Genomic DNA, 72,089 nt, shown 5'->3' with positions numbered 1-72,089 from the left:
GAAGGATCAACTCTTTTGTATCTTAACTTTTCTGCAATGGCTGTTTTGTATTTCCTTCTCTTTTGTGGTTGCTGCTGTTCTTTTCCCTTTTCTGTTGACAGTGCGGACACTGTCAAGTCTGAGTGTGGGGGAGCATTTCATTTCACTTTGTTGCATCATCTCTGTGGTTATTGTTTTCTCTCAAAAATCCAATCTTTCATCATCTTTATTTGGCTTTGAATTGATTGTAGATGTTGAATTGCTATGAATTGGATCATTTGATACTTGCTAAAAGGGTCTTCACTTGTTAATTGTGGCCTTAGTTTGAAATTATTTTCGTTGGTAGCTTCTGTGACTTCAGTTGGTGACCTCACTGATTCAGGTCGCGACTTGAAGAGTAATTTTGGCGAGGGAATTCTCTCTGTGATCCCAGGTCGCGACCTCACTATTTTCTGGTCGTGACCTCCTTTCCCTTCCTGATTTCATGCCTCTGTGTGCATAGGTCTTGACCTCATTGATTCAGGTCGCGACCTGGACTCTTTTCTGAGCACTGTTACCCTTCTCGTTGTTGGCATTGCTGTGTAGGAGGAACCTTTTTAAGCTACCTTTGTATCTTTTTCAAGCAAACCTTTGCCTTTTTCATATACCCTCATTGCATCAAATAGTTTTTTCTTGAAAACCGTGCCATCCTTGGATTTTTAAGCATATTGGACTTTGAAAAGGATTTGTTTTTTTCTGAAGAATTTATAGTCACTTTTGGGAGTCATGTTCTCAAGTGATTATCATGATCTTTTTAATCCTCATCTATTGGGTTGCTTTTGTGATAAGTGTCTTAATGCCTTGTGACTAGTGCATATTTATTGAAACTTCTTGTATGAGCAATAGAGATATGAAACCCTTGTTGGAAGGATATTCTTGAGCCTTGATTCCTATATTGAGTGATCATTCATGTGGTTTACATTCTCTAGAACTTGTTTTAGCTCTTGGTCAAAATTACATGTGCATTTATGATTTTGAATATGATGGAGGCATTCTTTTCTACACCTTCTACCCAAACACAACCCACAACCATTTATCTGTTGCTTGACCATTTTTGAGCTTACACTTCCTTCATTTTGTCTACCACTTCGAGTGTTTTGAACAACGATGTTAATTGAGTTGAATTTGTCTCAGCAATTATGATTTCCTGGTCTTCATCTGTCTTAATTGGGAATTTTTCTTTTATTTCAGTTTGAAAAAAAACAAAAAAAAACAAGAAGAAAAACACACACACACACAAGAGTGAGGAAATACTCCTTTTATATACATAAGCTATCGCAGAAAAATGAAGTTGAATAAAGTATTCCCTTGGTGATAAAAGGTTGGGATCTAAACTTCCTTGACTAGAAAATAGATGTACTCAACTCACATTTCTTTAATTCTTGGCACTGATTTATTTTTTTCTTTCGATTCTATTTAGCCTTCCCATCACTATAACCCCTAAAGTCCTCTTGATTCTTTACATGGATGCTGAATAGTAGTGGAGATTTTATGGTCATTACAAGCTTATGGTAGAATGTTTGCTACTTGGATAGTTGAGAGAAAAGAACCCCAATGAGGAGAGATGAGCGATTCAAACACTTATATCTTGCGAGCAAATCTCTGTTGTTCATGCATTTTGAGTCAATTGCATCTTGTATCTGATTACTTGGCATTGTTCATTTTATCATTTTTTGTATTCCTAAAAGATGTTGATCGATTAGCTCTTAAGATCATTTTTGAACATGCTAGTCTCTTTAATTGTAGCTGTACTTTCTTTAGAATAATTCAAATCTTTGTTCAGGAGTACAAAGGTTCAAGTGTGGGGGAGTGATAGAACCCAATCTTTATATGGTTTTCTCAAGTGTTTCCTAATGTTTTACAACAATTTTACCCTCATTATGTGTGCATTTATATCCATTTGATTACATTGAGTCATGCATTGCATTTTGCTGTTTAAGGGGATAAAAAGGGTCATTTTTCTCTTCTAAATTTTAATTGCCTTGATCTGTAATCAGTTGGTCTTTACAAAGCTCTTTGTTGTGATTTTCAGGCAATTGGAGAAGGACCCAAGAGTCATGATAGAGCATGGATGCAGCCAAAATGTTACAAGGACCAAGACACAAAAGTTAGGAGTGTTCTGCCCCCCCAAGTCGCGACATGGAATACTTAGGTCGCGACCTGGATGACATTTTACTGAAGCCACGTGTTTTGGATCTGAGTAAAGATGCAAGAGCTCTGTCTTCCCAGGTCGCGACAAGAAGCCTCTCAGGTTGCAACCTGACTCCCCTGAGTCGCGAACTTACAGTCCTAAGGTCGCGACCTGAGTGCGTTAAGTGAAGCTGTGTGTTTTGGAATAGGTTTCTGAGCTTCTATACCTAAAGAGGGCAACCACCACGGAAAAGAACTCTTCCATTCTGCAGATTTGCATAAGGTTAAGCCACCATCATGTTCTCTCTAGTCTCCATTGATCCTACACCCAAAACTTCCATTTTTCTTCATTTCTTCATCATTTTCTGGAATTCTAAACTGATCAAACCACTCCAACACCCTTCTTCTCTATTTTTCCAACCTTATTTTTAGCTTTAACCATGGCTATTCATTCCTGGAGCGATTGTTATTGGTTTGAAGGCATGAGAGGCTAAACCCTTAGCCTCTTGGTGATGGAAGATAAAGCTTGAGCTCAAGGACTTAATTGGGGGGTTTTCTTTTTATAGTCTAAATCATTGTTTAATGCTATGTTGAATTTTTCTAGATTTAGGAACTTTCTACACTTGTATCAAACTTGGTTTATGATTGTAAATCTTGTGTTTAGACTATTCTATTGTATTTGGATTGGATGATGTTAATGTTGATTAATCTATTTTAATATTTCAGTTTGAATCCTTGTGTTCAATTTGATTATCAATGATAATTGTTGATTAATCTGAGTGCTTGGTATTCTGTGGCTATCGATTGACATTCAAAGGGCATTTGCATCATTCATTCATTTACACTCTAAGTGTTTTTCAGCAGTGTCTTAAGAGGTGTTAATTAACTTTGATTAAAGTGAGTTTTCATTAATTAAGACATTGGACCTAAGTGATTACTTAGGGTTTTCTTCAAACTTAGAGGTTTTCCAAACTCCCAATCATTCTAAAAAGCAATGATGGCTAAACTTTCATCATCAAGAGACTATTTAACCATAATTCCCTTTTAATCCAAAACATTTCTTCAGTCATTCAAAATACCAAAAATAGTTAATTTTCTACACTTTGCATTTGTTGCACCACTTTTAAAACAACTAAAACCCCCCTTTTTACAATGCTTTTGAAACCCAATTTAGACTAGGATTTCCAATAACAAGCTCCTCGAGAAGAACAACTAGTTGCATCCTATACAGTATTTTATCTTGTGCAACTCTCTTTCTTGACGATCCGAAAGGCAACAGTCCGGCACATTGATCAACAATCAAGTGTTTGAAATAAATACTTGACGGTTTAAGGATAAAACCATCAAGTATTATGTTTTAAAATCTCTAATCTATTTCACTTTGCTCGAAGTCAGTTTAAAATTTCAGGCGCCCTTCTCTTTCATATGCTCTGCCCAGATGTCCTAGTGCTCTAATCTGCCATCCCCACCTCATTTTTTATCTTTCCTTATTGTTTTTATGGTTCCTTTTCGATCATCGTCATGTTTTTTGGTCTGTGGTTCTTCTCTTTTGTAATAAGTGAGTGTTATCGCGTTTTGTTCATGGCATGTTCTCGAGATTTTATTGCTTCAGATTGGTCATATTCTTCTTTAAAATCCCTAATCTGATTTTGTGGTTCCTTCTACCTTATTGCATTTTTCCTGGTACAACTAGTGAATTTTATTGCTTTAGGTTGATCTATTAGCATTTCCTTTTCTTGCTCCACTGCTTCTAGTTTTTATCTTATGGTTGTAGGATAATGAATTGGAAAAAAAAGTTTTGTTTATTCAAAAGTGAGTTTTTTCAACCAGCATGAGTTGTTGGTTTATGGGTTGAATGGGATTATAACTTTGCATTTAAGTCTTTTGATTTTTGTTCTATTTGAAAGTGTTGCTTATTTTTAGTTTGCGGAAGCTTAATGTGGGTTCTTTTAAGGACTTGCAATTGTTAGTACTTAAAAGTATAGCTAGTTAGATTGAAATTGCCTTGCTGGCTATATGTGAGGATTGAATAACAATTAGTGTAAAAAAGAAGCCATTTGGGTCATATGTTTTCTGTTTTTGCCATAGATTCTTTGCTTTTGTAATTGAAATTGACTTGACTTGAAGGCCCTATGTTTTATGTTTTTTCAAATTATTGAATATTAGTTAATTCAGATGTTATTATTGAAATTGACTTGCTGCTAGTTTACTATTTAATACTTCTCCGGTCCTAAATATAAGACCCTTATACACAATATAAGACCCTTATACACATGTGTATAAGGGTCTTATATTTAGGACCAGAGGAGTACTTTATTTGAAGTAAATAAAGGGCATAAAGCCTGCGAAATGCTCAATTTTAAGCTATTATACTGCCAATTTTTTTTCCAAACAGAATGACACATTAGTAGTAGTAGAATTTTTTTCAAATTGAAGTCAAAGTGAATTTTTGTTGAATTACTAGGTGTTAACAAGTAGAATTAAAGAGAGATAAATGTGATCAATAGTGCCTTATGCATTGACTTCCTATTTTTGTTTAATTCTCACAATATCTTTGAGTTGCTGATCATATTTTTCTCTAAATGATTCATCTTAGTTAGAGACCACGGACAAGGAATGGATGTCCGTCAATCGTTTAATAAAGGAATATTGGGATGGGGTAGAAAATTTTATTAACTTTGAGATGGAGCATGCCAACGATCACAGTAAGATTATTTGTGCTTGTCTTAAGTATTGCCTTCTGAAGTGTGTTTTACCATCCGTTTGTGAAAACCAATTAATTATCAGTGGAATCTATCAAAGTTATAAGTGCCAAACAAAGTACAGAGAGACAAGAGATAAAAGTAATAATAGTTGAGGGCATAGTAAAAAATGTGGATAATCTAATTTTGACATGAGTACAAATGAAGCTAATTGTCTTGAGGATATGGCCAACGCAATTGAATGGGAACTTGAGGATTGTCCAGAAATGTGTAAGAGATTGAAGTGTGATGCTAAGACACCTCTATATGAAGGTTGTACTGACTTCACAAAATTGTCTACAGTTTTGAAATTGTATAACTTGAAGACAAGAAATGGGTGGAGTAATACAAGCTTCACAAAATTACTTTCATTTGTTAAACAAATGCTACTGAAAGAAAATGAGCTTTCAAGCAAAACATATGACACAAAACAAGTGTTGTGCTCTATCGACTTTAGCTATGAAAAGATACACGCTTGTCCCAACAATTGCATTTTGTTTAGGAAGGAATATAAGTCACTAACCGAGTGTCCTAAGTGCAGTGTCTCACGCTACCAAGAGAATGGGAAGAGCTTGAAGAAGGCATTATGGTATTTTCCTATTATGCCAAGATTTAGACGCTTGTATAGCAATGTAGAAGATGCAAGAAATTCAAGATGGCGTGAGGAGGAAAGGATTAAAGATGGCATGCTTTGGTATCCTATTGATTCTCTAGAATAGAAGAAGTTTGATATTGAGTATTCTCCATTTGGGAAAGAAGATAAAAATCTATGCCTTACATTCGTTACTAATAGGATGAACCTGTATCAGATGCAAAGCAATACCTACAGCACATGACTAGTGATTTTGTTTATATATTAACCTTCCTTCATGGCTATGCATGAGGCACAAGTATTCTGTGATGTCTATGATAATCCCTGGGCCAAAGCAACCAGGAAATAATATAGATATATACCTAGCTCCATTAATTAAAGACTTAAAACTATTTTAGGAGAGTAGGGTCGATGTATACAATGTGTATAAGGAAAAAACATTCAAGTTGAGAGCCATGTTATTTAGCACAATTAACAACTTCTTTGCATATCGTGATCTCTTGGGGTAGAGATTAAAGGGCAACTTGGTTGTCTTATTTGTGAAGAGAGCACAGATTCCATAAGGTTAAAGTATGGTATGAAAAACTCATATATGGGACGTCGTAGATGGTTACATGTGATCATTCTCACTGATAATTTTAAAAAATTTCAATGGAAATTCAGAAAAGGTAAGGCACCTACATCGCTGACTAGCGAGGACATTTTTGAAAAGGTGAAAGATATAGATTGTGAATTTGGAAAACCTTTTGTAAGGCATGTTAGGACAAGTAGGTGGAAGAAGATGTCCATTTTCTTTTTGTTACCGTATTGGATGACCTTGAATGTGAGGCATTTTTTGATGTTATGCATACTAAGAAAAATATATGTGAAACTGTGTTTAGCACATTACCCCATATTGCAAGGAAGACTAAAAATGGCATAAATACGATGCTAGACATAGTTGAGATGGGGATAAGGGAGGAATTGGTACCAGAGGATAAGAGAACTCGTACATTTCTTCATCCGGCAACTCACACACTATCTGAAAAAGAGAAAATTAGCTTTTATGAGTTTCTTACTACAGTAAAAGTGCCAGAAGGCTACTCATATGTTTGTTCAAGATGAATTGAATGTTCAGTATGTGATGGATAGCCCTAAAAGCATGTTTGGTTTGAGGGGAGGGTAGGGGAGGGAGGGAGGGAGGGAGGGAAGGGTAAGGTGGGGGATAGTGGGGAAGGGTTTAACCTTACCTTGTTTTGTTTGATTAAGGAGGAGGGGAGAGATGGATATTTAATGATCCTTTGTTTGGTTCAAGAGAAGGAGGAGAGGAATAATAATGATCAATTTATCATTTTATCCTTACATATTAGTTTTTGTTTTTGTTTATATATTACAAAAATTAATTTACGTCTTAGTTCAAACTACATAGTTTAATAAAAATGCAATATTATGGGTTAATATGTGTATTAAACAATTAGTACAGTAATTTTTTTCCTAATTAGCATAATAATATATTTTAAATAATCAAATTAACAAATTTACTTTTTTTAAGAAAATGAAATTTTTGTTTTCTTTTAACTATGCTTTTTCTTCCTGCTTTAAAACATTTTAGTTAATAAAATAATATTTTTGTAAAAATAATATAATTTTTAATTGTAATAATATTTTTATTTTATATAAATTTTTATTATAATATATTTTTAATTATAATAGTATATATTTATTTATAATAATTTATTTTTATTTGAAATTAGTTTTTATAATATATATTTTTATTTTTTATGGGTATTAATGAAATATCAAAAAAAGGATAAAATGGTCCAAGATTTTGGCTCCCCTCCAAAAAACCCCAATTTAGAGGGGAGCCAAAATGGGGGAAGGTGAGGGAGGGGAGAGGGGATTTTTGCTCCCCTCCCCTCTAAAATTTCTAACAAATGAGGGGAGGGGCTCATTTTCCCTCCCCTCCCCCACCCTCCTGTCCAACCAAACAGACCCTAAACATCACACGGTTGCAATAGGCCGCATGTTCAATTTAGCGAGAAAGAGCATGATTCATAATGTGCATCTCCCTGCTGATCATGTAATGGTGCAATTGAACATTGTGATTGATCCTAAGTATACATTTCCTATGCCCACCCGAGATGAAAGACAATGGTTTAAGCTGTAGGTAGCTTTGTTGCTTGGCCTGGCCATCTTCTTACGTTAGGACAATCTACAAAGGTATGTATAGGTTGAAACCTTCAGTTGATTTAAAATAAACTCTGTTTTAATTGTTAAACATGTGTTTCTCAGTCTAAGGGGAAGAAGAGCCTACTGGGCGATCATTCATTATTATCAACACAAAAGTAGCCCTCTGAGCATGTTCAATCGATATCATCAAGATTCTGAATATGTCTTGAGAAAAATGCAATTGGGGCCAAATTAGAACACGACAATTCCTTACTGATTCCCCTAGATTTTAAGCCAAAGATCTATGGTAGACCCTTGTCTAACTATGTCACAAATGATGTATCGAAGAAAATTGTGACGCCTAGATTGGCCAGCACAAATGCCTGTAACTTTGATATCTGGTATTTCTTAAAAACCTGATTACATACTTGACCACTTGAACATTTATTCTATTGATTTGTTTGTTTGTTGATTTAGGTACCTTTACAAGAATTTTATAATTCCTAATGGCCTCAATGACAAGTTCAAGGTTATCAGCTTCCACACTTTTGTCAACCGCGGCCCTGATATGAAGAAAGACTTATCTAGAGATCTTCATTTCAAGGGCAGTAAAGAATAGGGATACTTTGTTTCTAGCGCTTTATTGTTAATGGTAGTATACTGAACTTGCTTAAATTCTTTTATTTTCAAATATTTTGTAATTGTTCTAATTGTCTTTATTATACTTAGGGGATACTGAATGCTAGTTGTGGTCAATGTCTTAAAGCTAACGATTTGGTATCTAGATTCTCTTCATAGGGATCTGACTAATCGACAGTTTATGGTTTCATTGTTTAATAAGTAATATTTATATGTTTTATTCATATTTAATTTAATTTCTTGCTTCTATATAATTTTAGACAATTATTAATATTTAATTTTATCGTCTTCTGAGAGTTTTGTGGCTATACCGCACAGATCAAGCCTTATCCTGCCCCCGGTCAAAAATGACCAATTCGACTAATATTGTATGACATTTGGTTTGTTATTAAGATGTATATAATGTAAATTTCTATCTGGTGATTAATTAGATTCATATGACCAAATAATTGATTGTTGTATATTGGTTTGAATGATGGCCTGGTTTTGTTTATCGAACAATGCTGCTTTGTATAAGATTTCATAATGTAGGGGGTAGCTAGAAAAGTAGCACCAGTATTAAAAAAATTCTAAAAATACTTGATGGTTATTGGTTTAAAACCATCAAGTATTTAAACAATACTTGACAGTTCTTTGAGTAAGCGGTAAATATTTTTAGAATACTTGATGGTTGTATAAGTAATTGTCAAGTAATTGATGCCATCGACCACAAAATTAGTCATAAATACTTGATGGTTTTACATTTAGAACTATCGAGTATTGCCAAAATATTTGACAATTATAACCGTCAAATATTTTCCATCCAAATATATAACGCAAACATACTACCGTCAAGTATGAGCAAAAATAATCGTCAATCTTTGTGTTTTCTGTAGCAGTGAAAAAGTTATAAATTTAGTAGACGTAATGAATAGAGGTGTTGTATATTTAGAACCAAAGCAAACCTGTCTACTAACTCTTATATTTAGAATAGGAAGAAACAAAATTTATCATATAGACATTACGGTTTCCCATTGTATTTTCTCAAAGGAAACTATTACACCCATATTTACACAAATAAAACATATGCGAAAGGATGTGTGTATGCGTGCGCGCGCGTGTGTGTGTGCAGGTTATTTGAGTTAACTGAAATTGATATGCCTTTTGTAGGTCTCTTAAGCTCTAATGCTCGTAAACTTGATTATGAGTAAACTGATGACAGGCATATTTTGACAACACAAAAAGAAGATTCTAAATAAGTGAAATGAAAGAAAGAAAAAAAGAAAAAAGGAAAACGAAAGAGAAAAATAAATACAGTCCATTTTGCAATAATTAAGATTCACAATAATATCTTAAATAATCTTGCATCTCTCTCGCTCTTTTTCTTCACTTCTGATGAAGTTGATTTTAGAAGATTTGGATTACACACACACACACACACAAAAGCTCGATCCCCAGATTACCATATTAATTATTCACTTCATCACGACTGCATATAAACACTAATTATAATCTCTGCTCCGTGTGTGTGAGAGATAGAGAGCAGGAAGCAAGAGTCTAAGCATCAACATAAACTCGGACAACATCAACTATTGGAGCCTCACAGATTGGGCACATCCCATTCTTCCATTGTAACTCATTGGCACATTTTAGGCACGTGCACATATGGCCACATCTGTAAAAACAAATTTCAACGTAACGATCACACATAAGATGAGTTTCAACGTCTGAAAATATAACATGGTAAAAAGTGTACATTTAATTCTTTAATTTGATACGAAGTTTCATTTAGATTCTGGAATTTTATAAAATGGTTTCAGTCTTTTTACGCCTAGCTATGCCATTGACAAAAAAATATTGATATTAAAATTTTATTTGTTAATAAAATATCTATACTTAAGTGATGACAATATTAAGTTTAATTTTTAAAATAATAATTATTTCTATAAAGAAATTATCATCTCAGACCAACATTAGGGCTAGAGGATTGAAAAGATACTTTTTATAATTTTACTTGAGTTGAAATTCTTCCATCTATATATAATTGCAAGTATAATTTCACTTTTAATACCTAAGTCTCTGTTATATTTGGAGAAAGTTGAGAAGAGAATTTTATGAGGAATCAATGGAGAAATAAACATTTGTAAGGGACAACTGGAATTGTACTCTTTTCACTAATATACTCAAAAGGGGAATACTAATCGTCAAACTTTTTATGAAATTGTGCAAGTGAAATATATTTACACATGATTAGATTTACCGAAATCAGGTTTAAAAATACAAGAGTTTCAATGACAACAGAATAAATTACCAAAAAAGTTGAAGAATAAAAATTGTTAAGTTTTTTTTAAAATAAATTAGAATGTAAGTCCCATGCTTTACATGAAATTTAAGGTAAGCCCATACTTTTGAGTGGTTTGGCTTTTTATTGATTTTATATAGATTACAGGTGAGATATATTGAGGCGTACCGTAAAAAACATTTCCAAATGAAAAATAATTCAAAGAAAATACCTGTATAAAAGTGAATCAGCTTTCATCTTTAAGCAAATACAACAGTTTCCTTTCTTTAATACTCTATCATGGGACTTCTTTCCCTGACCTACAATTTATTTTATATAAATTATTGCATTTCTATTTGAGAGGCAGACAAATTAAAAAAAAAAAAAGGCACACATGTAACATGTTAAATGTACAAAAAATGCAAATACAGTATAGGCTTAATTACTCACCACCAAAACGTTTATAGCACAAGTAATAAGTGCCATGCAACTAATACAAGATATACTCTCCCCAATCCTAAATATAGAAACTATAGTTAACAGATTTTCTTTGGTTCTAAATATACGATTTCAGTCCAGTCAATTTGTCTGACAAATTATAGTTCTTTTCTCAAACAATTTTATTGATATTGTACATATTAAGTGAGTTTTAATCCATGATGAGAATAGTTTCTAATGCGAATGATTAAAGAAATTAAAGCATTTTAGGAAAACTAACACAATTATTATAGATAATCAACTTAACTAATTTAATTAGTCTTTGTAAGTTAATTATCTTAGCTCTCCTACGTTTAAGATCAAACAGAGTATTTGGTAAATGGCATGTAAATTGTATGAAAATAAGTCATTAGTTAATGCGTGCAGCGGGACACTTCCATGGATCGTATTATATTTTTAAATCAAACTACATATTTTCCTATTTATCAATCAATAATTTTACATATTCATATTGCATAAGAATATATATAAGTTTCAATAAGCGAGGTACAGAAAAAGATTACTCAACCGCAATCCAAAGAGGAAGATGTGTGTTGCGGTCTCTCCCATTTCTGAATAAGCTATATATTAATTGGGGAGGTCCAATTAAAATTAATCAATTTCTTCATGATATTGGGGGGGGGGGGGGATTGTGCAATGAAACAAGTTATTACTATCTCTAATCCTTACTATGAGAGCAAGATAACTAATTTGCAAATATTAAAAAAATTAGTTAAGTTATTACTTATAATAAATAGATGTTGTTCTCTCCAAAATACCTTTATTAATTACATGCATTAGAATGAAAATTCTTTAACATATATAATCACATAGCCAGTGACTCTTTTGAAAAAAAAATAAATAATATGGGAGACAAAGTGGATTGAAATTTTATATTCACAACCAAATTAAATCTCCAGCTAGCTCTTATATTTAAAACTAGAGGTATTATTTTCATATAAGTAACAATAATTAAAAACAAAATTATAAATCAACCTGGATGATTATTCTCTCGACTGAGTGATTTTTGTAAGATCATCTGCATATCTATGCAGCTCCTTATTGATTTCCTTAACTCAGACATCTCATGATAAAGCTGCTTCATGTGCCCTCTCAAATCATATATGAGTTCCATTTCCTGTATTGTGCCATGAATATTTCAAAAGCTATTAAATGAACATGAATAGAACTGGTGGCAGAAAAATACTATAGGAAATTAAATCACAATATATAATTGAAGTTTTATAACAATGAAATAGACAAATAATTTTGAAGTACAACAACATTCCCAAAGATCTTATGGTAACGTGAAAAAAAAAACTCAAGTTAAAATTATAAGGACAAAATCCACATGACTTATAACAATTAATTAATGCAAGGATGAACTCAGGTTCAGATTCTAAAGTATTCACTCATTCTTATATATAATCTTCATGTCCATAGATCTTATCTACTAAAAACATGTATAATCTTTCATTTTGAATGACTGAGTTATATCCAAAATTATTGATTTAATTGGATGATCATGGTTTATTTTTATTTGATATTTTTATTTTAAAACAAATATGAATTAAAGAAAATACAACTTAAACTATATGGATAAACCCCAACCACATCAAATGTATAATAAACCTCTTAAATTATGTTTTGATTTGTATACAACCCCTTCAAACTCTGAAGTTACATGCATATAAGCCCACTAAACCTATATATATGTGTGCGCGCATGCGCAGATAATTAATAAACAAAACTAATGGCGAGGGAATAAAAAGAAAAAGCTAAAATGAAATTAAACTTACAATTGAAGGATGATTGGTGGGCGAAGAGTTTTGATGGTCATCCGCAAAGAAAGATGGAGATTGAGAAGGCTGTGTCAAGGATACAGAAGGTGATCTGAACCCAGAATCCTCACCACCATCGTTGTCTCCGTAACGCCATTGCGACGGAGATGACTGGTTCACTGAGTCACTCTCTCCATTATATGAACCACTTATCAGAATCTCCTCTTCCTCTTCCTGTTTCTTTTCTTCTTCTTCTTCATCTTCATCATCCTCTCCTCCTCCTCCTCCTCCTCCTCCTTCTTCTGCTTCTGCTTTCATTTCATCCTCTTCTTGATCCCCTTCTGCAGGATTCTTCAGTTGTTGCTGTAAAAATGCTACCAATTGCCCTATTTTCCCATGGTGGTTGGCTTCATCGCCATCTCGACTAGCCAATAGGTTTGTTTGTGTTCCCTTGTGAGACTCCATTAACCTGTCCATTTTTTCTCTGAAGTCACTACATAGAAAATTTGACACCGTTCTTCTGCAAAACAATGCAATGTACAGGGAGTCAAAAATTTGACTGGAAGCATGGAATTATAATTAGCTATATGCATCTATATCACACCAATTTGAATTTTTTTTTTTCTTCTTTTAGTTGGCCATCATTTAGTTTTTACCCTCTTTTTTAGATGAAGTATTGATTATAGATTTTTCAATGAGAAGGTCAAAATTAAAAATTTGATTCGAGGTGAACAAAATAAATAAAATTGAACCAAAACCAAAAACTGAATATGTACCTTTGAAGGAGTTGGCAGATGTCATTATTTTGTGATTCATTATTAAGCATCTCTTTATACCACGCCTGCCTGCGATCTTCCCAATAGCTCTTAGGTTTAGAAATCTGACTAGTCCAATCAAAATTAGCAGCATCACCATAACTCTGCTCACTACTGTTCCCTACCTCTTCAATCTCATCATACATTCTCTCATCATACTCTTCCTCACTTCCTTCTCCTTCTTCTTCTTCTTCCTCCTCCTCCATCTCATCATCACTAGTTTGATCAGAAACATTATTATTATGCTTCTCTTCTCTTCCTTCAACATTCTCTGATACCTCTGATTCTGCATTCAGATCAGCCATGGAAGAAGAACTCGTTTCCGCATTTTGAGCCTCGGAGCATACTGAGACATTTGAGCAAGGAGGTGGTGCTTCCTCCTCTTCTTCTTCTTCTTCTTCTTTGGTTTGATCTATATGGGACACAGGGTTTTGGGTAGGGTTTGGAGTATTATTTATTGGTGATGAGACTTTGTCTTCTTCTTCTCTAAAAGGAGTTCTTGGTTCTTCAACTACTTCTGCTTCAATTGATGATAAACCACTTCCATTTTTCATTCCTCTGCTAAATCTTTCCCTGCATTTAATTGCGAATTTATAAAAGACTGAGGCTCCATTATTTTTGGGGGGAAGTTAATAAAAGAATTAAATGAATAACACCTTGCTTTTGAAAGAGCAGAAGGATAGAGAGAGAAAAAAAGTAATTAAATAAAGAATATAAAAGTAATTAGATAAGAGGTTAATTAAGCAAGCACCTTAAGCGCATAATTACAGATCCTTGAAGTTTCTTGATCCCTTGTGATGTTGTTGATTGCAAACCACGTTGATCCTTAGCCATTATACCACGTTGCATTAGTCTTAATCGAAGCAATGCCTGCTTGTATAGTAATTAACACACAAATTAAACTATGTTATGACTAGCATATATATACTGGAAGAAAGACATATTCAGGGTGAAAAGAGATGATATAAGTTAAGGTGGCATCACTACCAAAAAATAAACAAAGAAAATAAAAAGGAATGAGGAGTGACAATGGAATTTGGAAATTCCATCACACAAAAAAAAAAAAAAACTTTCAGCAATTAATTAGAGACAAAGAGAGGTTTGATATGGTCCACTACATGTCAACATAGGGATTACAAAGTTAAAATCTGTATGTTCTGAAAAACACTTTGTTAAACTTCGAAGGAGAAACTAAAAGATAAATAAATTACAATAAACTTAAGGATCCTCAGTTTTAATTTATAGTTCAAAATTGAATTGGGAACTCTGAGTTCGCCCCCGGCGGGAGGAGCGAGAGCGCAAAAATGATAAAGTAGCCTATGAATTGGTACAGGTGAAAATTGCACATGAATATGATCAAAATGAGTACATACTTTCCTCATTTCAAATATAGGACATTTTTACATAATATGCCTGTCAAGAGAAACAATTAGGTAGTCAAGATTTTAAAGTTTTTTCAACTTTACCTTTCTTTAAAATGCATGGGAAATGGGTGATATTAATGAAGGGGTATAAGTAATTTTAGAAATATCTTATGAATATTTCAAAAGAAAAAGTCATTGGTTTCCCTTAAAAATTTACAAAATGCCTTACATGTTGAAGTATGGAATTTTCCAAAACGTACCTTACATTTGAACGGATTAAAGTGTAAAATAACATATTCATCAACGATATTAAAGAAATTACCAAAAGCAATAAAGAAAACTAAACTACTCACACATAAATAATACTAACATGAGAGATTCATTTTAAAATTCTGAAGGTCGCAAAATTATGTGCATAAATGCTATAACCGTTTCTCCGGCGGCCAAAAAAAAAAAACTAAAGCCATTTCTCACTGTAAATACCCTTTTTTATAAAGCTTTGTTGAAGTTCAGCTCAAAATAAATAAATAAATAAATAAAGCTTATTGAACCGTCCAGTTGTCTCTAGGATAATGCCTAATTAAAATTCAACCCACCCAAAACTTCTCATTTTTAGTTCTTCAAGTTTGCCCTCATTTTGGTTTTGATTCTTTAAGTTTTAAATCATATGTTTTAGTCTTTTAAATTTATTTTCATTTATAACATTGGTTCCTATAATTTAACAAAAATCTAGACCATTTTGCTCCCTGAAGACCAAAACCTATAATTTGAAAATTGAGAGACTAAAACCAAAATGAAAACAAACTTAAAGAAGCAATGATTATATTAACCCAAAACCAAAATAAAAAAGATAAGTTAGTTTTTACCTGAATCCGACCCTTATGTGAGAACTTTGAAACAGCCGCACGATCTGCAAGATTATTGAGCTCGCCATGACGATCACACTCCATTTGCATAAGCAAATCATTAAAGGCTTGCCGTCCTCTAATTCTTGGTGATTTTATCACAAAGCTTCTATTCTCCGATGATTGTTCTGGAGATCCCACACAATAACTTAGATGATGATGAATTTGATTATCATTAGTATCCACAATCTCTACTTCACTCGTCGCTGTTAGTCTTTTGATAATATCAGCCACCCTCACAACTGATCTCTCCCTCTGATGATGATGATCTCCCTCATTGTGAATCAGGCCTTGTGGTGAATCTGCTTCTTCTGATGATGATGAAGAACTTTGCGGTGATGATGAAGATGATGTTGCGCTAGGGCCAGATTTCGGAGTTGACGACGACTTGGTCGTGTTATTTGATGATTGGTTTAGTCTCTGTTCCCATATTTGAACCAGTGATGAAGCCCCTTTAAGATTTGAGATATCACAGGGTGATGAGAAATCTGAGGGAACAGAAATCGGAGGTGGTTTTTGTTTCCTTAAAGGCGGCGACGGCGACGGCGACGAGGACGACGAAGATGGTGATGGTTCTTCCTGGTTAGGGCTCACCAACGTGGACGACTCATCTTGGTCTCTTTTTTTGTTGGACGCAAAACGTAGGGTTCCGAGGTGGTTCTTTGCCTTATTGTTTGTGTCCCATGAACGAAAATTACCGTTATCGTTGCTGTTAAGGTGGTCTCGGACGAAATGGTCGAATAAATTTTTGGCTTGTGTGACTCGATGATGATGATTCCTCGTATTGACGATGCAACTAAATGGTGAGGTTGACGAGGCAAATTCGACTTGAGACGATGCCATTTTTTTTTGTTTCTCTGATGATTCAAATCCTAGTAATTGATGAACATCAATTCATGAAGGCCATTTTTGTTTTGATGCATATCTGGAGAATCTGAGAGATGAAGAAAATGAAGCCATTATATTTCAGGATAATAATGGCGGGTGGTGGTACTTAGAACATGATGAGGATTTCACAAAATTCAGTAGGAAAAATTTGTTTGCCGGAAATTTTGAAGGCCTCGAGGAAGGAAAAGGAGAAGAAAATTGGTTTGTTATACGAAAAGAAAGGAGATGTTTAAGGCTATAATTTATATTCATGGTTTTAAGAGTTAACATAATTAGCTTATCCTTGTTTTGGTTGTTTTTCTATAGAACTACATAGCTGCAACGCATCGGACGTGTTAAAAAGACAGGGTAAATTTTTTATTTTAATGCATAATATTACAACCTTATCGGATTAATTTTTATTTATTTTAATGCACAAAAACATTTTTTTGGTCAAAACTGAAATAATTAATTTATTTACACATTCATGGATACTTCTGCATGTTCAAAAAACATATAGTGTTTGGTGTATATACTTTGACTAAAAATTTATAGACATTTTTGCAACTTTATTCTTTTTTTTTTTTTTACTTGGGGAAACATTAACATAGGTCTTGCTACAAAAAGCAACGATGTATGATAAATTTGATAACTGTGTCATTTTTGCTATGTTTTTGTAAGTTTATGAGTAATTTTGTATCTGTTGGGCATACTTTAGATAAGTTTATAAGAATTTTTACATTTTTACATTTTTATTTATTCATAGTTTATTCCTAAATGTATAACTATATTTATTTTATATTGTGTTTCAAAAGGAAAAGCAATAACATATAAATTGTTGAGCTGGCAAAATAAATATAAATTGTTGACATTGAATATAGATTATTTAAATACAAATACATTCCCCCCACCTCCCGGTATATCCGAAGAGATACAATTAATCTAGCCTTTTATCTTTTTCCTTCTTTTTCAGGTCCCAGAACAGGAATATTTCCTTATTTTCTGTGCAATTTGGTCCCATAACTAGTAAAAAAAACGTAACAATTTCTCCCTACCCTAAATTATCACTTGGCTGTTATATAAAATATCAATTTATAGGTTACCTAAATTAGTTTGAGAGAAAATGATAAATATAAGAAGCAGAGTGGATTAAAATCTCATACTTAGAACTAAATCTAATTTTCAACTAGCTCTTATATTAAAGATAAAAAGTATTTATATACAATTAATCCAGCCTTTTATCTTTTTCCTTCCTTTTCAGGTCCCAAAATAAGAATATTTCCTTCCTTATCATTAAATGTTTCATTTTGATTGACATCGTGTTATGAAATAATATGTTGATCTAAATCAAAGTGGACTAAAATCTTATATTTATGACTAAATCTAACTTCTAATTAACTCTTATATTAAAGATAAAGAGTATTCACTTATATTTTTATTATCTTTTTATCATAGATATAATGCTTTTCAATTTTTTTATATAAAAACTAGACATAAGTTTATTTTACATGTTGCATGGAGTTTTTAAAAAAATATTGCCTATAAACTTTCTTGTATTTTATGTTGATATATTATCTTATCCTAAGACACTGCATAAGACACCACATCATCATCACATTGGACAAAAACAAAAGAAAAATAAATAAAAAGGAAACCTTTTTCCCCTTTTATCAGAATCATCGGTGTTCATGAAAACATGAACAATCAACAAAAATAATCATAAAGCCATATCAATAATTACTAAATATGGAGATAAAAAAATACATCTGGAAAAAATTAAAGCTTTTCCCTTTCATTATCATTAGTATCCATGAAAATTCAACCAAAAAAAAAAAAAGAACAAACCAAATCAAACTAGAAATATCTTTAACCCTTTGGTTGATAAAGGGTACAAAAAATGGTAAGAGAATATACTAAGATAAAATATAAGAAAATTTATAGGCAGTACTTTTTTAATAAATTATTATTTACTTAAATGATCATTTTAAAAACTCAATGCAATATGTAAAATAAATGTATGCCTAGTTTTTATATAATAAATAAAATTGATAAATGTTATATGTATGATAAAAAAATAAATAAAAATATACATAAATACTTTTTATCCTTAATATAAGAGCTAATTGAGAATTAGATTTGATTTTAGATATGAGATTTGAATACACTTTGCTTCTTATGTCTATCATTTTCTCTCAAACTAATTTAGATAACCTATAAATTGATATATTATATAAGAGTCAAGAAGCATTTTAGAGTAGGATGAAATTGCTATGTTTTTTACTACTTCCGGGGCAAAATTGGGCCCAAAAAATATTTTTGGATACCCACAGCTCTTTTTTGAAAACTTTCTAGGCAAAAATGCTTTTTTAACTTGGTCAACTAATATTGACCATTTGGGTCTATTAGGACATGGAAAAATTGCTACGTTTTTAATACTTCCCAGCAAAGCTGCACCCAAAAAAAAATAATTTCTGAATATCCACAGCTTCTTTTTAAAAACTTTTGGGACAAAAATGTTGTTTAACCCTAATTTAAATCAAAGATAATGGCCTCCACATGTAATATTTACTTTGAGAAATTTTGAAATGTGAAAAAGAAAAAGAAGAACAAGTTTAAGTAATGGATCTCTACTTGTCAAAACTAAAAACAATAACATGATTATTTTGCTAGTTAAATCAAATATTCACTACTATTACTTAAATTACATGTTATTGGGACTAATAAATTAAAAATTCACTACTATATTTGGAAGGGAATAGGACTTTGGTTAATTAATTACTTTTGGTTAAAAAAATTAAAATCAAAATGGTGATACAATTGTTTCCTTGAAAAATTAAAAAAAAAATTCACAGGACATCTCAGTTTCGTCCTGTCCAATCTCAATTAGAATCAGAATGACTTCAAAACAGGACGTACAAGACACAAGACAGGATTTTTCTGGTCTCATCCCGTCTTGTGAAGAAGACCCCTAATTAAGGGCCTGTTTGGGTAGCACCCCAAACCATGGTTTGGGGGCCCAAACCATGGTTTGGGGAAAATGCTACCCAAACAGGCCCTAAAAAATTGCAAACCTTGGTTTCATCTGAAACCATGGTTTCACCCGGTGAAACCATGGTTTCACCCGGTGAAACCATGGTTTCACCAGAAGCTGAAAATTGTCGCTTGTGGGAAAAAATCGGGCACGCCTACTGGTGATTCCAAAAACACCCCAGACCTTCTCGAGCTGGCCGACACTCCTCTTGAATTCAGACATCCTTCTCTTCTCTTCGCTGGCCGACACTCCTCCTCTTGAATTCATCGTGTTATTAGCTTGCTCCTCAGCTCGACCATTGCTCTCAGCTCAAGGTCGACCCTCAGCAACGGCTCCAGTAGGCAATTTCCCAGATCCTTCTCTTCTTCGCTGGCCGACACTCCTCCTCTTCGCCGAACGATCGGACTCAGCTCGAAGCTCGACCCTTCGGCCCTTATCATCAGCTCGTCTCTTCGCCGCTTCATCATCGGGTCGCGTCTTCGGCCGTGCTTCATCGCCAGCTCGCCTCTTCGCCAGCTCGAGTGTTCGCCGTCGCTGCTCTGAAACTCGACACCGGTGAGATCGTCCTGGCCTCGCGAAAACAGGGGTGGTCGTGCGTTTCTCGGCTCGCCAAAACCAAAGGAAGCTCCGATCCATCCATCCTCTGTCTCCAATCTTCGTTCTTCAGTTCGCCCGGTGAGCTCTCTCTGGTGATTGCCCAAAATTTTGTTCGTATTTCCTCCATTCATTGATCTATCAGCTTCTTGCTTATGATTCTGGTTCGGTGGTTCTGATTCGGTCCCTCCTCTGTTTTCGGTCTGTCATCGGAAGTGATATGAATTTTTTTTCAACCGTGGCTATTAGTATTTTGACTGTGGTATGTTGAATTGGAATGATTTGGCTGTATATCCTCTTCAATTGCAAGCTTCCTCTCGGTTCCATTTTTGAACCGTGGCCTTCGATTTCAGCTTTGTATGCCTAGTGGATCCAAGCGATGCCGTCTGTAATTCCATATTCTGTCATAATTGTTGTCTGGATATTCCTTGGTCTTCCTTTGCGTCATTCGGCGGATTTTGATCAATGGTTTTTCTGGGGATTATTGCCGAAGATCTTGTTCGTTTTTGCCATGGATTGTTTCGGGGTTTATCGTGTTTTTGGATTTCTTTAATTGAGCTTCATGTGCTGGGGATTATAAATGGTATGTTCGTTTGGTAAATTGGTTCTGATTTTATGAAACAAAGAGGGAACAAATTATGGTAATCAATGTCTGGTTCTGGAGGCAGGGGACGTATATGGATGAGAAAGTCTGGCAATTGTTATATAAATTCAATGCAATTTGTTTTTCCTGTTGTAGTCCAGATTTCCCCCGGAGAAGAAGCTGTGAAGTCGAGACTTTGGTTTTTTTTTTTTTGCCGTGGATAGTACTTGTGATAATGAACATTATTTGTTAAGAGTTGATCTGATTTGGGATGAGATAAGAATTGTATTGTTCTGTATTGTTGTATTAAGGATTTTGATAAATTTATGGCCAACTTTTGAGAGTGAGGAAAAATGAAATCACAACTGAAATCCATGTATATATATTGAAGGAAGTGATTTGTATTTTGGTCAGAGGTTTATGTTGGTAGTTTTTTTTATTTTCGGTTGACAAATCTGATAAGGATATAATTTTTAAAAAATATTATGAAAGGCTTGTGCAACATGTTATTTTTTAAAAACAATAATGTGCTTTATAATGTTATTTAATTAACATATTATTTTGGACGTTTTAAAATTTTTAGTATTTTGAAGTAAAAACAGATAATGAAGTTTAGAAAGGAGGGGGTGTATTTTTTCCAACCATGTAAAATTAGAATTTTTTTGTGTTTGTTAATTTTTGTCACACTTGGTTTGGTAGGAAGGAATTGAGATTTAAAATGTGATCAACTTTTTCACCTATTACAGTAGACAATATGATTTTTGTTATTTCAATTGATTTTGAGTTGATTAACCTGGGATGACTGAAGAGTTATAATTGTGCTATAGCATAATGGGTAAGAATACGGTGAAAGCTTCTGGGACCTACGAACCACAAAAGTGTTTATTGACCTCTGCATTGAACTTGTGCAACAAGGGGAAAGAAAAGGTACTAGCTTAACAAAGAAAGCTTGGGATATTCTTGGTGATAACTTTACTGCCAAAACTGGAAGAGTGTATGAAAAAGGTCAATTTAAGAATAAATATGATTCCCTACGAAAGGAGTGGCAGACATGGGATAGGCTGCTTCGTGAGACAGGATTGGGATGGGATACTGAAAGGAATACTGTCAGTGCAACTGATGATTGGTGGGAGAGAAAAATAAGGGTAATTATTGAACCTTTTGATCTTACATTTTCTCTACTTGTTAATGTTTTGTGTATATTTACTGTTTTTGGAATATTTTATGATATTATTGGTGTCTAATGTGCAGGAAGTTCCAAACTACGAAAAATTCAGAGAAAGAGGACTTCAATTTAGGGATGAATTGACTCAACTATTTGGAAGTGTGGCTGCAACTGGACCACAAGCATGGGCACCTTCTTCCATGACACTTCCAAGTGAAGGAACACCGAATGAAGATTTGGAAGAAGGGTCCGGAGATAGTGATGAAATTTTAGGTGCACCAACTGGTATAAGTGGGGAATTTAACACAGTGAACTTCAATGATAATAGTGGAGGTAGTGGAGGCAACACTGAATTGAGGCAGGATACCAGTGGTGGGGGTACAAGCAGAGGTAGGAGTCGACCTAGTAGCTCACTGGGGGTCAGAAGGAAGAGTGAAGTCAAGAAGAAACGCACATCTCCCTCTATGAAAATAGCGGATGCAATTAGCAAGATTGCTGAAACAAATATTTCTGAGGCCGAGCGTGGAAATGAGGTCATTTCACGAGCAGAAGCTAGAAGGTTGGAAGAAGAAGCGCGTGCTTATGAGGTTTCAATTAGGGGAGTCCTGTCTCACCTGAAAACAGTTCCTGAAGTTGTCAGTGATCCTGATTTCTTTAGACGGTGCACACAACTCCTTATGGAACGGCAGGATGCACGAGAAATGTATGCAGCTCTGAAGGATCAGAAGGAACAGCTTCTACCCATTTTAGAGCATTTTACTAGGGATTTATGACTTGTTTATTATATTAGACAGTTCCATATGTGTATGTTTTATGTGACCAGTGGATTGTTATATGAATCAGACAACTCTGTAACTTTTATAAATGTTTCGTAATTTCTACGTAGGAATTCTAAACTTTATGTGTATGTGCACAGGATAAAACGAATATGGATGATGAAATTAAACATGTGGAAGAGCATGCTAAGGGACGGAAAAAAAGAGTTAACAAAGTTGCAGCATTGGTTGGTGCATACGCTACTTTGAACTTGTGTAAGGAGCCTCGGCATACAAGTGCTTATACAGGCTGCATATGGGTAAGGGATGTTTTAGATGGCAACTCCAGTCGTTGTTATAACATGTTTAGGATGGAACGGGATGTGTTCTTAAGTCTGGTGGAACAATTGCAACAACATGGTCTAAAAGAAACTAAAAATATAGGGATACATGAATCAGTTGCAATGTTTTTACATACCGTTGGGCATGCACTTAGTAGCAGAATGCAGCAAGAAAGATTTCAACATTCAGGGGAGACAATTAGCAGACATTTTCATAATGTCCTAATGGCATGCTGTAGACTTGCCATGTCTAATATCAAACCAAAAGATCCAACATTCCGGCATGTTCATACAAAAATTCGGTTTGGTAAATACTGGCCTTTTTTTAAACATGCTATTGGAGCAATTGATGGCACACATGTTTCCTGCGTTGTCAGTGCAACAATCAAACTAAATTTATCTCTAGGAAAGGAACAGTGTCACAAAATGTCATGGCGGTTTGTGATTGGGACATGTGTTTTACTTTTGTCTTGGCCGGATGGGAAGGTAGCGCACATGATGCTCGGATATTTGATCATGCCCTCACAACTCCTTCAATGAACTTTCCCCATCCACCTGAAGGTATTTTTTTATTTCCTATATTTTTTTTATATTTAGCTTAACAATAGAAACATAATTTACAATAATTTCATTTTTTATATAGGAAAATATTATTTGGTGGATGCTGGATACCCAACACCGAATGGATATCTCGGCCCATACAGACGGGAGCGTTACCATTTGCCTGATTTTCGAAGGACATCTGGGTTTGAAAATGACAATGAAATTTAATTATTTCCATTCAAGTTTAAGGAGTACAATTGAAAGAACTTTCGGAGTTTGGAAAAAAAAGTTCGCAATCTTACAAAACATGCCATCTTATGATTTTGAAACACAAGTTAAAATCGTTTGTGCAACGATGGCTATACATAATTTTATTAGAACGACATCTATTACTGATCCTGGATTCGTTCAATTGGAAGAAGAAGGTACTTATGCAGAAGATGATGATGATGGGGTTAGATTTTCACATATACATTCATCAATTCAATCTTCATCTTACATGACTCAGGTTCGTGACAGCATAAGAGACGAACTTGTTAATTCAATACGAGGATAGTAGTCATGTCTTATTTATTTCCTTTTATCATAGATTGTAATATGTAGTTAAAAACAAAACCTATTACAAATGCTTTGTATCGATGCATCATCTTAATGATTATGACACTTCTTTATTTATATTTCTCTTATTAATATTATGCCTTATATTCTCAAGCTAATTATTACTTACTTGAATAATTAATAAATTATTTTAAGACGTGTTTATTCTATTTTGCAACAAAATAGTTCATCTTCTCTAAAAATATTTTTCACTCTTATATTTTATGAATATATATGTGTGGTGACAATTAATTAATTAATTGTATTAAACATCAGAGGTTATTATACATGTAGTATGTTATTACAAAAAGTAGTTATGAAAAAATGTTATGGGATTTCACGTTTACAATCTTTAAACAAAATTAATATTTTTCTGTTCTAAAAAAATCATTTTTCTATAAACATATTTAATATTATGTTTTATAAATATATGTATACATATTAATTATGTATTAATTATATTATCTTATATATTATTAACTATGTTAGTAAAAATTATTTCATTAACAATTTTATTTCTTCAAATCAAAATAAATCATAAAATCTATCCCTTATATAATTATCATATTAACTTATACCCTTTTTGATCATTTCTACATGTCAAAAGCACTTCTAGTAATAACTATCCAAACACTCTCACTTCTCAGAATCACTTTTTCTCAGAATCTATTCTCCACAGAATCTATTCTCCAGAATCACTTTTCCAAACCACGGTTTGAAGTCATTCAAACACACCCTAACAACAACAACAAATTGTTTTCCTATGATAAATCCTATATATCAAAAACTTGTGTGTTGGGCGTACAAACCTTTGACTCCTGTAATCCTAAAGCCCACAAGAAGCTCAAGACTACCGCTGCCCAAAAACCCTCCAATCCAATTAACTTGGTCCGATCCGATGAAACATAAAGAGTTGATGGCGTCATCATTGGCTCTCTATCCCCCCCGGTTTCTCCTACAGTCATGGCTTACTCAATACGTACAGTGTAGGATGATCTTGTTGCCCCTGGTCTGGAGATAAGACTTCTGGAGAGAGGAGGATTACAGTTTGGAGAGGTTAAGATCCATGCAGTTGCTTAACATACTTGGACAATGAGAGTTGTACTCTAATTTTGACTTAGTTATAGAGTTGTTTTAAAAAAATTTAAAAGACTTGTATTTTGTGAAATCAGAGAGTAAATATAATTTATATCAGTAATTGTAATTTTTTAATCAATAATAGTTTGTTGGTTACAAAATTGTTGGTCTTTGCATGGTTTATTTATCAAATTTGACATTAATATTCGCAATGCAATTAAAAAAAAAACCACACAATCACTTGACTGTTATTTAAAATGACAGTCAAATATGGTGCATTTATTTGACTGTTTTTGTAAACAAGGTTCAAGTAAGGTGCTCTTATTTAACAATTATTAATAAATAATTGTCAAATATGTGTTTGAAAGACATATGAGAAATCATTATTTGATAGTTTAGGACTGACAAATATTAAAAAATTTTGTAGTAATGGCATTATACTTAGCATTACACACACATATATATATGTATGTATGCTATTTCATCATTGATTTAACCAAATAAGTATGATAGCAAAAGTATGAATCTTTTAGTATGAGTGGGAGAGACCAATTCTCTTGAGCCTTGCTTTTATTGAAACCATGGCCTTTACTTTAAAAAAAAGAAGCTATGTATAGAGTGAAACAAAAATCTCAATAACTAAAGGAATGTTTCTAATAACATGATGAATCAACATAAATATCCTAACTATGGGCTAAGCAAATCCTTTTTTTTTTTTTAAATCTTGAATAGCTATATAATTTAACCAGATAAAATGAATATACCATATAGACAATGTTTAATGGTTATGGAATGAATATAACAAGATAAAAATTAAAATAAGCCAAGGAAGTAGTTGAAAAAATGTTATGCAATTTTTTTTTAATGAAAGACAAATTTATTTAATTATCACAAAAAAGACAAATGTATTACTAAATAAATAAAACGGTGTACAAAAAAAATTTCAACTGCTAACCTACTAGGGCAAGCAACTATGGAACCCAAGTTAGAGTAACAAACTGGAAGTAAAAATAAATGAAAGCCCAGTTAACATAAAAGCAATTACAAGGAGTAAACAAAAACCATGAAATGGCCAAGAAGAATTGGTCTAGTTTAGAATTGAAAAAATAGGCCGGTCCATTTAGGTCAAAAAATTATGAGGACCAAGCTTAGAATTTTTTCTTTTAAATTGAAAACAGGGCTTAAAAAAATTGATCTTATAAGGCCAAGAGGTTAAACATGCCAATCTTGCATGATTAATGGCTGACTCATTTAAGCCCTTTTATAATTTTTTTAATTTTTTATATAAGTATAATATTATTAATTTTTTTACATTGTCAGTGATATTTCAAATATTTAGCTATCATTATCATTTTGAAATTAAAATTCATAAAATGGTTTGATTTATTTGGTTTTGGATAATAATTTGTTCAATTAATAGCTAGAATATAAAATTTAAAAGTGAAATTTCTATGAAAAAGAAAAACTTCATATTTTTGCCACTAAAGAAGAGCATACTTATAAAGAAGAGCAATTAATAATAGTGATGATGAAATATCAAAAAATTGATGATAATATTTGTCTTTGTCTTGTTGATAGATATTTTAGATATTCTTAGATGTTGATGAATGTTTAAATATGATGATGTTTTGAATTTGTGACTTGATTTTATTCATATCTATGTCTTTTATTAGTAATTTCATTGCTATATTTCAACCTTTTTTTTTTTATAAAGCATATGGGAAATATAAAAAATTGCATTTTTTTTCTTAAATAAGCCGAAAGCTAGTAGGCCAATCTTAAACCTATCAACTTAAGGGTTGAGTTTAGCAAAATGAGATATTTCTGAAATTTCAGCCCCGCAAGACCAACTTATATTCCCAGCATTAGTCTAATTGATATCCAATCGACTCATAATTCATGAGGTTATGAGTTTGAATCCCATTGCTAATTTGTTAGTGAGTGATCCATAAGTACCTGATTCTGATGAGCTTGGGGACTTAACTCATTTAAACTTTTTAACCCAAAAAAAAAGCCATAAAACCTAAAAAATGTTATGCAAATAATAGAAGAAAAATGAATTTTTTTCTCCACATACATCATATTAGGCTCAGTGTGGCGGGCCTCAATATATTTGAAGATTATCCAAAAAAATATTAGGGCCCACAATCTAGAAATAAATTATTCAAATTCATAATAATTACATTAAAATATTTGCCCTACCTTGGTCCCTCAACTGCTCCGGCGCACTCCTAGTGTGAGGGAAAAGCGCGAACGAGAAGCACGGGAGCGAAGAACGGTGAAGCCGAAGTCACAGATAGAGCAGAAAGAAGAAGAAAAAGAGAGAATGAAAAAGAGATCTCCAGGAAAAGTAACAAGGAAAGATGGAAGAGGGAGAAAGAGAAATAGAGACCCCAAAATAATTCAGTCTTCGCTAGCTTCGGCGGGTAAGTCATTTTTCAGTCCCCCGTATAGTTCTTGTTTTTCTTTGTCTCTCATTTCAGGTCATTTATCGTTATCGATTTTCTTGCCACTCCATTCTCTTGATTCTATTTTATCTCTCTGTTGGCTTTTGGGGTAAGGCGTAGGTTTTAGGATATGGGTTTTTCGTTGTTTTTGAATGTAAGTCGTCGATTAGGTGTTCTGGGGTTTCCGTTCCGTGTTTATGTATTTGTCTGCATAATATATATATATATATATATATATGTATTATATACATTAAGAAAACAAAGAGCCCTTTGCTGTTGGAATTTACTTCACTGATGTCTGATTGGAACGCCTAAATCCAACTTGCCAACACTGTTGTTTTGAATGAATAAAAATATTGGATGTGGCGCTTCAATCTCACATGACCTGTTTTGTCCCACATTGATGCTTTTGCTTTAAGAGTTTTGCTCACCTGGACTAGCTTGCATTAAGGAATCAACTTTATGGTTCCTGTGAATTATCCTGTCCCTCTCTAATCTATCTCCTATCTGTGAGAAAGCTAACTTGAATGTCAAAACTCAAAATTACCAAATGGAGTTATCACCCAACTTTGGAGTCTGGACTCTTCATCCGTACTTGTTATTCCTTGTGAGATTTCTTTGTTTCTCATAAATTCATTCTGTATTTACACCCAACTTGTCAATTGACAAATAAAGCCTAGGTACATTGTTGGTCAAAACCAATTAAAATGGGATAAATGCATGTGATCAGTGAAACTCTCCCCTTTCTTTTATTTTTCTTAGGAAAATTTTTTTTTTCTTTTTTATAGATCATTAAGAATTGATTTTATATGTGCTGAAGAAAGATATAAGACAATTGTAAAATACAAGCATATAAAGTAACATGTGCTTTATATCAAATTTATCTGTTTAGTTTTAATAAGCTGAATCTCTTTTAGAATTTATCATAATAATTTCCACGATCTCTTTCTCTATTTATGTGCTACATACATTAGGGGGTTTGAATGTTGTTCAAGAGGTTCAGAAGCATGGAGACGCACAACCTTTAGAAAATGGTTCAGAATCACCAGAGGACACTGTAGCCTCTGTTTCAGAGATGGTATTGCAGCATGTAGAGCACATGCAAGCTATGGCAAGGGGGATTGTTCAGTCTGTACAGATGCTAGTGACGCATGCACAACTAGAATTTGCCAGCTTCCGACCACCAACTTATCTCCTCTCAGACATAGACAATGACTTACAGCAGCTCATCTATGTTCAGGAGCAAGGAGACGCGCAGCCTTCAGGTGATGGTGCAGAGTCGTCGGACTTATCAACTGCGGTGGAAGATGGTGATGCTCAGCGCTCTCAAAAGGATCATGTAAAGCGCCTTTGGGATTTTTTGCAGCAGTTCCAAGTGCACCTGGAAGCTTTCATTAGGTGGATTCGTCGATGGTTAATGGTGATAGCAACACATTTGAATCTAGACCTCAGCAAGATTGCACCATCAGCAGATGAGTTTCTCTCAGACATGGAAAACGTTTTCTAAACACCCCTTAACCTTTAGCCTTGTTTCTTTCAGCAGCTGATTTCCTCTGACACAAGGAAGATGATATTTCTAAAACACCTTTGACCTTTAGCCTCTTTTGGTTCAAGTTTCTAGTCTTTGGTTTTTTGTTTCTCCTTGCTTAATGTTTTCCTCTTAGTCTCACATTTTGTTTGGATGTCTGTAACTACACAATTAATGTGCTTTCACTTGAGACAGGTTTTTCTGATATATGTGATTCAATAGCAATAACTCGGTTTTTACATGTCAGCGTATGTGTGCAACTACTGCCTTCTGTCCCTAAGAGGTAGTAGACTAATTTGAGTAGATAGATTAAGAAAGTTTGTTAAATTAGTTATTTGTGATAAATAGGTGTTTTGTTCTCTAGAATATTTTTACTAATCATATATATTAGTTAGAACTACTAATAGAATATTTAGTATGTATAACTATTACAAAGAATATTTTAAAAAAAAGGATAAATATGAGAAACAAAGTCGATTAGGTTTTATATTTAAAATCTAATTAAATGTCAAACTAGCTTTTTTATTAAGAATTTGAGGTAGAATTATTTTATACCTTAGTTAAATTTGTCAACGGGTATTACAATACGAAACTGATCTAAGTCATAAGAATGAATATTGTATTCCAACAATCTTGATTTGATTTCAAGCACCGTGAACGTGAAAATCAAATCGAACTGTAAATCTTGCCTCGGTCATTATTACCTTGAATGAAGAACCAAAGGTTTACAAATCTGAATGAGTTTGAGGGTTCCGAGTCATGAGCCATTTCATTTCTCCTGCATGCAGGGTGCTGTGTATTACAAGCGCATGCTTGCTTATTGGATCGAATACTAGATAGCAACAATAACAGGCTCTCATTGAGAAAAGAAATTCAGGTAAATTAATTAGGTAAATTATAGATGAAAAGTAAACCATTAAATCATGACGAAAATAACATAATAAATTTAAAGAAATTTTGTTATCAAAACAAATGTAAAGACTTTAAAATAAATGTTATGGAGTGTATGTACTTATCTACTTCATACCCAATAAGAGTTTCATATTTCAAAAACTTCTAAAATAATTACGCTTAAATTTTAATTTTTTTTTCCTTAAATCCCAAAATAGTCGTTAGATCTAGTTATATTGGATTGTTAAGAGGAAAAACGACATGTAAGACCACTAAAGAAGCCAAAGATGTTCCGCGAAATGACTAAATACTAATCAAATCCAAAGATGTAATTAAAAAAATAATAATAAAGTCCAACGAAACTTAAATGTAGTTAAATTAAAATTTTGAGCATATTTGCATAAAATTTCCTTCATTTCTTTAGACTGAAAAAAAAGTGCTTTAGACTAAAAAAAAAAAGAATAAAACTTAAATCAAATTACTATTATTCTTTATGTCAAGTTCTCCAATCTGTTATGTGTAATTTTTATTATTAATAATTGTCCAACAAAATTTTGAAATTTTATCAGTGTAATAAAAATCTACATGACACATATACTCCTCCGGTCCTAATTATAAGACCCAATTGACTTATTTGAGGAGATTAAGGAAGTAAGTTAAGTTGGTTATTTATAATAAATAAGTGTTGTCATTCCTAAAATATCCTTGCTAATTAAGTATATTGGCTAAAACTATCATTATTAGAAGGATTATCTTGGAAAAAAATGCATAAATATAAGAGACAAAATGGATTAGGGTCTTATAATTAGGACCAAATAAAAAGTCAAATGGGGTCTTATAATAAGGACCGGAGGAGTAATAAATATAAGCAATTTGATTTAGTAAATTTCATCTTCAAAAAAAGGCTTTCTGAGCCACAATCACTACCGTACAATGGTTGGAGCTATCTCCAGCACCCAGAGAACGGTGCTTGAACTCCGGTCACCAACCACTGCGACTCGGGGATGGTGGGCGATGATTGGAGCTCTAGGCAACTGCGGAATTCTTCAAAAATGGCATGGGTGAAAACGGGATTTGATTTTACAACATTTGGTTTCTTCTTCTTCTTGTTTTTTTTTTTTTTTTAAATGATGACTGAAATACACTACTCAACGGTCAAGAAGTACAACCAAGAAAACAAAAAAAGAAAAAAGAAAACCTAAATTCCCTCATCACCATCGGCCTCCTGAGAAGGACAACATTTGGTTTGTCGAAATGTTATATAATCACTAGGCCACAAAAATACTTTAACGATGCTGGCTCCAATACTTATTATAAGTTTCAAATAATTAATTTACAGATAACAAATAAGTAGTTAAAATTAGTTAAAAATAATAAAATGGTTGTAAATATAGTTTCGTCTCCGAATATACCTTTATAATAAATGAGAAAAAAATAAAAGAGAATGTATTGGGAAGTGTGACAAGAGAGCATGACAAATGAGAGAGATTAAACAACTAAGAGCAAAAATAAATAAAAATACATTAAATATTTAGACAAACCCCAAATTGAAACTTATAAAATGGACCACACCTAGCAATCAATCTGATCTTGAGGGGATGAGATGTTGATTATCTTTTTAAAGATTTGATTGACGATACTAGATTATTGCTCCACCGAGACTGGTAGGTTAGACTTAGGTACATTAGCAGAAAACATATAAGATTAGCTGAATTTTTTGCTAGAACATCTCATGATATAAACGATGTCTATAGCCTTCTGGATCAACCTCCACCAAAAATTCCTGAGGTGGATGTTGAGCTAGGAGACTAGATTTTGTATTTGTAAGTTGACTCTTTAAGAAGCTATTTCAGTTTTCTACTTTAAAAAAAAAAAAATGAATCATTCCTATCTCTAAATTTGAACCTTATAAATAAGACTAGATGGAGTATAATTTAAAATATTATATGAAATAGCTATCAAATTTCAAAATACATGAAATACTTAATTTAATAATTAACCGCTTGAATATATTATAGGTAGAATCTCATTAAATTTGGTTGACGTATCAAAATTCAAATAAAAAACCTGCACTTTTAACAAATTCTTAATCAGCCCAACTGACCTTATTAGGGATGTTTTTAATTAATGTTATTAAATAACTAAAATATTTTTTGAAGTTAACAAATTGATGATTGCTTCAATCAAGTTATGACCTAACTATTGTTCCCTTAGATACCACCAAATAATCGATTGACTTCATGCTGCTGGGGAAGGTGTTTGGGTAACTAGAAAAAGCACTTCCGCACTTCAAACTATGATTTCACATCAAAATCATCCAAACAGCTACACATTTTTAGAAATCAATTTTTTGTTTCGATACATGGTTTGAGGCTGGAAACGAAGATTTTCAGAAGAGTAAAAATTTTTGATTTTGAGATGTCAAAAGGAGGCCAACTGAATATGGATAGAAATACCCTCAGGTTTGAAAGCAAAGCAAAAGGTATAATATGTTTATTCAATTTTTATAAAAATATATTTAATATATATGCACACTAATTATTAATTAATTATATAACTAATAAATTGTTCTTACTCAAAAAATATTATAAGATATCATATTTAAATCTTTAAAATAAAATAATTATTTTTCTAAAAACATATTTAATCTTATATTTTATAAATATATATACACATAATAATTACAAATTAATTATATTTTTATTTATTATTTGTTATGTTGGAAAAATATACTATTTACAAATTTATTATTCTGAACAAAAATAAAATTAAAAATTTATCTTTTATATAATTATCATATTAACTCATGTCTTTTTTAGTAATTTGTACACGTTAAAAGAATTCTGATAACAAGTATTCAAATATTCTTATTTTATCAAAAGTGTTTCTTTCATAAAATCTGGTTTTTCAAAATCTATTTTCAACACAAATTTTCTTTTAAAAACTATTTTTTAAATCATTGTTTGGTTTTTATTTAAATATTCCGGTTACGTTAAATCACTGGATTCTTAATCTTTTCAGTGGACTTGCCGATAAATTGAGAGCTACATTCTGACAAGTTTTTCTTAACCCTGATGCCTACTTTAGCGTCGCACTGTATATAGAAAATGGATCAAATCACAACCATCTACAATATGATCAACAGTATGCGCCACTGTTGCATATTCACCAAACTTCACCTACAAGACGCTACTTTTTTTCTTTATTTTGCCCCCTGTAAAAAAAATTCCCTTTCTTTACTTATATGCTCAATGCTTATACGTTAAATAATTATAAGAAAATATGCTAAGAAATAAATAATTATAAGAAAAAAAATATGCTTCAAAACATTATTATTTAACAGTGTTGGAATCAAGTAATTAAAAAGTCTATGCTCCTATAAATTTATTGTCAATGTAGAGTTAGTAGAAAATATTATATTATGCATTGTCAATTTTTTGCTCTTACTATTTCCAAATTTTCTAGTGTAAAGCATCTTTTTATAAATTAATATTATATAATATTAAATTTTCACGGTTCAATTTTTTAAATAACTATAAAATGTTATTTTAGTCTTTGAACAATATTTAAAATTTTCTAATAAGACTTTTTGGTCTAATTAGGAATTTACTAAAGTGCATTTCTTAATTTGAATTTTGATATTTCAATCAGAATTAATTGGATTCTCCCTTAATCGTATGAAATAACAACAAAATATTTATTATTGATAACTATTATCTGAATAAGTTGTGTTTCCACGATGATACTAATAATTACTTTAGTTTAAAAATAGCAACTTTAATTACTTGAAAGAACAAAAAAAAACTTCATAAATAATAAATACTAGAGTTAGTACCATTTTTAATTTTTGAAATTTGACCTCATTTTAATTTTTGATCTCTGCAATTTAAAATCAGTAATTTTGATTCTTAAAATTTGACCGTATTCTGGTTATAGTCCGCCTTAGATTTTTTGTCCTTAAAACAAGGATCAAAACTAAAATGAGATTAAATTTTAGAAATTAAAACCACTCCTTACAAATTTTAGAAACCAAAACTAAAATCAAATCAAATTTTAGGTACCAAAACCACTAATTTCAAATTTTAGGAACTAAAACCAAAATGAGTTCAAATGTCAAAGATTAAAAATGATAGTTATCCTAAATACTCCTACTATCTTAAATTCCTCTCATGACTTGAATATCAATGATTTATTTAATTTAACTAACTCCAATTATATGAAATGATAACAAAATCTTTATAACAATAATTACTATATATCTTGAAAAGTTAGATTTCTCGCTCTGTGATCAATCATAACCTAATTCAATTTGTATTGCTTACATTACATGTTGAAAACTCATGTTTTGGTGCATGCAGAACTAAGCATTTTCAAAGATAATATCCAACCGCCTAGGTATATCCTAACTCGAAATGAGACTTTTGGAAGTCGGAAACAATAGGCTTATTGGCATCATGTAACATCTCTCCATCAAACAATTCACTCACCTTAACAACTGCAGAGATAGAACTAATGATGTTATTTGAAAAGACATCATCTTTCTTTATTAACGGTTCTCTCATTTAGATGTAATAGTTCATACTTCGCATTTTGTATTATCTAAATTTTCTCATTTTTATTCGATTTTAGTATTATACTTATAAGGAGACTTTCTTTTCTTTTTAATATTATTTGATCCTTTTTCCAAAAACAAAAGAGCTAATATACATCTAGTGGTGGATTGATGACCTTAAATTAGTGGGAGCAATTCTCTTATTGAATTTTCTTTCCAAAAAAAGTAGTACTCTTTTAGTACTATAAATGTAAGATCTATTAACTTTAAATGTAAAATCCATTTTATCTAATAATTTACACTACAAAATAAGTCTTACATTAAGATTGTAGGAGTAATATATAAATTTACAAATACGAACCATCTCCTTTTATATTTAAGTGGTCTGTAGGATGTAAATAACATTGAGGCTTTAAATATTGAGTAAAATACATCACTCTCCTCTCTATTTAACCTAAATAACAAATACTTTTCTTTTATTTTAAAAACCTATATGAACTTCTTGTAAAGTCAAAATATATGTTGCATAATCCTCCCTTATAATTTTAAGATTCACATTTTTAGCCACCCAAATCTTAGTTGACACACTATTTTGATCAGCATACTCTCCTAAAAAATAAGTATCATTTAATCACATATTATATATTTTTATCCAAAATGTAAAAATAATGTTAATACATATTTTATTTTTTGTTACAATTTTATTTTTCAATAAATTTAAATGTTTAATCTTGTTTATTTACTAAAAATTTCTTATGACATAATCTTTTAAATTTATATGTTAGCTGAAAATGTTTTACAATTGTGTATATGTGTATTCTCAATTAAATTATAAAGTTATAAAAATATATAATTTTGATTTCTTATATTAACATGTTACAATTCAAACTTTTTATATATATTTGATATTTCACGGAGTATATCTTTGTTAGAAAAATTATTAAAATTTTTTATCAAATTTTTTAATATCTAAGTTACTTAAATTTGTTCTAAATTTAGTACGAATATTATATACATCATTAATAAATAGTAATGTAAAAAGATAAATTAGAGATTTAGTACAACGAGGGGTAAATCAGTAAACAACATCGATTTTAACATGGTTTTTAATTATAAAATATACTGTGAGAATCATTTCAAAGTATATTTTAACGGTGTTAATGATATAGATTAAAATGTATTTTTCAAAATAAATGGGAAGCCCATATAGTTAAGATAAAATATAAAGGTGATTAGAATATTTTACTCATAAATATTTTATTCTCTATTTAAAACTGTAATCTTTCTCTAATGTTACAAGCCCTCGAAATTTTTGACAATTGAGGTATTACATGTTTTTTTAACTTTTATCTTTTATTTAATATAATATACACTTTAATTCAATATGATTTTTATTTAATACAATTTAATAAATATCAATATTAAATATAAAACTGTTGTTAATTTTTTTTATATAATGATTATGTTTGTGTATTTGCAAAAAAATCACATGCATAACATATTTATATATGATAAAAAATTTGCAAAACATAAATATTTTTATTAAGCAAAAAGTGTACTTTTTTTGCATGAATAAAAATGTACTTTTATTCTTTAATTTTGTATAAGTTTTTAATTTAGCCTTTTAACTTTATAAACTATTTTGTTAATCCTTTGATTATAGTATCATTGGTACGAAATAATAATTTTTTATTTCAATCATTGTTATTTGTGAAGATTCTACCTAACATGCTAATATTTAAGAATATTTTATCAACATTTAAAATTTTAATATAAATACTACCTCCGGTCCTTAATATAATAGTTTATTTAAATTTTATTTTGGTCTTTAATATAATAAACTAATCCATTTTGTCTCTCATATTTATCTATTTCTTCCTAAGATGGTTCTTATAATAGGAGAAAACTTATATCCAGTTGATTAGGTCCAATCCAACCAGTTCACCAATCAACATGTGCCACCTCGATTAATTAAACACCTCGTCATTTCACACCGTCTCCCCGCACATTCCTAAATCTACAATTCTATTTGCTACTATGGAATTAATTACAATGCTCAGCAGCTATCAATTGATTCTCCATTCAAGAGTCACGACAAAACAAATCAAAGTGGTGCTTCACTCCTCTTTTGATTAAAAGACGGTGCTTCATTTCTCTATTGACAAATTGAAAGAGGATGGCTGGTATAAGGGAAGTTTGCTTTTAGAATTATACTGATATGAAATTTTTATGCATGAAGGCAGTTCTTTGATTTTTCAAAACCATGGGTACCTAAACATCTTTGGACTAAAAACAATGTCTTCAACTCTTTCAACAATTGATTTCAAGATTAAAGAAAGATGATGATGAAGCAAGAGAAGGGAAGAACCTAGAAAGAGAGACTTGAGCAAGATTTGACGGCAATCACAGTTCTAAAACCAAGTACCTCCTCAGAATCTCAGGCCATTGATATCCCAATACTTGCAAATCACGATCGCCACTCCTCTTCACGGATCGTGAATCCATAACACAGATTGCTACCGTCCTTTGCTTGTGAATCTTCCTCAGCTGACAATCTGCTTTGCCGAGTGCATTGCCACTGCCCTCTCTTCATCGCCGCCGCAATTGCTTGGCCATTATCGCCATCGGCTGCCATCATTTCTTCACAATCACTGCCGTGAAGGGAGATAGGGAGGAGAGATCCATAGTAGCAAATAGTATTGTGGATTTAGGAAATGATTGTATCTACAGGAATCTTCTGCCTTCTGTGAGGCTCAAGTTTCACAAGATCCTGGTAATGCTATCTCGGATCTCTTTCCCTGATATAATCTGTTTTGATTTGTTAATTTCTCAAGCTCAAGCTTACCTTGTTATTCCCCAAAAACAGAAAAAGGAGGAGGTGAGTAACGTTGCGACTCGTTAACGAAGGAGAAGACGCTGTGAAATATGAGGTGTTTGGTGAATCCAGGTGGCACATGCTAATTGGAGAACTGGTTGGACTGGACCTAATGAACTGGGTATAAGTTTTCTCCCTTATAATAATGGTAATTCTAGCCAATACACTTGATTAGCAAGAATATTTTAGAAAAAACAATACTTATTTATTACAGATAACTAACTTAACTAATTTTCTTAATTTATTTAAATTTGTCAATCAGCTCTTATATTAATGATCGGAAGTAGTATTTTTATTAACCACGTTGAGTTACTTGGTCAGTTAGAGGAATTGATTAAGTGCATATTTGGAATAACAATAGAAAAAGTAGTTTATTTTTAATCTGATTTTTGAAAAAATGAGATTGGATAATATGATTTATGTTTGGATTGGCTTTTGAAAAAGTTAGATTAGGTAAAATTAGAAGTTGTTTGGATGATGATTGAATGAGTAAATTTAGTTTGTAAAAATACCAAAATAGTTATGACTTTATTAGATAATGTAAAATGAAAAAAATTGTCAATTTACATAATACTAATATTTTAAATTATTTTAATTGGAAGAAGTTAAATTTAATGAAATAAATATATTTAGTTTAGAAAATTTACAGAACATATTTTTTAATACGGAAATAATTTCTAAATTTAGATTTAATTCAAATAAAAATTTATTAATATATCAGAGAAATAAGATGCCAAAAGGGGGGAAAAATCTCTACAGAACTCTAAGAGTGCGTTTGGTATGAGAGATTTGGGGGAAAGGATTTTAATCATTTTTTCTTATTTGGCAACACACAAAGTTTAAGAGGGGAAGGAAAATTTTACTTCCCTCCCCTCCTCAACCTCCCTTCCAAAATTGGGAAGATTTGGAGGGAAAGGATAATATTTTGTAATGTTATGACCATTATACTCATATTTATTTTTAATATCCATATACTACCTTAAATCCTTCTCTTCTTGTCTCTAGACGCTACTCTCTCCTTTGCATGACCAAAAATATCATTCGAAGATAGGATACAGTACAAGTTATAGCTGAACATTACTTCAGCTTTCTTTTTAATAATACTTCACGCTCTAGAGTATATTAGAATTTTGATATAAGTATTACTTAATATATTAAATGTTATTTACAATTCTATTTTATTAAACATTCTATAAAATTTGAAAAAAATAATCTTAAATAAAATAAGGGTAAAATTGTCAATGTTAAAATATTTTTTCCTTCCCTCCCCTTATGAACCAAACAAGGTAATATTAAAACTCCTCCCTTCCCCTCCTTTTTATAAATCCAAACAAAGTAATATTAAAAATTTAAAATCCTTCCACTCTTCTTCCCTCTATTAAAATTTCTCCCCTTTCTTTCTTCTCATTGAATCAGACAGACCCTAAGCAAAAAACTAATGTTAACCGTGCTAAAATACGTGGGCATGTATTCACCACCTCTTTTATTAAATTATTTTTTATTTATAACTTTTCAATATCTCGATAACCCATTAATCCCTACAGTCTAACAGATCATTTTCCTTTTCTTCGTCTCCGTCAAAATCTGGGCCACATAACCTGTGACGGAACCGGTCAACTCTTGCATTGCTCTCGATGGTGCGATAGCGGCCAGGAGTTGGAGATAGCCAACATGATTAGGTGACGGCAAGGACAAGTCGGATGAGAGGAGGGAAGGAATAGATGAAGGAGCAAGAAAATGGAGTCAAGAAGAGTGAGTGGAGAATGGGGGCGAGGAGTGGGAATTTTCTTTTTCTAATAGTAATTATTATTTTAACAGTACCTTACCATTCATCTATAAGCACAATGAAAAAGCAATAAGCAGCTCTGAGGTGCTTAATTCAATCAGGCTTATGAATCCAGTTTTTAGCCATTAAGTAGGATAGAGAATAAGCTCATCCAAACAGGTAAGAATTTCTTAAACGTGCTTATGAGCTGAATAAGTTATTTTTGAAAGACTCAAACGCTTGAACAAATAGAGCCTAAGCATCTTTTGTTGATTAGTGGGAACATTTGAGTGGATACCTTCAAATAATCTCATGAGCTCGATTCGCTTAGCAAGAAGTAATTCCAGCTTCCATTACATGGCCGGCCGACCAGTTTCTTCATTGTTCAGATAAATAGAACCAACAAAATTATAGCACTGTCCATTAGTAGAAGGAAGATTTGACCATACAAGATTTTGAGCTACATATATGGCGGAAGTTTTTATTTTTTTTTAAATAGCAACTATATATCCTATAATCACGAGATAGCAAAGTTAAGGTTATTTCTTTTATCAACATCAATCTCTCGTTAAGAAAGATAGGATGTGATCAAAGATGCAATAATTTTTTTTCATATTATATGATACTCCTCCGGTCCTAATTATAAGACCCAATTGACTTATTTGAGGAGATTAAGGAAGTAAGTTAAGTTGGTTATTTATAATAAATAAGTGTTGTTATTCCTAAAATATCTTTGCTAATTAAGTATATTGGCTAAAACTATCATTATTAGAAGGATTATCTTGGAAAAAAATGCATAAATACAAGAGAGAAAATGGATTGGGTCTTATATTTAGGACCAAATAAAAAGTCAAATTGAGTCTTATAATAAGGACCGGAGGAGTAACTTGACAAGGTAATCGGCTATAAAATTATTTTCTCTTTTTTTGATAATAAAAGAGGCTAAAGACCTAGACTCAAACTGAAAAACCAAAGGTAGTGATGATCTGCTGGTTTTTGAAGATTTAGGCAGTGGTAGATTTTAATTGCTAGTGTTTTCTCTTTTTTCTTTTCTCCTTGTTCACCAAAAAAAGAAAAAAAACTAAAAAACCAAAAAAGAGACACACAACCAAAGGTAGCGATCCTTAGCCCGTGTCTTTCCATCTTTGCGACTCTTTCTCCTCCCTTATCATCGTCTCAAGCTGTGGACACATATCCAACAAAAGTCTTCTTTCACCTTTCCTACAATACTTCAAACTCAAGTTCGCCATTTTGTCTGGTTACGTACTCTATCGATCCAAAAAGCTTTAAAATTTCTGAATTCCTCAGTCTTCCTTCTAATCGCACAAGTGAGCATATCCAATTCTTACGAAGTTTGCCATTTAGAATTATTTTCTCTACAAGTATGTAGTCAGTCGTGACACGCCAGTTCTTACAAAGAAGTAATCTAACTTCATCAACAGGGTCTCTAAAAAAGTGTATAGGATTACAGCCTCGATACAAAAAATTAATAACATCAATACAATTAGAAAAGATAAAGACATTTTTATAGTTTTTATACCAGCACACGCATTACATATCACGGAAGTTAAACACAGCAAAACTAAAACTGAAACAATTCTAATATTGTTTTGATAAAAAAATGGGGCGGGGGGTTAAGGTATTTTGTTAGATGTATTTAGGATCTTGAATTTTTTTTTTTTTGGGTAAGAGTAGAGTATCTTGAAATTATTTGTGGTGTAATTTTATTACCAGTAATTAAGATAGAACAATCCCATCCCTGCCGTTAAACTCGAAACGTCCGTTAAGCTTTCTCCATTCTCTCCTTTCCCTCTATTCATCAAAGGAGGCGGCGGCGGCTTCTGGCGAGGAGCAAGAAAGGCAGGGTCGGCGGTGAGAGAGCGAGCATGATTTCTACAAGATATGGGATATGAGATTGTCAATGGAACAATATGAGATAGTCAAAGATATTAGGTCTGGGAATTTTGGTGTTGCCAAGTTGTTTAGAGAGAAACGGATCGGCGAGTTCTTTGCCGTCAAGTTCATTGAGAGAGGCTTCAAGTTACTCCTTTTCTCTGTTTATTTACCTTTGCGTTAATGACTCGGATTATTCTTCTTACCTTCTTCCCCATCCCTTTGATTCTGCAGATTGTGAGCATATACAGAAAGAGATTACAAATCACAAATACTTGAAACATTCTAACATCATTCAATTTCAGAGGGTAAGGCCCATTTTTATCTCAAACTGTTAAACTCAGAAACACAAGTTTTTTGTTTTTTTCTTTTTTCCCGGTAAACAGAAACACATGTTCTTTGATTCCCTTTTGTTTCAAGAGGGAAGAAGAGATTCATTGTAAAGTTGATTGAATTATTATAAGATTATCCATTGCTTAGATTTTGCTGACTCGGCTCATCTAACTATAGTCATGGAACATGCTACTGGTAGAGAACTTTTTGAAATGTGTAATATAGGAAGATTCAGTGAGTACGAGGCACATTAATTTTGGTTTGTAATAATTTGATAATTGACAACTGATGATACAAACCTTCAATCACTTTTACTTGATAGTGTCTTTAGTTGATGGAGGACGCCATAGCCGGCGTGGTTGATGAGTGAAAGGGACAAGAAGGGAAGGAAAAGCAGCACAAGGGAAAGCTTAACCGACGTTTTAAGATTTAACGGCAGGGATGAGGTTGCCCCATTTTAATTATTTAGGGTAAAATTTCGCCGCACGTAACTTTAGAAAAAAATGGTCCAAGGGCACCTTAACTTAAAAAAAAAAAAAAAAAAAAGTGCCTCCCAAAGGCAAAAACCCTCTCCCCCTTCTGTACTCATCCTTCCTGCTTCTCGCCACCGTCGCCTCACTGCTGACTAATATCTTGTGGTTTGTGGTCCTTCCTCATCCTGCTTAGTGCCCGAGCGAATGCTGGTGGTTGTGACTCGTGCTCCTTAGTGCTCATTTTCGTGCCTATTGCCTTCAAGTTCGTGCTCTTCTATCTCGCTTATGGAGTTTCAGGTTCGGCCTTCGCATCGAGCTTCGCTGTTGCTCGTGACCTCGTCTCCTCGCTGTCGCTATCCTGAGTCCAGCACTGTCGTTCTCCTCAGCTAATGTATTCTGGTATTCTGGCTTTTTCTTGCATTCTGGTTTGTAATTCTGTATCGAATGGATTGTGCTGTTTATATATTTGGAATTGAATTCTGGGATATCGTGATTTCTTCATAACAGACAGATAGTCTAAGCAGGAACTTTAGATAGTATTTAATAATATTGGACCTTAATCATATTCTGGTATATAGCTACCATTATTACTTACTGTGATAATGCTGTTATGTGGTCCTCTTTTATATTCTTTCTACAAGCTTCCATCTTGAGGTTTGTAGTCACCATAAAGTATGCATTTTTCCTGTTAATCATCGCTTTCGGTGCTGTTATCTAGGTAGCTTAATGATGGTCTTCATCTGTTAATTCCAAGAATTTCTTGCCTTTTGTTGAGTTGTTCCAGTTTGGACTGATTTCTCGAGGAATTTGAGGTTTTATAGAAGAGTGCCTTAAATGTCACAGGATATCCTTGCAGCAGCTTGGTTTTACTAGTTTTGTTGATAACTGTTGAATTAGATTTTTCATTCAGGCTTGTAGAGTGTTGGCTGTATCAAATATAACACTTTTAATTTGATTTTAAAATCCTGGTCTTGTAAGGGCGGCTTGTTTGTTTGGACTTGATAAAAATAATAAGATTTACTTGTATAATTTCTGTTAAGTTCCGGGATCCAAAGAAAACCCTTCACTTTACTTAATGAGAAGTATATTAGTGACACATGGCTTGTCTGCAGGCAAAGTGGAACTTTATCTTCTACTATTGCTAGGTGCATGGATAACTTTGTGCTCACGAGTTACCTTTTATTGTTGTTTAACATTAGAACAAAACTATTTATGAGCTTCACTTAATAGTTGAAGTTATGATTTATGTGTGCATTACTCATACTTGTGGGTAAGTATATTAGTGTAACATGGCATGCTTGCAGGCAAAGTAGAACTTTATCTTCTAATATTGCTAGGTGCATGGATAACTTTATACTCACGAGTTATCTTTTATTATTGTTTAAACTTCTTTTTACTATCTACTTCCACACACAAACATGCCGAAGCCTGCAAGTCCATCATTGATGAAATCCCACATCAAATAAAGCACCCATCATCTTGTTTTCTCTGCACCCAATTCTCTTTTTCTATTACTCTTTCTATTCTGTTTCCTTTCACTCAAAGAAATAAAAAATTTCCATTTTCAGGTATGAAGTAATATGATCACTTTTTCTGTTGCTCTGTCTATTCTCTGATAGAGCTCTCCAAATAGCCGAATTTCCTCTCAATTTCTGAAGCATGGCTAGCTACCACTCATTTCTGATAGCCAATGGTTAGGTCTGCTTTTGCCCTACCTCTGACAGCCTCCTCTGAGCAACCCCAGCAGGTTTGGTTGTTCTTTCTTATCTTTCTTCCTCTCCCTTTCACTGTCTTTGTCATTTCCTCTTCTTTTCATGATTTTGATTCTAACATTTATGCACATCATTTTAGTTATCCAAGTGATTCACTGTCTATGATTAGATAGGTAGATTAGGTCGTTGAAAACTGTGAATGAGCAAACTTGCATGTTGCGCCTGCTTGACTTGGTGTAGCATGATCTCAATGGTTTTAAGTCTAATTATTAGCTTTGGGTATTATCAAGTTCAGGTGTTAGTTTAATCTTTAGCCACAAGAAAATTTATCAGAGCATGGTAATTTTTTTGGGTATCCAATGTGATTAAGATGTTTTGTGTACGGGGGATTGTTAGTTATCATGTATTATTCATGCAAAGTGTGGTTTGCCTTTGTAAGAGTTGTTTATTTACTCATTTCAGTATAGGTGATTGCCTAATGTGTAGAGATTGTTTTTACCCCCAGTGATTTTCTCACTATTAAATATTTCTCATTTTTAATTAAATTTGAAATAACAGGAAAATTAGTTTGTGGAAGAAGACCTATTGTGACAGCAATGCCATAAAAGAGTCTGATTAGTCTACTTTCATATGGTGTCTCTTGTTCTTGTTTTAAGTTCATTCTTTGTGAATAACTTAAGTGAGCATTAATTTGGTTTTCTTTGCCATCCATCCTATTTGACTTTAATATTGGTCACTGTCATTACACTTTCTGTGATCCTTTCTCTTGGATTGCAATTTTTTCCCTTGGATCTTTGAAAGTTTGTCTTTTTGGCACTCAGGTTGGTGTCTGAAACACTTGGTGTTGCAGTGTAACGTGTTGTTGAAGAAGATGATCAAGAAGATGTTAATTTCTTCTAACTTATTTTTTAGAATCAGGAGAGAAGTAACAACCTGTGCTCTTCCTATTGACCCTTTAGACATGGCAATCTCTATTCCTTCTGGAAGCCACAAATATCTTTGCCATTCCCTAGCAGATCAGCTTATACAAAGGGGTTTATTTTCATCTGCTCAGCTAGTCATTCAAAGGATGATCAGCCATTCTATGTCTGTTGCTGATGCCGTTTCAGTTGCTAATTCTGCTGTTGGTCGTGGGTTGGACCTTGATTTAAATACCTATGCTGTCTTAATAAAGAAGCTGGTGAGTTTAGGGGAGCCACAATTAGCAGAGTCGCTTTACTTGATAGAAATTGAATCTCGAGGCAATAATGCAGACCCTTCGATTTTGAATTCTATGGTAGTCTGCTCATGTGAGTTGGGAAAGGTAGAAGATGCAATAAATCATTTTAATAGGCTTCTTTCCTTGAATTTTGTGCCTCAGAAAGAAGCATGCCTTGGCATTCTACAAAAGTGTTATGCCCAAGAACGATATTTGGATGCATTTGATTTATTTCTTAGAGCCCAATATGCAGAAGCAGAACTGAGTTTTGAGTGCTATAGTCTATTAATTGATGGGCTATGCCATAAAGGGCATTTGGATGAGGCACTTCAAGTGTTTAATCTGTTGCAGAACTATCATAAACATCTCCCTACAGTTCATATATACAAGTCACTGTTTTATGGTCTCTACAAGGGTAGCAGAGTATCGGAGGCAGAGTTAATAATTGGGGAAATGGAATCCCAAGGTATATATATTGACAAAACAATGTATACTTCTCTGGTCCGTATGTATTGTAGAGACAAAAGAATGAAGGTGGCTATGCAGGTTTTCTTTAAAATGTTGAAGACAGGTTGTCAGCCAGATCGATCCATGTGTAATATTTTAATTGATGGTTTTATGAAGTTGAGTCTATATGACAAAGGCTGGTTTATGCATGACAGGATGATGGAGTGGGGAATTAAGCCTGATGTGGTGACTTATCAAGTTATAATGGCCCAGTACTGCAAAGAAGAAAAATTTGATCTTGCTTTAACACTTTTCTACAATATGATTAATTCTAAAGTAGCCCCCAATGTTCATTGTTACACTGTTTTGTTCTCTGCGCTGTACAAGCATAATAAAGTGGAAGAGTTTTATGAGTTGTACAAAACTATGATGGAAAGCAATGTTATTCCTGATCATGTGCTGTATTTGAAACTTGTGAAGATTTTGCCTGTTTGCAAGTTAGAGCTTGCCTTCACAATTTTGCAGGCCCTTGCTAAGAATGGATGTGGGATTGATCTTATGCTGCCTGCTTCTTCTAGTCCAAATCCAGATTTTGATTTTGAGCAAGAAATCGAACTCTTGTTGGAGAGAATTGCGAGGAAAAACATCAACTTAACTATTGTAGCCTGTAGTATTTATATCAATGCCTTGTGTGAGAAAGGAGAAATAGACAAGGCATTAGTCCGTTTGAAAAAATTGGATGATGCTGGATACAGGCCCTTGCATTTCTGTTACAACTCACTTATTAAGTGTTTGAGCAAAATGGGGCATTTTGAGGATGCTAACTTTGTAATTGACCTTATGGAAGATCGTGGCTTGGTTCCTGATCAAGCAACGTTCTTGATAATTATAAATGAGCTTTGTAATCAGGGTGATGTAGTCTCTGCAGTGAACTTCCTGGACCAAATGGAAGAGAGAGGAATGAAGCCCTCTGTTGCTATTTATGACTCGATTATAGGCTGTTTAGTTAGAGAAGGAAAAATTACTGAAGCAGAAGACATGTTTAAGAGAATGCTTATGTGTGGTGTAGATCCTGATGAGGCTGTTTATACTACAATGATTTATGGATACTCCATGAATGGAAGAATACTTGAAGCTCGAGAATTATTTGACAAAATGATAGAGAATTCCATCAAACCAAGTTATCGTTCTTACACTATTCTTATAAGTGGATTAGTTGAGAAGCACATGATTGAAGACGGGTGTATATACCTTGGCAAAATGTTGGAGGATGGTATGGTGCCGAATGCTGTGTTATATACCTCTCTTATCTTACATTTCATGAAGAACAGGGAGTTTGGAGTTGCCCTTAAGTTAGTTAATCTAGCGGGCAAAAATGAGGTAACTTGGGATCTTATGATGTGCATGGCATTTGTGAATGGAGTTCGCAGATATATCTCTTGTAAGAATAACAAAGATTACAACTTACCAAGGAAGTCTGAATGGGGAAAAGAGATGCTATTATATTTGCTTAATTGGAGTCCCTTTCCTGCGATTGAAAACAGCATAAGAGTTCCAGCCAATTCTTCTGATGCCCTGAAATGGTTGGCTAGGAAGTTGATAAAGGTTTTTAAAGGTGCTGCAATTACGGATAATCTCTACCTGAACAACTGCATAATATCATGGCTTTGTAGGGAAGAAATGATTAATGATGCATATAACCATTTTCAACTGATGCAAAAGGAAGGTGTGTGCCCTAATCATGTGACTTATACCATTCTTCTTCATGGGTATATTCAATTGGATGATATTGACAGTGCTGTGAGATGTTCAACAAGATGAATGTAGATGGTTGTGTTCCGGATAGGATTGCTTATGACACTTTATTGAAAGGCTTCATGAGAGCTGGAAGGCTTCTTGATGCAATGTCACTTGTGTGTTTAATGCGCAAAAGGGGATTATACCCAAAGGGGGCATCTTTTGAAATGTTATTATACTGTTTCTGCAGAAGTGGACTAAATGATTCTGGATCCAGAATATGTCAAGAAATGATCGCCAAAAATTAACAACATATCCTACATGGGTCACCATACAATTTATGTGAAAATAGAAGACTGCATGAATATCAGTTGATATGTGACAATACTTTTCAAAGAGCTCTGAAGAAAGGAAAGAAGCTTCTCATGTGTTTCAGCCAAGCTCCCCATTATGTCAAAACTACTTGAAAGGAGAAAGTATTTAGAATATGAAGGATGAAAATGAAGCTTACTTTAGCTGTGAAGTTGACATAGCATTTCATTGTTGAGGAAATGATCTCGAGTAAAATCTATTTGTTCACAAAACAAAATATGGACTATAGCTGTCTTTTATCAGTTATGCTATCACGATCATCAGGTAACACCAACATGTATATCTTGTATCTTAAAACATGTTTCTCACCTTGGTTAATCAATTGGTGATAGAAACTGAGTTAAAAAATATCTTGTAAAGTTGGAATTATACCAACTTAGAAGTTGTTGCAAATTCATTCAAGTCTAGACACATTTTTAATTTTGTCCTATGAATATACAAATTCATTCAAGTCTAGACACATCTATTTGTCCTATGAACATTTTCTGGAAATATCACTAACAAAGAAACATTTTGATTGCAGATATTGTGAATGAAGAATTGGCGTTGTGCTTAATTTCTCTTCTCTTGCAGTGCAGATTGATTAGTATGGTATGTATTTATTTACAGATTTTCCCTCCTAATTGTAATTAATATTGCATTGTTAAATGGGGAAATTTACAAGTGCAGGACATATTGAAAGAACAATTGAAATGAAAAAAGGGGGGAAAAAAAGGTGCAAAGGCTTCTGTAGTTAGAGATTGTGTCTACTGTCTTGTGTCTTTATAGGGCTAAAACTGAAAATTCCCTTAAACACCCATCTACTTTACTCCCAGGACACCCGTAAACATACTACATTTCACAATTTATAAATTGCATTTTGTTGCAACCATCAAAACTGCGTATCTCCACGATTTTGTGCTTTTCTTACCAAATACCCTAAAAGAAGTTCACAAGGACTGCACGAAAGTAGTGCTTCAACCATGTTTCCTTGACATTTGTTTTCTTCACGAATGACCAGATATGGTCAGATAAATGAGAAATGCTTGCAATAAAATGCTACGCCTTCAGTTTTTTTTCCTAAGAGAAGGGATGGCACAGTCTCTTGGGTAATTTTCTTTCATAGACCATGAACGTCTCATGTGATCCATACAAGTAAAGATTGACGTATGCAACAAGACTTTCTCACGCATAGGATAACACAACTACAACGTGATGGCTAGTAATTTATAATTTATTCTTGTCCGGAAAAAGAAAGTTGTTTCACTTCATTTTGGAAACATCATTATCACTGATTTTAATAAAAGCAGTTTTAGTTCTTTTGTTAAAATACAAAGAACCTGATTTGTGTTCTTCCTTGGAATAGTTGCTTTCGATAGAAGTAATGGATTCCACCGATGGCCAGCAATGACAGCAACCATGACACCATTGAAAAGCATCCTTAACTTTGTGTGAGATCTTTTTTTTCTCTCGTTAATGATATAATCATTCCATTCTTTCCATGTATTGAGAATATAGGAATATCGAATGAATGTTTCTTGTATCTATTTTAGGTGAATGGTACAATGCTTCATATATATACAAAGGTAAAGCCTAGAATCAATGCTAACTACCAACTACCAACTACGAACTCCTGCTTTGACGGGCTTGTATTTGAGGTCAAATCTATGAAACTCCTTTTCCGGTTACCAGAGCTGCTAATCATCTGGAGCTACTTGACAATGCTCCTGAAGTTCTGGAGTGGATCCTTCAGAAGAAAAGGTAGGACGAAAGAAAGAAAGGGGTGAGGCCCTGCAGGGGCAGTTGGGCTTTACCTCTAATTCCATGTCTCTCCTCATTTCACTAGACACTAGAGGGAATCTGGCTTATTGAAGTTTTGATGCAAGATTTTGCCGCCATTGATACAACATAGTGGTATGTAATGGAGGTTGCTCCTAATTTTATCTCTTAGCGGCTGGAGGACTCAGCTTAGTGGCCCAAGACCATTTTTGATGTTGGCTCTGGCATCGGTGGCAGTTCAAGTTATATGGCAAAGGAATTTGGGGCAAAGTGCATAGGCATCACTTTGAGTCTTGTTCAGACTGCTAGAGCAATTTACGCTTCCTGCTACTCAAGGATATGCTGATGAGATCTGTGTGTTTTTTTTTTTTTTTTAAAATTCATATTTATGCTGCTGGCTGCGTAGAATTGATATAAAAAAAAATTAAAGAAACCAAGGTGTTTTCCCCCTAATTCATATTCAATGTATCTCCGCCTTTTTAACTTCATATTTTTACAATAGCACGTTCCTTTCAAGTTACAGGTGCTTTAAAGCAACTGTTCCTCAACGGGTAGTTTGATCTGGCATGGGCCATGAAGAATGAAGAACAGACACCTGACAAAACAAATTGTGGACTGATTGTGTTAAATTCTTTAGTTCAATCCAACACTAGCATGGTTCTTTAACTCAAAATCCCTTAGTTAAATTCGAAGAGGAAGACCAAACATGCAGAGATTGAGGTTAGTCGATTTCACAAAGGGCGGCATGAGAAGTCTTGATGATATCAATGCAGAGTAGTGCTAGGGCCTGATAATTATGCAAAGCCAAACTAAACATCATGTAAACAATCCAACAATGAAGAGCTTGTGTTGTGACTTGATCAGTAACTAGGGCGATGCTTCTATTGCCTACTCGATTTTTTTCTAACCTAGGAAGTGATATAGTTATTTCTTTTTCTGAATTTTAGCTATTTTCAGTCTGCTGATTGTTGCATGTTCTCATGTCTCTGTACTTTCAGATTTGGAGAAAGTAATTTAGCAATTTCAATGCTACTTAGAATGTATATTTACCTTCATGCACTAACTATTTTAGGCACCGCCACTATGTTTGGATGAGGTTGTGGATTTGAGCTTAATGTAACATATTTGTGTACGTGTATGTGTTTAATTATATTAAATTAAATAAAAAGGTATGGAAAGTGACAATAAAATTCAAAATTATGATATTCCAATCAAGTATTTAACACTTCAAAATGCTTAAAAGGAATTAACTCTAAATTGAAAATTTTGAAATTAAAAAAAAAAAGATAAACAAATATATTTTTTAAGGTTGGAACCCCTCGTTGGTGGTTAGCCACTCGGTGTCAGAGCTCTAGCACTAGCTACCGACGAGGTACCTTCTAGTGGGAGCATTTTTTCTCTGTGGTAGGAGGAATTTTTTTTTAAAATAATAAAGAAAGTGGTATTGGTGGAATTTGATCCTGAACTAGGTGGTTTTCAAAATTAAGAGTGATCATTAAGCCAAATAATTTTCTTAATGTTCTAATGCAAAATAATATATATTTATAAGTTAACTCTTTTACTTTGGTTTCAATTTGTGATGACAATTCATCTGGAACTAACAAATCCTAACTGTGAAAGAAGTTTAGATTTGAGATTAACAAAATGTTTTTTTTTCTGATACATAACATGCAAATTAATTAAAAATGGCAACAATTCATTTCAGAATAACAAGTCCTAATTGTGAAATAACATGTTTGAATTTGGGGTTAACACCACATTTTTCCTAATACATAACATGTGATCAATTAAAAATGATAACAATTCATTTGGGAATAGCAAGTCTTAATTGTGGAATGACAAGTTTGGATTTAGTATTAACAATACGTTTTTCTTGATACTTTTTAATTATACTTTTTCGGTCCTTAATACAAGGCTTCTTTAACTAATCTGATTATATTAAGGAAGTTAGGTAAGTTAACTATAAAAAATATAACATATCTTTCTTAAAACACCATAATCATCTTCCTTAATATCCTTCTTCACTCTCCTATTTGATTATGGTTAAAAGAGTTGTAATTGAGGTAATTTAGAAAAATTAATAAATATAAGAAATAGGTCTTATATTTAGGACTAACATTAATTCAATAATCAGATTATATATTAAGGACAGGAGAAGTATTAGTTATATTGTTTATAATTTATAAAAAGTATTTTAATTTATAATGCATTATATAGATATATAAATTAGAAAGTATTTATAAATTGTAAGGCTAATAGAGTTATGCATATCATTATAAGAGTTATTAATCACGTTTACGTTGAAAAAATCTTGTAAAAAATTGAAAAATTCATGGAAAATGATATTAATAAAATTATGAATATCATTATAAAAGTTGTCAATCATGTTAAAAATGTTAAAAAAATTCCAAAAAAAAAGTTGCCGCCGAAGCTTTAGAAAATTGTCATTAGCTAACCACTAGAGCTCTGGTTTTGGTGGCCCATCAAAGCTCAGATGGCCGGCTAGGCAAAAAGTGTGAGTTGAGACTTTTCAAGGGGGAGAAAAAAAGAAAATAAATGACTACATTCTAAATTCAGCAACATTTCAAATTCCAGTGAGTCATTAGGACTAATTACATCTATTAATGGAATTCATAGGCTAGCTATAGTTCATAATTTGACTTAAAGCAATATTAATCATTATTTTCGTTTCCTTGCTTTATAATTTTCATCCTGCATGAGAAATTCATAATTTTTTTTTTGGGTAAAAGATTGAACTGCTTTCTAACACAAATAATCTCTAACCTATCTCTTTTGTTTAAGAAAGAAATTCTAGTTTTCATTCATTATTTGTTAACGATGAACTGAAATTCGAAACTACAATTCATTTTCAGAAGGACTATTTTATTAATAAAAAAGATTAAAATACAAATCATCTTGGCCTCCGATCCAGGAAAGGGAGTCATAAAATAGTTGCTAAAACATGTTGTCAATATCTCTCTACAAATATATGTATATAATGGAAAAATGTGAATTATCATATTTTTTCATTTTTCATTCTTTTAAAATTTTCATATTGACCATATAAAACAGAAACTGTTCTAGTCGCGTATGCATTGAAGGGAAATTTGGTAAAAACTATTGCGGATGTGAAATTGTTGTTACGTTTAATAGCCCACGTTCCAAAATATGTAGCGATTTTTCCTTCCGAGCGGCACCAGCAGACAAGTTCTGCATAGTCCAAATTTAATGCCAGGAAGGTAATTTTTAATTTTTTTTCAATAAAATTATATGAAAATTTGAAATAGTTCTTTTTAAAAATATGTGGGAGAATTAATTTGCCAATCCTTATAGTTTCACCCAATTTTAAATCCTTATTGTTTACACTGTTATTAATGTTAATCCTTCTGTGCTTCTGCCGTTAGTTTCAATTGACCACAGATGATATGGCATTTGACTAAAATCTGAGTTAGCATATCCCGAAAAAAAAAAAGAATCAATTTCAATGCTTATCATGTTGATGAGCACTTAAACTCATCAGATCTAGATCATCTATATCTGATTTGAATGATTCAGATTTAAAATATTTAATTAATTATTTTTAAATAGGAAAAACTATTTTTTAAAAGAATGATAATTAAGAAATTATTTCTATTTTAGATTCTATGCGTATTAAAATAATTATTTTGAAAAAATAAAAATAAAAAAGAAATCAATCTGAACCATTAAATAATATATGATATGAACTATTCAGATCTAATAAGTTTAGGATGCTCCTCAAAGTCATCAAAACTGGTCGGAAAAAAAAACAGAGAGAGAAAGTAACCATCTTTCTCCTTTTGCAGCTTTTCTCTTCCCTCCTCCACTAAGTGCCTCTCCCCACTCTAGCGGGCACTGTGATCTCACTTTCACAGTTTATACTCTCTCTGTCCCCCTCTGCCATCGCCATCTATATCTTCTCTTGCATATGATTTCTATTTTTCTTTCTTTATCTCTTGCTGTATCTCTTCGATGGCAGCAATGCTTCAAGGTCGCCACACCTCAGCCGGCTCGACAAGCAAGCTGCTAATCCCATTGCTGTCAATGTTGCCGACGACAGAAGTGATGACCTTTTGCTCCAGAAGTTGCTATTGCTTCCCCTTCGACAGTACCACCATGAAGACGTCGTCACCGGCTCTATCACCCTTCTCTCTGACGCCAGGCTCTGTTTGAATCTGAACGAGTATGACTGCTTCAGGAGGAAATCACGACTGCCGCTGAATCAATCATCCTCCATATTCACGTGGTTCTTACTTAGCGGTCGCTCTTCATTGCAAGGAGTGATTTTCGACACTGGAGAATGAGCCACTAGCGATGGAGCTTGGACTGGGGTCCATAACAATCTATGCAAAATCGTGTCGTCTATCCCTATCTTCACCGTCATCTGAGACATAGCGAAGCTTATGCGAGAGGAGATACGGTGATGGTCGAGGAAGAGAACATGAACAGGAGAATGAGATAATAGCGCGCGTTGGAGAAGACTCGGTGGAGGAGGGAGAGATAGAAGCTTATAGAGGAAGAAGATGGTTGCTTAATCAGATGCCACATCGCCTCCGGTAAACTGAAACTAACGGCAGAAGCAAGTTTAACAAACAGAAGGATTGATGCTAATAACAGTGTAAACAATAAGGATTGAATAATAATAAAAAAAAATTACAGGGACCTGATTTAAAGTTGAGTGAAACTATAAGGATTGGCAAGTTAGTTTTCTCAAAATATATTAATGAAAGTTCACGTAAACTTTCCCTTTCTAAATATAGATGATAATTATGTTTTTAAACTATATATACGCTTCTTAAAAGTGAGCCACATTTTTAATTACTCATTACTATTTTGCTAAAATCTATAGGTCCAATTTTTCTTGAAATTCAGTTTTGCATATCCGGTTCTTCTTAGACGTCTTGGGTTGTTCTAGGTTATTCTGCACCTTGGGCTGAGTTATGGTTTTTTTTCCTTCTTATTTTGTCTTTTCTGCTTTTTATCATGAGCCTCTTTTTCTTAGAATGTTTTAATACTACTTCATTTGATTCTAAATATAAAATCTAATTTATGACATAATCTACACTACAAATTCTTTTTTATATTTAGGACCAGAGGTAGTATGTAGGTGGGAGGATTTTTTTAATGTATCATTTTGTTATTTCTGATATATATTGACTTTTGATCAAAAGAAAAAGGCCAAAATACTCATAACCCTCTTAACTTTAACTTTGTTGCATATAACCTTTATTATATTTAAAAGTTTAAAAAGAAAACCCTCAACTTTTATATCTTGACATTTAACACCCTACAATTAAAATTACTATTAAATCTAACGAAACATATTATTGAAAATTATATGGCTGATTGCGTGTATTTTTATTATTTTATTTATTCTGGTTTTAAAAAGCTCATAACTAGACTAACAGGCATTTTGGTAGGTCATCCCATTTTATTTCTATTCTCTGCAACTTGCAGATCCTCTCCATTTATAGCATTTGATTCATCTCCTAATCATACCAAAAATCATCTTCACGGCAATTTTTCTTTATACCTGACACTTTTTTATGATTGTGTTATCGACATTGAACCATGGGCACTGAATCCTTCTCTTTCTTGTCTTGGTGTATCGACATTGTGAGAGCTACTCAAGAGAATTATATATATATCAATCTTCAACCAATATAACTATATATCCGCACAGAATCTGAAGTTGCTAGCATATGGAAGTTGTTGCTTTTCGTTAATGATTCTGCTTTTTAATTTGGGAACATCTCGCTTGCATATTGCCGTTGGCAACTAAGCATCATCCATAAGAATTAATAGCATCATAGAGAAATTCGAGAGAGAGAGTTGCAGGAGATGAAGGACTGCTGTGAAGATGATTTTTGGAGTGAATATATGATTGGGAGATGAATCAAATGTTGTAAATGGAGAGGATTTGCGAGTTGCAGAGAATGAGAGAGAGTTGCCGGAGACTGGGGGAGGAAGATGATCTTATTGTTATTATGCGTTGAGTCACCCAAATACTCTTTAGTTTAATCATGAGTTTTTTCTAAGTCAAAATAATTAAACAAAATAATAAAAATACAAGTCATTTGCCACGTAATTTTCAATAATATGAAGTAGCACCTATTCTGCTAGATTTAATGGTGATTTTAACGATAAGGTGTTAAATGTCAAAATATGAAAGTTAAATGTTTGCTTTTCAAACTTTTAAAGGTAAGAGAGATTATATGCAACAGAGTTAAAATTAAGGGGGTTATGAGTATATTAGCCAAAGAAAAAGAACCTAAAATGATTTCCGCTTATTGAATAATCAAATTTCCCTCCTATACGTTTAAGAAAATTTAATGCAAGTTGAACAATCAATATCAATGTTATTAATGCTATTCATGTATTTAATATGTTCTCTTTTCATTTTTTTTTATAAGCCATCTCTAAAAATGTTTTCTTATTTCTATCTATGAGATATTTGACGAAACTCAGATAATAATAATATCATTTTTTTTAAAATGCCCCTAAAAATGCTTTGGTTAAATTCTAAATTTTAATCCTCAGACTTAATTTTTATTAAGCTTTGATTTGTGCGAGAATTGAGTAATTAGATCATCCTTAATGATTCATTAAGTTTGGGAGGAATTAGGATATGATTTTACGAAGTACTACCTCTGGTCCTAATTATAAAAGTTAGTTGACTAATTTGAGATATTAAGAAAATAAGTTAAGTTAGTTATTTATAATAAATAGGTGTTATCTTTCCTAAAATATCCTTACTAATCAAGTGTATTGGCTAAAACTACTATTATTAGAAAGACAACTTTGGGAAAAAATGCATAAATATGAGAGACAAAGTGGATTGGGATCTTATATTTAGAACCAAAATAAAAGCCAAATGAAGTCTTATATTAAGGACCGGAGGTAGTACATAGAGTTTTAGAATAGCTCAATTAATGAATTTGATGTTATAAACACTGGGGAGTGGGAAAACATTTGCATGAGATAAGAAAGCATAGGAAAAACATGACGAGTATTATATGGCCTAAGCACTTAATTTAAGGCCTAAGCGATAGTCTAGGTAGAGAACATCATGACCCGAGTGCTCAAATAAGCACCCAAGAAGTGGCTATATAGTTACCACCAATGCCTAGGTACTCATGTCACAAATTCTTATTAGAGGGGGAGTTGGGGGTTCCAAAGACAGAAGAAAAAGGGAAAGAAAACTCTTGGACTCTAATTAGGGCTACCATTATATTTTATCCTTATCAGAATTGTTTTCAAGCTTCTTAATGAAATATCCTTCCACTTACTCCTTTTAGTATGTGTTTGGAAGAGTTATGGTTCAAGCAGGTCATGAAATAAGCTCGTAGATTGAAAGTTTGAAATTTGATTCTTGAGTTACTATATATTGGTAAATTCTAGATTTTTGGGTCTAACTTTGAAAATTTATAATTAATTATAGAAAAATCATATTGAGGTGATTTAATTCTCCATTTAAAGATCATTCAATTCTTTACAGGGAAAAATATTCATTAGTTCATTTCCTTACTCATTTATTCTAGAATTGCATGTAAAATTGTACTATTTATTTGATCAAACAATATATTTCTAGATTCTTTATCCTAATTTTGAGGAATCATATCTATTAAGACACATATTTTTTTTGAGTGATTTACTACTTATTTTAAATCTTAGGATGTGTATTAGTTGCTCACCAAATTTTATAGGCAGATACATTCATATATCATACTTTTGCTTTATATCAACTTAATTGCTCATTGTGGGATAGTTTATCCCTTTATTTGCAATTAGCATGCTACAATTAAACTTATTCATGCATGCAACAATTCCCACATTTCATAGATCATCATGCTTAATCTTACATGCCATTTTCATCATTTATCATTACATAGCATTATAGGCATGTTCATGCATACATCAACATAAAGGAGAAATGTTACATTACAAACATAAACACACTTATCCCATTTCTTCTCTTCTTTATTTGGTCTCCATCAAAGCATTCCTCTTCCATAAGCATAATGCCTATTTTGGTTGGGTAAGGGAGGGTGAGACTTAGCAAATTCTTCTTTTAGGGAACTTTTGGTACTCTTGCCAATTGAGGTCTAGTAGCCTACCTATTTTAGGTTTTTTTTTTATACCTCTAGGCCCAAAATTCAAGATGTTATACTTAACACCTAAGTAAGTGATCTAGACTAGGGCTGAGCAACAGATGGGACAAACTAGCTCGAAAGCTAGTTGTAGCCCACCTGTTAATACTTAAATGGGTTCAAGTTAGCTCATAGCCTGGTCTTGGCCTGTTTAAGCCCATATTAAATAGGTTGGGTTGAGCCCATTTGGACTAACCGAGTTGTAGAGTAACCTATTTAATTTTTTTTCATGCACAATTGCATTGTGAAGCTATCCATGATTTTTTGCATAGCAAATGACACACTATCATATATGATGCCATCTAGGTTCAATCAGACAATCACACACACAAAAACAAAGTTTGATAAAGGTTCCAACTTCCAAGTCGCCTAGATAAAATTTCACTGATCATAATACAATTACAGGCATTGAAATTTGATAAAAGATAAAAGTGAAATAATATAATCATCCAACTAGATTTAAGTATCATCATCTTCAAATTCACAATCTACTTTTTGGGCCATTAATTTCATATGAGAAAGAGGTTCCCAATCTCTAACATCTTCGATGAGTTTTTGTTCTTGAATCATTAGGAACGCTACTTGTACCACCTTTCGGCTTAAGGCATTAGCTACCACGGTAGCCTTGCCCGGATGGTATTTTATCTGGTAATCATAATCCTTGAGCAACTCCATCCATTACCGTCGTCTCATGTTTAGTTCTTTTTTATCTTACAGGTACTTGAGACTTTTATAGTCACAATATAGTTCGAGGGTTGCCCCATATAGATAATGCCTCCAGATTTTCAAGTCATAAACTATTGCAGCTAATTCTAAGTCGTGAGTGGGATAATTCTCTTCATGAGACTTTAATTGTCGTGAGGTGTAGGCGACTACTCATCCTTGCTGCATTAATACACACCCCAATCCTTGCTTACTAGCATCGGTATATACAACATACGGTAGGGTTGGATTGGGAATTATCAACACAGGGATCGAGGTCAGCCTTTGTTTCAGCTCTTAGAAGCTCACATTTATCATCCCACACGAATTGCTAGTTCTTACGTGTAAGTTTAGTTAGGGGCTGTGCAATTCTTGAAAAATCTTTAATAAGTCTTCTATAATAACCTGCCAATCCTAGAAAGCTTCATATTTCTGTTGCTGTTTTTGGTTGCTCCCAATTCAGAATTGCTTCCACCTTACTGGGATCCACTACTACTCCATCTTGGGTAATCACATGACCTAAGAACTTTACTTCATTTAGCCAAAACTCACACTTGCTGAGTTTGGCATATAGCCGTTTCTCCTTCAAAATACTTAGAACGATCCATAAATGTTGTTCGTGTTTCGCTGGTGACTTGGAATATACTAAGATATTATCAATAAAAACCACTACAAATTGATCTAGATATGGCCGAAAGATCCTGTTCATGTAATCCATGAAAATCACAGGGGCATTTGTTAATCCAAAGGGCATTACCAAGAACTCGTAGTGCCCATACCGTGTTCGAAAAGCGGTCTTTAGAATGTCCTCTGGTTTAATCCTCAGTTGATGGTAACTTGATCTCAAGTCAATCTTGGAGAACATTATGGCACCAGCTAGTTGGTCTAGCAAATCATTTATTCTAGATAGTGGGTACTTGTTTTTAATCGTCACTTTGTTGAGCTCCCGGTAATCAATGCATAACCTTAGGCTACCGTTCTTCTTACGGATGAACAAGATGGGTGCTCCCCATGGTGACATACTGGGCCGGATAAAATTCTTTTCTAATAGCTCCTCTAACTGCTTCTTTAATTCTGCCATTTTATTTGGAGCCATACTATAAGGGGCTTTGAAAATCGGCCCTGCTCCAAGTACCAGGTCAATTGCAAACTCTACCTCTCGCTCAAGAGGTAACCCGCTAATTTTCATCGGAAAGACTTCTGAAAAATTGCATACCACGGGTATCTCTGTTATGCCTTCTTCCACTTCTGCATATACAGAGAAGAATACCACGTACCCCTAACAGCCATGTCTTAGGCAATCCCCGGCTTTGGCTCCCGTGATCAAGTTTAATTTCACCTCAGTACGAGGGGTTAGCTCATGGGGAGGAAAAATCAAAGTCCTATTCTTACAGTCAAGAAGTATATTATGGGTAGACAGCCAATTTAGACCAAGTATCACGTCAATCTCATGAAAAGGCATACATATTAGGTCAAGTGTAAAGCCCTTAACCTTAAAAACTTTATAATCTCATCATAAGACCACTACTATGGTAGAAAAGGGAAGCTGTTAAAATGAATTACCATAGTAGAAAGAAGTTTGCACAATTTTAGAAATTGACTTTCAAACTCGGGTCAAACCCAAACTCCGTTGCATGCAACTAAAATCATTCATTCATATCCACTGGGCCTTCGAGCCTCCGGCCCGGGTAACAAAACACATCTACATCAGCCCATATAAATAGTTTCCAACAACGTAAATCAAAGTTCTACAACCAATAGAAAAGGCCTTCGGCCAATTAAAAGTGAGAAGATACACTTCCTCCGGTTTACCATAAAGCTGGGCAATCAAAATATTTCAAAAGACCCTACTGTGGCAATATACAACTGGTCATACATAAACAAAGGCTAGGGCCTAAAGCTAACCAAGCTCAAGCCTCTACGTCTCTTCCCGAAGGCGCACGCCTAGCACCTTCACCTGAAAACATTGTAAACCACGGGGTGAGACAAATGTCCCAGTAACCAACCTTTCCAATTCAAGGTACTACTAAATAGGTGCTCGTGAGGTGTCAAGTGGGGCATTTCACAAGTAATATAATAAATGACAGCCACAACAATTCATGCAGGTGCAATGATGCAATCCCATCAACCATATCCCTCACTTTGGGGGATTTTCAAGAGCCGAACCCGGCCTATCCCTCACTATGGCGGACGTAAGGAGCCATAAAAGGCCTATCCCTCACTCTGGGGGACATAGGGAGCCAAAAGGCTTATCCCTCACTATGGGGGACGTAAAGAGCCAACCATCATGCATTAATGGAGGCCTTACCACGTGGTAGTAACTATCAAAAACTCTCACCAATTCCCAATTCATGCATCATGCTCAAACCATAATCAAATAGTAATTGAACATTTCATAATTAACTTCTTTCAGTGGCATATCTTTCACAATTTCGAGATTCATTCATTATCAATCGAAACCTCACAAGACGGTTTTCCTTTTTATATACAACATACACTTTGAATATGATTGTTACTCGGAGCACAAAACATAAATCTACTCACAATACCACAGATGCAAATACTAAGGATTGGAAAGTGGTTACCTCTCGCCTGAGCAAGGAACAACAAACCAACAATGTGGCCCCGTGCACCAACAAGACTCACAATCGGTCTACACAAGCACACAAACACACAACCATCATGTATTAGCTTTCAAACTAATAATGTGGCCAAAACAACATTTGGGGACACAAAATTCCTAGCTCCAATCAAAACTCTACCCAACCCAAAGGGTATACCTATCAAAACAACACTCCAAAGTCATAAAAGTCTATTAAAACATCAAATCTCCTTCCAAGCATCAATTAGAGTTCAAACCTTAAGGACCCACTATAGGAACTCTACATCCAAGCATCCCATTTGAACAATTGAAGTTCCAACAACAATCTAAACCGATTAAACATCCAATTTAACCCTCCTTAACATAACCCAATTCACAAAACTTAAAATCAACCTCTATATTGTCATCATCAATCCCAAATCTCCCATTTCCATAAACCCTAGCTTCAAAAACTCAAGATCCTTTAAATCCAAGAAAACTACACCGATTAAATACCTAAACTAACCTAAAGCAATCAATTAAACTCAAAACAATCGGTCAAAAACCTCAATTCCATCATAACCTAGAAAACTCTAGGGTTCTACCACAAATCCTTAGAAATTCTAAGAAAGAAAGTAGATTAGAGGTTAAAACCACTTACTTGAGGTAATGGATCCTTAGAAATGTCTTTCCCAAGCCTCAACACCGAAACCCTAGCAAAGCTCCTCTCTCCTCCTTCAGATTTTCTAATTTTCGCACACTGAACCCCTCCCGCGACTATATAGATTCAGGACCTTTCGCCGCGGCGAACCCATATCTTCGCTGCGGCAAACTAATCCCGAGAGGGATTAGTCGCTTGAAAACCTGACTTCGCCGCGGCGAAAGCTTCCTAAGAGGAAACTTTCGCTGGCCCAGAAAAACTTCGCCGCGGCGAAACATTTCCAAAAGGATACTCTCCCCTGGAAGTCCTGGTAACTTCGCCGCGGCGAACATACCCTGAGAGGGGTACGTTCACCTATTCCTCCAACATACCTCAATTCAACCCAAACACCAAGATCAAGATTAAATCGCTAATCTATACTCAAAATCAACCAAAAGAGGCTATTAAAACCCGATAAAACTCAGGATGTTACATCAAGTGTAGTGCAACAGTGGACATACTAGACAATACAATTCAGGCAAACATCAGATATATAAACTTTAGTACCCATAGGAATAGCCACACATAGATCATATAATAATGTGTATGTGCTTCGCGCATTCATATGAAACAAAGGAGTGGCTAGCACCCGAGTCAAACATAGCATGCACAAGGTAATGATTACCTTGAATCATACCTTGTATCTAAGGGTGGAAATAGGCTAGGCGGCCTGTCAGGGGCCTGTGGCCTGGCCTGGCCTGCCTATTTAGATATCAGATCAGGCTCAGGCCTGTAAAAAGGCCTGTTTGCTTTATCAGGCTAGGCTCAGGCCTGATAGTAAGCCTGTTAGGCCTGTCAGGCGGCCTGGGCCTGTTATCTTTTTTTTTTTTATGTTAAAATTATAAATTGATAGGAGGGACTTTGTTATTCTAATTGGTTAATTGAGAAAGCACTATCCACATAAACGTGTTATCTAGAGCCTATTGCATGCGTCATTTCATTTTCATTCTCTATAATAAAAATAATCAATGTATGTATAATGACACATATTTGAACAGAGAAAGAAAACATAAGTGCATTAAAAAAAAGCATCATTCATTTATTTGATCCATGCTTATAGAATATATATATATATATATATATATAGAATTGACCTATTATGTTTTAGACCGTGTATATGTGTGCTCAATCTAATTCTTATTATAATAGTTACTTAATTAATTTAAATAAATAAATAAATTATAATAACTGTAATATTTTTTTTTAAAAACAACCATGCGTAACAACAATATCAAATATCATTTTGTTAGTAAATTATTATCAATAAATGATAAATTTAAAATATAAAAGGGATTAAGGATGTTTCATATTTTAAACTAGATCTAGTCATCAACTAATTTTTATACTAGAGATGGGATGAAGTGATATTTTTATATCAGAATGAAATTATGTTTTCTAATAATTTTTCATATTAGATTTTTTTTTTGGGCCTAAGGGGACATGTTTTACAAATTGTGTTAATTTGATAATTTCATATTTTTTGTTTGTATTTTAGATCAATTAGGTTGAATTATTATAATTTTGAATTGATTTATGTGTGTTTAAAATTTATTAAAAAAACAGGTCTCTTAACCGGCCACAGGCCAGGCTCAGGCCAATTAAAAGGCCTTTCACAGGCCGCAGGCCAGGCTCAGGCCAACAGGCCTCACCACAGGCCAGGCCTGTTAAGGGTGAGGCCTGGCCTGGCCTGGCCTGTTTCCACCCCTACTTGTATCATCTCAGGTAACTTATCAGCCTCTTCCTTGTGAGGACAAAGACCCTCCCTTGAGCTTGGGCCTCGAGTTGTCCACATTATGAGGACACTCCCCTATATAGTGTCCTGGCTTGCTATATCGGAAGCACACATTTTGACCCATCAAACATGGTCGATCTCTGTGGTTTTTACCACAGGTGCTGCATTCCTTGGTCTAGCACGTAGTGTTGCTTCCTCCTTGGCTTACTCCTCCTCCTCACTTACTTCTTGGAAAACATAGGCTTTTGCCTCTTCCTATTTCCTCCGGAAGAAGTCCCCTCTGCTTCGCCCCTTGTTACTGGTCCTTCTGGTCTAGGAGCGGCCTAACTAGTGCCTGGTGGTTCAGGCTACTTTCAGTAATCCGGCAGGCTTCTACTGTTTGATTGAACTTTTCAAGTTTCCGTGGGGCTACCTTCTCTCTTAGCCCCTGTCTTAGTCCCCTTACCATTTTCTTTGTTTTTCACCGCTCATCATTGCGGAGTTGGAGGTAGCTAGAGTAACAAGAAAGCCTCATGTACCTGTCTAGGTACTCATCGAAGGACTCTCAAGGACCTTGTTGAATTATCAGAAATTCCACCTCCTTTTCGTCTCTTACTGACAGTGGGAAGTATTTCAAATTAAAATGTTCCTTGAACACTTCCCAGGTAATAGGGGTTGCATTCTCTTAGAGGATCATCTTGGTGTTCTTCTACCAGCGATCAGCTTCGCCCTCTAGTTTATGGATAGCCATCTGAGCTTTTCTCTCAGAGGACCATTCAAGCACATTAAAAATCTTCTCTAGCTGAGTAATCCAATCCTTGGCCACTTAGACATTCAATGTCCCTGTGAAGCTCGAGGGATTCTGTGCACTGAATCATTTGACTCACTGTCTTAGTGAATCAAGCTCCCCTACAAGTCGTACCTGCTCAGTTGCTGGCTCTTAGGGTTGAGTTGGTTGTGGTGCCTCGGCCACTCTTGGCCCGGCCTGTTACAGCTGTGCTATTGTTGCTGTCACTGCGGCTGTTATGGCAGTATCGCATTCCTGGTTTTGGTAGGCTTAGGCCGCCTGAATTTCTTGCATCACCTTCTGCTGTTCCTCCAGTTGGTCCATAACCAATTGAATCAGGTCAGTGGGAGGGTCTATTACTGCCTCCCTTGGTTGTGTTTCTCTTCGGGTTCTCACCATTTTACTTAACTTGTTAGTACAAGAGGAATAAAGGAATAAGATGATTACTTAGTCATCAAAATATTTTATACTAAGCTATGCTTCATATTTGTACATAGATAGGTTTTAGGTATAAGCATCCAAAACATAGATCATCCAAGTCACATATACAGTCATCCACTCAAGACATGGGAGAGAAAGGAAAATAAGAAGTAACAAAAAGCTCGAGTTCGTCCAGGATCTGATCAAAGCTTTCATAGGCGCCTTGCTTGGAACGGTCACTAACCAACTGGATTTGATCCTGCCAAACAGGGGTCCTTAGCAAGGTGTCAACTAAGGCCTGTCCCCACATCTCCTCATCTATCTCTCTCTCGTCCTGGTCGACGATATCACATGTAACAGGCTTACGTAGTAAAACTAGTCTATAAATATACCCATGCTGGTTCTGGGAGATGTCAATTTGCCTCCCCACCTCACAGAGCTCCTTAAAAATAGTCTGATAGGTGTGCAGCTCCTTCTTGACTAATCGTTGCCTCTTCTTCGGAGGTAGGTCCTTCTCCAAGATCTGACCATGGCGTACTGTTTTGAGAGGCTGTGACTTCATCCCACTAGGGCCCGCTTCGTCCGGATTGGGTTTAGACCCCACAACACTCCTAGAATCACCGTCCTCTAACATTTTATTACTGTTAGAGTCTACCTCGGGAACTATATCCTCTACCTCCTAAAGAGGCTGATAATATCTGGGTGGTGGAGTTAAGTCATCGGGGTCAGGAACATGTGGGTGGTACTAGTCCGGGTACGGTTTCCCTAGCCTTCTTTGATTAACTGTACTCCCAGGAGAATTGTGCTCACAACAAGCTATATCTTGCATCAAGGTTAGTCCAATGCACACCTTTCACGACGTAACACATCACACACAATCAAATATGCATTATCCTAATGCATTACCATACCGAACAGTACATATAAAAGATAGTCCAGAACCGTTACTCTGATACCAAGAATGTCACACCTTCATTTTAAACCCCATTATACATTATTTGGAACCATTCAGAATCATTACACAATACTCAAAGTAGGTAAAATCCAAAATTTAAAATTTTGATTTCGGTTACTCTTCATGTAACCCCTAAAAATTAGGTCAATTTTGAAAAATCATAACTAAATGTAGAAAAATCAAACGGAGTGGTTCCAAGTCTCATGCAAAGCTTATGAAATGCTCTACATAGGAAAAATATTCATAGGTATCAATTTCTCACATATCAATACCAGTTTCCACGCAATTATGTACTGTTCATTTGGTAAATTCTGAAATTTCTAGTATTTTTGCCCAAATTTAGAAGGGCATAGCTCTTTGTACAAAATTCCAAATTTAATGATCTAATACTTGATTTAAAGCTAAAAATATGATATATAAGTCTGCCAAATTTCAAGTCCAGATTCAAACATTTGCTATTTCTTTCGTATGTACCAAGTTTGGTCCTTTCTAGGGAAAGTTCATCCCCTAACTACACTTGTTTTGGTTCTTTCTTAACCTTTTACCCATCCTTAATCATTTGGGACTTAACACATGCTTGAACATACATTCTACTATACTTTCACATGTTTAAACATAGGCATACATGCTTGGCTCCCATTAGGAGCTACTATCCAACAAACATTTCCAAAGTCATAATATTACATAACAAGTTTCAAAATTTACACTAGGGTACATTAATTGTTCATTAGGCCTCCGGGACAATTTCTTTGCCTTTGCCCTTGCTTGAATTTCCTCCTAGATGGTGTTAAACATAAGAGTGAGATTTCAAAGAAATCCCAGTAGCACAGAATCACAATTATCATGTATTCATGCAAACACTATATGCAATGCTTTTGTGCATTTATCTTGTTTATGTGTTCATGCTTTCATGCCATGGAAAGTAAGCTATCATACAAATATTTAGTGGACATAATGCCAAGGCAACATAATTCAAACATTGCAATCAACATTTGCAATAAAATTTAGTCACATCATGGCACACATTGCACACATACACATTAACACATCAATGTAAGCAAGAAAGCAATCAAAGTGTAATTCAATGCTACCTTTTGACACTTGGTTCTTGATTTCCTTTAGGTTCAAGATGTTCTCTTGAGGATTTGGCAAGGTACCTATCAAACCAACACCAATGCCAATCATTCAATTATTCAAACACATTACACATTACTTAAACATTAAACCCTCTTTCTTTGGATTTTTGGCCTAATTGTTTTCCCTTTGATTCAAGAAACCTCCTTGGCCATTCCTACATGAATTTTCATGTAGAATTTAAATATCAAATCAAATTTTTACAAAACCAAATCCCTTCCTTAAGTTCTGGTCAAAACAGAAACGAATTTTTACAAGGGAAGATGTCAAAATTTCCAACTTTGATTTTTAATGCTTCCAAATTCAATTCCTCCACATAACCCTACACAAAAACACCCAAGGAATTCAATGGAAGCATCAAAACCATCAAAATCCAATCATAAGTCCATGAATTTAAGATGGCCGAACACCTCCTCTTAGGTTCATAAATTTCCACATTTGATTCCAATGAATTTAAACATACTTTCATAGCATAATCCTACACAAAATCACATTTTAAATCCATTAGAACCATTAAAACTCATTGAAACAATTCCTACCCTTGAGTTCTTGAGTTGGCCAAACTGAATAGTCATAGGTCCTAGGGTAATTTCTTCCATAACCGATTCGAAACAGCACCAAACATCAACCACAAGCTCATAACTCAATTTTCTATCCTCTCTTAGAACTTCCAGCAAAACAGAAATGGAACAGCACTTTCCCCTCAATTTAAGTCACGATTTGGCCATTGAAAATGCATCAAAATAAAGCCTAAACATACCTTAAAGAGTCTTGGATTAAAGCTTGATGATTAGCCTTGGATTGGAAGTGGTTTGAAGGGTGTTTGGAAGTCAAGAAAAATTTGTGCAGAACCTCCCCTATTTTTTCAGATTTTTGCACGAATTTTGGGTGAATTATGGGGTTATTTATAGACCTCATTTGCTGCCCCAAAACCTGCCCTTGGGCAGCTATTTCTGCCCCAAAATTAAGTGCATAAGTCAGCCAAAATGAGGGGGCGATCCTAGCCACACATGCTTTGACTCAAATTCCAAGAAAGTTGATCCAATGGTTGAAAATTTGCCCAGCACACAAGCAAGCTGTTCTGGTCATGATGGGCACGAATTTGGGCCTTGTTGGATTCTAACTAAATGGTAAAAACTGATTAGGAAGCAATGGAATTGGTTAGGGTAATTTTAAAAATCATTTGGTCACATAATACCCAATTTCTTGCCTCCTATTAGGAAAAATAGCTAAGGGCTTCAAAAATTCAATTTTATTTCATGATAAATCCCCATTTACTCCAAAAGTGTGATCTGGAAGTTTTGGAAATTTTTCAAGACCTTTAGGTATTTATTTCACATTTTCTTCGAAATCGGGTCTTTACCGATAGGAATTCAGAATTAAATTCCCCATAAATTATTTTCTGCATTTTCAATGCTTAGAAACAATTTTATAAATTCATATATATTCATATGGAGTGTACACATATTTTTCCTTGAATTTTTGGGGTCCTTAGGTAATTAAAATAATTATATCACTTTAATTCCCCTTTATTTTTCCCTCTTTTTCCAAAAATAATTAATTTTTTTGGGAATTTTTACCAAAATTTATTTTGGGCCATTCTCACTCCCAAAACATCAAGTGTGACTCAAAAACCCCTAATTCTACCTTTTCCTATTTTTAGGGAATTTTTGAGAACTTTTCTTAAAATTACCGTTTTGCCCCTAGGGACCCGATAAAGTCGGTTTCGTCCCATTTTGGGTTTCCATGCTTTACTCATACCTTATGCTTATCAATCATTTCTCATTTCTCATATTCCCATTACTAGGGTTTCAAATTTTGGGATGTTACAGAAGACACAGAAGTTTATGATGGTTCTGTCTCAACCATTTGACCTACATCCAATCCTCAAAGTGTCTCTGAGATTTCCACTATATCCTCAAGATTAAACAGGCTCTTGGTACCTTAGTATAGCAATTGAATCTCTCAATCACTCCCCTTTACTACCCATAAGGTTACAATCCCCTCAAGAGTCCACACTCTTGATTTACTCTTAGATTTGAGTAAAAGGATATAACAAACTCTCTTACCGGGTATATAAATGATAAATACTGAAGTTCGGTAAAACAGAGTATTAAATGCAACAGTAAATTTTAACAGACGATAGCTCGTGTATTCAATACTTCATTAAATGCTCTTCGCGCATTTTATAGTTGGAGTATTTTAGTTATCCATTAGACTGAAGAGTTTCAAGTCGTTGGAAGATCACTTGCTTGTGTTTGGCAGTTACAACAGTAGTTCACCATTAATACTTTTGACACAGTAAATTAAGGCTACAATATATCTGTTGTGCTTTGTAATCTATAGAAGTTTCTTAGCACAAGTAAGTTTTCTTCTTCAAGAAAATAGGAATGAATAACAGAAGAAGTGATGATTCTTGACATTGAAACATTAGTTGGAAAACATGGAATCAATCATTAGATACTCAAAGAGTAAAATGAACTCACTCAATCGATGTCTTGATTGATAGTTCCTTGATCGATCATATTATTGATTAATTAACAAAGAGATAGATTCAACAAATGTATATACATTTACTGAGTTCGTTATGGATCAAACAATGATAGAACAAGTAATCAATAAATGGTGAAATGTAAGTAAAATGAATTTATAAATGGAAACACTTCTGAGTTCAGTGCAAGGTTTATTTCCTCCAAATTTGTATGGCTTCGTATCTTTTCAAAGGAGAATTAAATGATTAGAGAAGACTAAGAAAATATTAAAGATAAAATGAAATTATGTTTTATGAAAGATCATCGTGAAGAACTGTTTGAATAATGAATCGATGCATTGATCGAACAAATGATCGATAATCGCTTGATTAAACAATTGATCGATAAAACTGGGCTTTTGTGAACACTATTCTTAAAGTAAGATAATCAAACACTTTATCAATAAAAGATTGATCGAACAAGTGATGGAAAAGTAGTTCAAAGAACATCTTGACAATTATGCACAAAGATAAGTTGATGATCGATTAATAATTAATCGATTAAGTGATCAATTAATAACTACAGAAAGCTTGATTTAGAAAGTGACAGAATAATGCTTTGATCGAACACGTGATATGAAAAGAGGATACAGAGACTGTGATGATGATCGTTCATATTATCGATAAAAGGATGATCGATCAATTGATCATGGACTATGAACAACTTGTTTTGCAAAGTAACACAGAATACTTTGACAGAACACATTATCGATTAACAAAAAATGATTTGACACATAATGTTTAAATAAGTTATCGATAAAATAATGATCAATAAAGTGATGAATAATACAAAAACTGTTCAACACAGTAATTAAGTCAAGGAACCTTTACTAGTTATTTAAGTCATTATTGATTACCTCTTGATCGATCAGGTGATCGATAATCCTTATGTTATACTCGGGGTAGTTTATAACTTTTCTTGACAGCTTATCGATTAATAAAGTTGTAACATCTTACACTCAACCAGTGTTATCAATGATCAGTCACATGATCGATCAACACATTTATCTAATAAGTTTTAATTATCTAATATATTATCGATCAAACTTAACTGTAATTGATTCAAAATGAACTAACAGTTATCTGACAAATGTTTGATTAACCAGTGATTAAACACTTGATCGATTAACCTAACAATTTTCCAGAGAAACATAAAAACTTATTTTGTTATCATCAAGACCTTTAAATCTAACAAATAATTTTAAATGTGACTAAATTAGGATGGATAGATGGAAAGAAACCCAAGAATTCTAATTTCATAATCTAACTTGTATGTAATAAACCTTGGAATTGTGCCTAGTATGCCATTATGTCTAGTGATTTTAAGCAAAGCATGATTAATTGCGCTATTAGCATCTTCTGCATGGTAAAGGTGATGGTTCCTCGTGGCAAATGACAGGTAAACAGGTAATCTTTATGATTGATAAGCATGCTATGTTATAAGATAAGATCTCTTAAATAGTTAGGTAGGTGGTGGAGATGGAGATGACATGTAAGATGTGACCATACGGCACGATTGCTATTTGGAGCTCGATGGCTAGCCCTTTATCCCAAATGATGTATTGCATACACCCCAAGGGTAGTAACCCAAGGTAGTAACCTTTTTTGGGGGGAAACCTTAGCCTTCATAATGCTCTGTAGACTTTGGCCGGTATATATCCTATGAAAGAATAGCTTGTTAGGGTGATTAGTGGCATCATAAAACCTAGGCCATAGGTTCAGTCAGTAAAAATATGGAGGAGATATAGGATTAATTATTATTGATGCGGTGCTATGGGCTATGGCCTGAGTAGTTTAACTTGTTGTTTTATAATTGCTTGTTACTGTTGCTTATGATTATTTGTCTTGATTATTGTAAATGATCTGATAAATAGTATGGTTATTTTTATAGCATGCTTTACACTAAAACTTGAATTGCTTTAAAACCCCAGTTCCCTAGGCACCTTATTGGGTGCATTTGTATGTACAAGGGGTATAATTAGAGTTACTGAGACATTTGTCTCACTGTTTATCTTAATGTTTTTAGGTGAGAGCTCATGAAGAGGACTTGGGGAAGGCATTAGGGTTTACAGGCTATAAGGAATTGTAGCACTATCTCCAAAGGAGTTTTATGTTTTGAAGTATTTATATTTCACCAAGATTAGGTTTTGAGTTGTTGTATTTGCTAGTACTCCTTGATCTTATAAGGGAAAAGCTTTTTCTAATAAAGCAAATAAATCTTCTCTTAAATCAGTGAATTTGCCAAGCACTAAGAAGAAGAAAAAGAAGAAAAAGTTTTCTTCGAGAATTGAGATATAACGTGATGTGCATCTTGGATGTTTGAAAGATGCGCATACCATTATCAAAGGTCAACTTAAAAAAGAAAAAATGTTATAAAAATACACTAGAAAAACCCAAAAATAAGGGCAAGGAAATGATGACCTGGCTTCAATCAAATATAAAGAACTAGTATAAGAGCATTGATAGTTAAGTTTGCTGAAGATTGCCATAGCATTTTAACACTTATATTCAAAAGTTATTATCTTCTTCTTTTGAAAACTCTTCCTTTTATGGTTGATGTTAGTTAATGACTATTTGAGCTTCAAATTTCTTCCTCTTAAAGAACTTCTTCTACTTGTTGAATTCTGTAAGTTATTATTTTGACACAAAAGAAATTGCCTCATGATGTATCCATTAACGATTAATCCATTGCTTAAATACTACTAAGTATGTTTTAGGATGTTTGAATCTCTTACTTGAAGGTTAGACACAAGTCAGGGAAGATACAAAACAATTTTAAATAATGCTTAAATTTTTTGAAGTGTTGTTTTGTCATATTGCATATTTGAACTTGGCTTGACTGCAACTTGACTCGAGTGAGATGATAAATTATAATACTGAGACTTGATGTATTGTAGTGATATAATCAATTGAACAAAAATAGGATATTCAAGTATAATAAGTACTATGATATGGCAATGAAAGCCAAAATATTCAATCAAGATAATTATGATATTT

At 33.6% G+C, this 72,089-nt stretch overlaps 3 protein-coding genes and 2 long non-coding RNA genes across 7 annotated transcripts; 4 read left to right on the top strand and 1 right to left on the bottom strand.

The window, feature by feature from the left end:
* Positions 1–10,747: 10,747 nt before the first annotated feature.
* LOC114754643 (putative uncharacterized protein DDB_G0277255) lies at positions 10,748–16,713 on the bottom strand. The gene is made up of 6 exons (XM_028943436.1): positions 15,832–16,713; positions 14,353–14,471; positions 13,563–14,174; positions 13,165–13,306; positions 12,002–12,143; positions 10,748–10,848 (listed from the first exon to the last, which is right to left on the bottom strand). Exons 1-6 carry the CDS (start codon positions 16,711–16,713, stop codon positions 10,748–10,750), a joined length of 1,998 nt encoding a protein of 665 aa, XP_028799269.1.
* A 10,955-nt stretch (positions 16,714–27,668) lies between these two features.
* On the top strand, positions 27,669–29,644 carry LOC114754624 (uncharacterized). The gene is made up of 2 exons (XM_028943420.1): positions 27,669–27,849; positions 28,845–29,644. The coding sequence occupies exons 1-2, from the start codon at positions 27,750–27,752 to the stop codon at positions 29,375–29,377; spliced, it is 633 nt and encodes a 210-aa protein (XP_028799253.1). The 5' UTR covers positions 27,669–27,749; the 3' UTR covers positions 29,378–29,644.
* An 11,962-nt stretch (positions 29,645–41,606) lies between these two features.
* Positions 41,607–43,905, top strand: LOC114754626 (uncharacterized). 3 transcript variants are annotated; one of them, XR_003741222.1, is made up of 4 exons: positions 41,607–41,682; positions 42,030–42,177; positions 42,374–42,579; positions 43,749–43,905. It is a non-coding gene; the product is annotated as an uncharacterized LOC114754626 (long non-coding RNA). The 3 variants fall into 3 exon arrangements; XR_003741221.1 differs by lacking the exon at positions 41,607–41,682 and adding an exon at positions 41,748–41,941; XR_003741220.1 differs by lacking the exon at positions 41,607–41,682 and having other exon boundaries at positions 41,748–42,177.
* Positions 43,906–44,853: 948 nt separating this feature from the next.
* LOC114754642 (pentatricopeptide repeat-containing protein At5g62370-like) lies at positions 44,854–47,358 on the top strand. The gene has a single exon (XM_028943435.1). The coding sequence runs from the start codon at positions 44,854–44,856 to the stop codon at positions 47,356–47,358; it is 2,505 nt and encodes an 834-aa protein (XP_028799268.1).
* A 468-nt stretch (positions 47,359–47,826) lies between these two features.
* LOC114754673 (uncharacterized) lies at positions 47,827–49,892 on the top strand. Its single transcript, XR_003741226.1, has 4 exons — positions 47,827–47,910; positions 48,170–48,237; positions 48,992–49,076; positions 49,179–49,892. It is a non-coding gene; the product is annotated as an uncharacterized LOC114754673 (long non-coding RNA).
* The last annotated feature ends 22,197 nt before the right edge of the window (positions 49,893–72,089 follow it).

This window comes from Neltuma alba, unplaced genomic scaffold, assembly GCF_004799145.2.
Source record: "Neltuma alba isolate B1F8T4 unplaced genomic scaffold, ASM479914v2 tig00010174_pilon, whole genome shotgun sequence".
Classification (NCBI taxonomy): Eukaryota; Viridiplantae; Streptophyta; class Magnoliopsida; order Fabales; family Fabaceae; genus Neltuma; species Neltuma alba.
The sequence above is the reverse complement of the archived record's forward strand: the minus strand, read 5'-3'. Positions and strand labels throughout refer to the sequence as shown.

Excerpts from the sequence above, each read along its gene's own strand:
- LOC114754643 (XM_028943436.1), bottom strand. The coding sequence starts at position 16,713 with ATGGCATCGTCTCAAGTCGAATTTGCCTCGTCAACCTCACCATTTAGT. Across the intron at positions 13,307-13,562 it reads ATCTGCCAACTCCTTCAAAG|AAGAACGGTGTCAAATTTTC; the intron begins GTACATATTCAG and ends ATTGTTTTGCAG. Across the intron at positions 10,849-12,001 it reads TCGAGAGAATAATCATCCAG|GTCAGGGAAAGAAGTCCCAT; the intron begins GTTGATTTATAA and ends AATAAATTGTAG.
- LOC114754642 (XM_028943435.1), top strand. The coding sequence starts at position 44,854 with ATGGCAATCTCTATTCCTTCTGGAAGCCACAAATATCTTTGCCATTCC.
- LOC114754624 (XM_028943420.1), top strand. The coding sequence starts at position 27,750 with ATGAAAAAGAGATCTCCAGGAAAAGTAACAAGGAAAGATGGAAGAGGG. Across the intron at positions 27,850-28,844 it reads GTCTTCGCTAGCTTCGGCGG|GGGGTTTGAATGTTGTTCAA; the intron begins GTAAGTCATTTT and ends TACATACATTAG.